Source organism: Delphinapterus leucas, chromosome 20 (genome assembly GCF_059928025.1).
Source record: "Delphinapterus leucas isolate spDelLeu-1000000601 "Yukka" chromosome 20, BTC_Dleu_Yukka2, whole genome shotgun sequence".
In the NCBI taxonomy this organism is placed as follows: domain Eukaryota; kingdom Metazoa; phylum Chordata; class Mammalia; order Artiodactyla; family Monodontidae; genus Delphinapterus; species Delphinapterus leucas.
The window spans coordinates 3845815-3912568 of NC_143148.1; the positions used below are offsets into that span (position 1 = coordinate 3845815).

The window sequence follows — 66754 nt, forward strand, 5'->3', positions numbered from 1 at the left end:
CTCACCTCAGGCTGTATTTTTAGCGGTCAGTGTGGAGTGTAGTTGTAGTGAGGGACGAAGTTGTGCTTAATGGGAACATGCTGTGCCGCTGCTTCACTTTTTTACCCTAAACTGAAATAAATTAAACTCAAATGAGGTTAACAACTCAGGTCCTCAGTGGCACTTGCCACATGTCAGGGATTTACTGGCCACGGGTTTCTGGGGGCTCCCATCTATCCTGGCCTAGACCCTGCCCAAGTCGGCGCCTCCTTGGAGGTGCACCCCTCAGGCTGGTTCTGTCATACTTGGAGGCCTTCCAGGGTGCCTGTCACCCTCACGAAGTAGTCTGGCTCTCTGGGTCTTAGTTTCCTCTTCAGTAAAATGGGATTCCTAGAGCACTCACCTCCTAGGGTGGTTTTGAGGATTAAAAAGAGGTAATGTTCCCATCAATGGATGGATGGATTAAAAAAACGTGGCTTATTCATACAATGGGATACTATTCAACCATTAAAAGGAATGAAATATTGATTCATGCTGTAACCTGGACGAGCCTAGAAAACATGCTGAGTGAAAGAAGCCAACCACAGAAGACCACATAGTGTTTGATTCCATTTATATGAAATGTCCGGAAGAGGCAAATTCATAGATGTGGAAAGCGGATTAGTGGTTGCCAGTTGGGGGGAGGGACTGCTAACAGGTATGGGGCTTCTTTTGGGAGTGATGAAAATATGCTGGAGTTAGATAGTTCTGGTAAGCCAACCTTGTGAATATACTAAAAACCACTGAATTGTATACTTTAAAAAGGTAAATTGTACAGACTGTGGAATTATATCTCAATTAAAAATATATTTTTTTAAAAAATTTATTTATTTATTTAATTTTGGCTGCCTTGGGTCTTCGTTGCTGCACGCGGGCTTTCTCTAGTTGCGGCGAGCGGGGGCTACTCTTCGTTGCGGTGCGCGGGCTTCTCTTGTTGTGGAGCACGGGCTCTAGGCGCGCGGGCTTCAGTAGTTGTGGCACACAGGCTCAGTAGTTGTGTTGCGGGCTCTAGAGCGCAGGCTCAGTAGTTGTGGTGCCGGGGCTTAGTTGCTCCGTGGCATGTGGGATCTTCCTGGACCAGGGCTCGAACCCGTGTCCCCTGCGTTGGCAGACGGATTCTTAACCACTGCACCACCAGGGAAGCCCCTAAATTAAAAGTACTTAAAGGTAATGCTTGCGAAGCGCGGACCCATAGAAATCGACGGTGATGAGGATGGTGATGATGCTGATGACGATATTGGTGATGGTGATGGTGATGAGGGTGATGGTCTCGATGGTGATGAGGGTGGTGTTGATGGTGGTGATGGTAGTGGTGATGATATTGGTGGTGATGATGGTGGGTGATGACAGTAATGATGGTGGTGATGGTGAGATAATGGGGACGATAATGGTGGCAGTGGTGACTGTCACCTCAAGGCCCCGCCTTCCCCCCTCCCCAGGCCTGGTCCGGGAGCAGGAGGCTGGGCTGCTGCAGTTCCTCCGCCTGGACGGCTTCTCTGTGTTGATGCGGGCCATGCAGCAGCAGGTGCAAAAGCTCAAGGTCAAGTCAGCGTTCCTGCTGCAAAACCTGCTGGTGGGCCACCCTGAACACAAAGGTGGGGTGGCCAGGGCAGGGAGCTGGGATGGTGCCTGGCGGGGAGTGCACGGGGGAAGGGACTGCCCCTCTGACCCCGTGGCCCTTCCGCAGGGACCCTGTGCTCCATGGGCATGGTCCAGCAGCTGGTGGCCCTCGTCCGAACAGAACACAGCCCCTTCCATGAGCACGTGCTTGGAGCCCTGTGCAGGTGCGCTGGGGCCCAAAAGGACCGCCCCCCCCCCCCCGTGGGGGCTAAAGGGTTTAGGGTCAGAGGGGAGCAGGAACCACGGCGCTGGCCCTCCCTGAGCCTCAGTTTCCTCACCTTGGGGGCTGCCGCAGCAGCCTGGGGAGGAGGGGGAGAGTCTTTCTTACACTCATACTCCCCCATCCCCCGCACGAAGCACAAGCAGGTTAGAGTCTTAAAACACGATGGAGCAGCTGGACAAGCAGGCAGCAGCTCTCACATGTGGAGTCGGCTCCAGGCCGGGCACTGTGCTGAGTGCCCTGTTTTGTACAAGTCTCATCGAAGTCCCTGGGCTGGGGCGGGGACAGGAGTCAAGTCCACGTTGCAGGTGGGGAAACTGAGGCCCAGTGTGGGGGAGCAGCTTGCCGAGGCTCCCGTGGTTCAGGGTGCTGTGCAGAGCGAGGTCCCAAGGGCTGCTCTCCTGTCCCCGCAGCTTGGTGACTGACTTCCCCCAGGGTGTGCGGGAGTGCCGGGAGCCCGAGCTGGGCCTGGAGGAGCTTCTGCGGCACCGGTGCCAGCTGCTGCAGCAGCACGAGGAGTACCAGGTACTGCTGATGGGAGGGGCGGGGGCGCTGGCCCAGGGGACCCAGCCGTTTTGTGGGAGGGGCCAGCCTGGTGCCTGCCTTCTGGGTCTCTGTGGTCTCTTCGCCCACGCTTTTGTTTACATCCTCTTTGCAATTCATGTGTTTCTCTAGTCATCATTCAGCAAACATTTATTGCCCCCCCCCATGTGACTCGTGCTGTGTTAACACCAGGGGGATTGCAAGGAGAACCAGAAGCTGGGGTTTCGAGAGTTAAAGAGTTAACGAATTCATTTAATTTTTTTTTTTTTTGGCCATGACTCACAGCTTGCGGGATCTTAGTTCCCCAAGTGGGGATAGAACCTGTAACCCCTGCAGTGGAAGCATTGAGTCCTAACCACTGGACCGCCAGGGAATTCCCCCAAACTCATCTAATTATTATCCAAATTATTTAATATTGTTGTTTACATCATATCATTCAAATATTTAAGTATTTTTAGATTGATAAATAAGTAAATGATAAATAGCAACAAATTAAATATTTGATTAAATAGGTAAGTAACTAATATGTGATAAATAACAACTCATTAGCTATTTAATTAGATAAAGGGTAACAAGTGATAAATAACAAGCAATAAATAACTCACTAAATAGTTAAATAGATACGTAACAAATAAGTGATAACAACTCATTAGATATTAATTATATAGATATTGAGTAACAAGTGATAAGTAACAACTCAGGTATTTAAATAGATAAGTAACAAATAAGTGATAAAGAACAACTAATTACATATTCAGTAGTTATTTAATTATTTAAAGGATTAAGTGATTTAGTTAACTTTACTTAAGTAATTTATCCAACCGTTATAGTACCGCCCAGACGCTGGTGCTTCAGCAAAGCTGGACACAGCAAACGTGCCAGCTTCTTGGGACTTCCATTGTGCTGAGATCATTCCTCTGTGGACACCATCAGGTGTTTGCAGAAGGGTGCTGGGCACTGGGTGTGAGGAGCGGGGGTGACTGGGAGAGGCACAGTGCCCGCCCCCAGGGGCTCGCCCCCTGACCTCATCACGAGAACCTGTGGAGATTTGTGCCCATGGGGGGCAGGGGAAGCCCCGGCCCTCGTCCGGCCTGTGGTTTTAGCCATCCTTGCTTGATGCATCCATGTGTTTGTTCCCTGAGCCTCTGGTGTGCCAGATCCTGGTACCAGACCATGAGACCAACCTGGTGAGGGAAGCCTCGTGTGAACCGGCCAACATGCCTTTTTTTTTGTTTTCAAAACAAATTTTAACAGCTTTATTGAGGTATAATTTACCTATATTGAAAGTGTGCAATGTGAGAAGTTTTACATATGTATACAGCTGTGGAAACCTTCATTTTTCCATCAGGGGCAGGTCACCCATGTGCCAGGTCCCAACCTGAGCACTGGAGATTTGGAGCAAAGGGATACAGCCTTGGTTCTCATGGGGCTCATGGGGTAACAGATAAAAATGTAGACAAACGCACACACAAATACGTATTTACAGATACATATCTATCTATACACACACGTGTAATACGTATCTATATAATTTAACATATACTGTTGTGTATAATATGACATGAGGAAGTTAGAACTACAGCGAGGAAAAATTAAACCAGTGAGGGGTTAGAGAATGGTGGGCTGTGATATTTTAGGTAAGGTGGTGCATTTGTTTCCTAGAGCTGCTGTAACAGAGTACCACACACTGGGTGGCTTAACACAGAAATGTATTGTTTCACAGTTCTGGGGAAAAGAAGTCTGAAGTCAAGGTGTCAGCAAGACCGTGCTCCCTCTGAAGGTTCTAGGGAAGAATCTTTCCTTGCCTCTTCCAGCTTCTAGTAGTTGCTGGCAGTCCTTGACGTTCCTTGGCTTATGGATACATCCGTCACTCCGATTTCTGCCTCTGTTTTCACATGGCCTTCTTTCTCCCCTATGTGTCTGTCTTAGAACTCTTTCCAGATATGTAAATAGAGGTGTGCTTTAATTTCAGTGTAATTCAATATTATAATTGCATAGTATTCTCTGAAGTAATTACATCATGATTTAGCCAGTCCTCTTTTGTAGGTATTTTTGTGGGCCCTGTGTAGAGTTAAATTAAATTACATTGGTGCTTTTTGAATAGGCCCCATAGTCATGTGGTTCAAAATTCAAGATGCATGAGAGGATAAACAGTGAAAAGTCTCCCTCCTACCCCTATTCCTATCCACCCAGTTCTTCCTGTGGCCTTCCTAAGATAGTCTGTGCACATACAAGGAAATGTACATATCAATTATTTTCCTCTTCCTCTCTTCATTTTGTGTAAATTCAGCCTATTCTGACCACTATTCTGCTCTTGCCATATTCCCTTTCATAACATATCCACGAGTGTGTTTCGTGTCGGTGCCTATGGCTTTATCCTCTTGGAGTTTGTTTCCACTCTTTCACTACTATCAACTCTGCTAAAAGAATAACCTTTTACACATGTAACTTTAGGAGTATGTCTATAGAACAATTTCTAGAAAGGGAAAGGCTGGGTTAAGGTAGGTTAAAGATGAAGTTACAGGGTTTAAGCGCCATGTCCTTAGCTGTTGCCAAGTTGTTCTCCATAGAAGTTGAACCAGTCGACACTGCAGCCATGAGGGTACTCAACTTTCCCACATCCTGGCCAGGATAGGGTGCCTCAAGACATTTGATCTTTCTTCAAGCTTTTCCTCAAGCCATTTGACCTTTCTTCAAGCTTATTGGTGAAAAGCAGTATTCCAGTCCAGTTTATGTTTGCATTTCTCCCGTGAGTGAAGTTGGGCATCTTTTTCCTTTTTTTGTGAACTACTCATTCATATCCTTTGCCCATTTATCTAATGGGTGGTGGTTTTGCAACTGATTCATTAAAGCTTAATTTTTTAAAAAAATTTTGATTGATTGATTGATTGATTGCTGCATTGGGTCTTCGTTGCTGCCTGCAGGCTTTCTCTAGTTGTGGCGAGTGGGGGCTACTCTTCGTTGCAGTGCGCGGGCTCCTCATTGCGGTGGCTTCTCTTGTTGCAGAGCACCGGCTCTAGGCGTGCAGGCTTCAGTAGCTGTGGCACGCGGGCTTCAGTAGTTGTGGCTCACGGGCTCTAGAGCGCAGTCTCAGTAGTTGTGGCACACGGGCTTAGTTGCTCCGTGGTATGCGGGATCTTCCCGGACCAGGGCTCGAACCCGTGTCCCCTGCGTTGGCAGGCAGATTCTTAACCACTGCGTCACCAGGGAAGCCCCCATTAAAGCTCTTGAAGTATTAAGTATGTTAGACGTTTGTGATGAGTTGCAAATATTTTTCACCTCAAATTGTTGTTTTTCTTTCACTTTTGTTTCTGACATCTTTCTGCTATGCAGATACCTTTTATGTTTATGTGGTCCAGTCTATCAGTGCTTCTTTCTTGGTCTCTGGAGTTTGTATCCATGGAAGGGATTTTAAGTAGGGATTAATCGAGGTTGGTCATTTCTGGGAGTTAGGACAAGCTGGAGGGGGCTGATGTGAGGACAGACCAGTGGGGTGAGACAGGAAGCTTCTGGGGTGGTGGGTGGGAGGGAAGAGGAGCCGTTTCTGCGGGCAAAGCTGGTGAAGGCAGGGGGTGGCCTCTGCACTCAGGGCTCCCAATCTCACACCCCAATCCAGGAGGAGCTGGAGTTCTGCGAAAAGTTGCTACAGACCTGTTTCTCCACCCCGACGGACGACAGCATGGATCGGTGAAACCCGGTGGCTTCTCTCCCTCTCTTTGTGGGAACCCCAGGCCTCCTGACTCCCCCTCACCCACGAGGCCCTCTCCCAAAGGAGAGGAGGGCCTTGATGGTGCCGGGGCGTGTCAGCCCGTCTCTTCTCAGCCCTCAGGAGGGGCGCTGAAAAAGGCACTGGCTCCTTGGACCCCACCTCTCGTGCACTCTCACTCCATTCCCCCTTCTCGTGTCCACACTGGTCTTCCAGTAAAGGTGTTTCTCCTCCACCACCTCCTTCACTGCCACCTTTGTCACCTCCCCTGGAGAGTGCCTTGGTTGGGGAGGAGGGGCACGATCTTAGGGGACGTGGGGAGCCATGGAGGGAACAGCAGCGGGCGGAACCTGGGAATAATAAAAGTGTTGCTATCTAAAGTCCAGAGCCATTGTCTTCTTTCATCCTCCTGGCCTCTCTGGAGAAGGAATGTGTGGGATAGTCCTCCTCTTTGGCCCCCACCGTCTCTGCAACTACTCCTCTGTTTGAGGACTCTCAACGTTATACACCCGTGCTGCTGAGCCTAAGGCGGAAGCCAAGTTCTTTCCCGGCAGGACGTGCGGCGGGGGGAGGGGGGGCGGAAATCACGTGGCTTCAGCTCTGCCAATCAGGGCTCGCCGTGTACCCGCTCGCGAGCCGCGGCCGGAGAACGGGGAGCACGTTGCGGAGGTCCAGCTGTACTGCCCGCGCCAGGGCTAGTGGTCACTCTGGGTTCCTGGGGCAGGCCGTGGTTGGGCGTGGGCTTTGACCCGACAGGAAGGCGCTAAGCCTTTTCTCCAGCCTTCTCCGAGATTGGGGGGCGAGCTGGGACAGAGGGAAACTGCCTCGCCTCCTTTAATAAATTGCTTTTCAGTTTAGTCAAAGGAGCTTTCCTTTACAACCAAGAGTCCTGACCGGTGGTATATTTCAGACAAGGAAGCTGAGCCCAGGGTGGTTGTTCCGTGGCCAAGTTCATAGCCAAAATTTAGTCCTGGGCCAATTCCAAAGCTGTGCCCCTCCTCCCTGTATCCTGGTTTCCTAGACCCATTTAATGCCAGACTAATTCCTCTCCTGTGGAATTTACTTGTACGGGAGGGAATGGTTATTTTTTCACTCCCCTTCCCAAATTCAGGATAAATTGAAAGGTAGCTACAGGATCCGAGAATTGGAGATAACATATAACCTGTATCACTTTTAGAGCAGATACGAGAAAGCGGCATTGGTCTTGCTGCCACTTCACCCAGCATTGGATGTGGTTGTCTGTCTGGTCATAGGCAGTGCAGTCCTTCCCCTTGGGTGCAGGCAGCAGGTCAGAACACTGGGCAAGCTGGCTCCAAGAGGAGGGAAGCTGGAGGGCTGAGCCGTGATGCCTATCCAATCCAGTGAATCATTCCTCAGCCTTTGGAAGGGGTGAAGAGGCAAGGAAAGAGACAGCAATAGAAGTTTCTCCATGTGGAAATGTGAGCAATGGGGAATGAGTGTTCCCACCAAACACTTTTTTTTTAATAAATTTATTTATTTTATTTATTTATTTTTGACTGTGTTGGGTCTTCATTGCTGTGCGCGGGCTTTCTCTGGTTGAGGCGAGTGTGGGCTACTCTTCGTTGCAGTGCACGGGCTTCTCATTGCGGTGGCTCCTCTTGTTGCGGAGCATGGGCTCTAGGCGCGTGGGCTTCAGTAGTTGTGGCACGTGGGCTCAGTAGTTGTGGCGCACGGGCTTAGTTGCTCTGTGGCATGTGGGATCTTCCCGGACCAGGGCTCAAACCCGTGTCCCCTGCATTGGCAGGCAGATTCTTAGCCACTGCACCGCCAGGGAAGCCCCCCCCAAACACTTTAAGAAGCTCCTTCCAATTCTAATGCAAAGAACAGCATTGTCGAGCTGTGAGTTCTGACAAGGTGGAGACCCAACTTCAGTCCTAAGCCCCTGCAGCTTCCCAGGTTCTTGGAGATGGACTTTGTCAGCTTCTCAGGTTCCATTTGGTGGTTTAATATGGCCAACCCCCTGCCCCTCAGTTCCTGAGCTTATGCGTTAAAACAGTGTGGCAACTATGCAATCGTATTGGGGAAAAAGCAAGCAAAATGCTGGGCAAACGACAAAAGAAGCTGATGTAGAAGATGATTCAAGGAACAGAAGGAAATGCCTCACAAATGCTTCAAGCTGTATAACAATGGTAACCTGTGTCCATTTTTAAACAAGACCTCAAAGATGAGAAGGTAAGCTTGGCAAACCTAAGGAAACAAATCGAGGACTGTGGTAATTAATAAATGAGATGGTTCAACAGATATCTGCTCCCTCTCATTGCACCTCCATGAGAGAAGTACATTTCCTCACCCATGGTGGGTGGGGCGTAGGTGCCCGCCCCATGACTTTGGGCTTGACCACGTGACTTGCTTTGACCAATGGATGGTGGCACATGTGAGGCAACCTGAGACTTGAAATGTGCTAACACAGTTTGGCCTGATCTGAGGCGCCTCTGTCTTTTCTTATGAGATGGTGCCCTGGGATGTCCATTGGTGCCCAGAGTACGAGAGACATGAGGAACAGAACCAGCCTCACCAACCTTCACACCTGCAGCTCTAAGCTGTGAGCATGATAGGTTGTGGTTGCCTGTCACTCAGCAGTAGCTAAGAACATCACATGCAACAAATACACTGGAAATAGCAAGGAGCAGAAGAGACACGGCTGTAAAATGAAATTACTGACATGTGGTAATCAGCAGATGCAGGTAGAAATGACAAAGATTAAAGCAATTACAGAGAAGCTAACAGATGTTAAGCACAAATGCATAACTGACATCCTTGAAATAGAGAACAAACAACTAGAATAGGATTCAGTGAAAATGTCCCTGAAATGGAAAAGGTAAATCTGCGAGTTAAAAAAAATTTTAAATGCCGATTCCTTACACGCACTTACAGCGCTGATTCTTACAGAAGGCCTGTAACATGGCAAGAGAGGGGTATGAAAATTGAGGAAACTGAGGATCAGAGCAAGATGGGACCTTAAAGAACATGGACACAAAGTCTAGGAGAACCCTTCCAGTCGATGTTGTTAGAGGATACTTGGTGCAGCGGCTGGCAACAGTAAAGACACGGCCTGGGCAAAGGCCTAGAAGTGGGACTGAAGTCAGCCCAAGGCACAGAGGAGGAAGGCGTCGAGAAAGATCGCGGCGGGACAAAAAGCTCTTGGCCGGGGTTGGAGAGAAAACCCGAGATGGATTGCTCAGGAGCCGACCCTGGAGCCGAAGCAGGAATGTGATTGGAGGAGACAGAAGAGCAAGTGAATATCCAAAGGGAGCGAGGGGATAGAGAAATTCAGGAGCAGGATTTCCTGTGGACTTTGGAACGGAGTCGCAGAGAAACGATGCCCTAGTGTGCAGTGGGGCCTGCGCACTGGGTTGCCTGGGTTTACTTAGGAAGAGACCGTTGGCACATATCGGCGCAAGCACTTCTGCGGCGGAGTTATTCTAGCTGGGCGTGCTCCGCAGCGGCTGGCCCAGCGCGCATGCGCACTGTAGGGCTCGGGCGCGTGGCCTCCGCACACCTGCGCACCGAGTCGGCGGCGGGAGGGCGGGGCCTCCTGCGTGCCTCCGTTCTCAAGGGATTGTGGGATAGTGGCGGACGGAGCCGGGCGTCTGAGGCCCTGAAGCCGACTGCAAAGCCCGGGAGCCTCGCCGGTGTGGGGAAGGGGGCGGTGGAGGAAGTGGGCCTCGGCTTCCGTCAGCCGTTGCTCAGCACTGCGGCCTGTTCGGGCTGTGGAGTAGGACGCCTTCTGTGACCGGCCCTTGCTTTTCCGCAGGGCGCGCCGGGCCGGGGAAACCGGGGCGACTTCCCAGCTGAGGGCCTACGTGGGCCTCGTGACTCCGCCAACCTCCCTCAGACACCTCGCCTGCGGGCCCCGGACCCCCGCTCCACCCGGCCGGCACTGACCCCCGAAACTCTGGAACTCGGCGCGCGAGGGCCCCCCTAGGCCCGAGACGCTTGCGCGAGCCCCGGCGCCAGGGCGAGACCCCGCCGCCACCCGCCGCCCCTACATACCGGCTCCCTGAGGAGGGGCCGGAGCCGCCGGCGGCGGGGCGGGGGGGGCGCCCCGATGAGCCCCGAGTGCGAGGAGCCGCCGCCCCCCCGCGCAGGTGAGCGGGCCGTACCGGGAGTCTCCCCGCAGTCCAAGCACCCGAGTCACCCTCCCCTCCCCCGAGTGCCCCGCCCAGGTATCCCTCGAGTCTCTTCACCCCTTCTCCTTCGGACCCTGTCCCTCGTTCGTGGGGGCTCTCCACCCCCGGTCTGTCCCTCTCAGCGCCCCAGGTCGCCTAGTCTCTCCCTCTCAGCCCCCCAGTCTCCTGTCTCTCTCCCCCTGAGGCCCCCTAGTCTCCTGTCTCTCTCCCCCTCAGACCCCCTAGTCTCCTACTGTCTCTCCCCCTCAGCCCCCCTAGTCTCCTGTCTCTCTCCCCCTCAGCCCCCCAGTCTCCCTCCCCCTCAGCCCCCATAGTCTCCTAGTCTCTCTCCCCCAGCCCCCCAAGTCTCCTAGTCTCTCCCTCTCAGCCCCCCAAGTCTCCTAGTCTCTCTCCCCCAGCCCCCCAAGTCTCCTGTCTCTCCCCCTCAGCCCCCCTAGTCTCCTGTCTCTCCCCCTCAGCCCCCCAAGTCTCCTGTCTCTCTCCCCTTCAGCCCCCCAAGTCTCCTAGTCTCTCCCCTTCCACCCCCCCTAGTCTCCTATATCCCTCTCAGCCCCCCAAGTCTCCTGTCTCTCCCCTTCCGCCCCCCCAGTCTCCTATCTCCCTCTTAGCCCCCCAAGTCTCCTGTCTCTCTCCCCCTCAGCCCCCCAAGTCTCCTAGTCTCTCCCCTTCCGCCCCCCAGTCTCCCATCTCCCTCTTAGCCCCCCAAGTCTCCTGTCTCTCTCCCCCTCAGCCCCCCACGTCTCCTGTCTCACCCCCTCAGCCCCGCTAGTCTCCTAGTCTCTCCTCCTCCAGACCACCCTTCCTTCTCCTCTCAGGCCCATTCCCCTGCTTCAGTGTCTCTTTTTTCCACATTCCCCTCCCTCACCTCGTGTCCTGCCTCCCCCCTCCTCACCTCCTGTGATTCCACGGGTGCCCCCTGTAGTTTTTTAGTGTCTTCCCCCTCTGACCCCCCTAAGCCCCTGGGCTTCCAGCCCCACTCCCTTCCCCTCTGGCCCACTCCCCCGCGGACCCTTCCCCAGGACACCCCTTGCCCTCCCTCTCTCTGCCTCACCCCCTCCTTCCATGCCTGCTTCGTAGACTCGTGGGCTCTGACTCTCACCCTGGGCTCAGGACACTAGAGTAGTCAGGCTTTCACCCTGGCCGTGGCTCCGCGCCCTGCTGTGTCGGGCTGTGAGGAGGGCAGGGAGCCAGGCTTCTGTGGAGCAGCCACCACTCCGTCCCCTTTCTGTGAGGTGAGGCCGGCTGAGGGCACAGAGGGAGGGAGGGACCAGCCCAGGCCCTGCCCGGGGGAAACAAAGGCAGAGCCGGACAGTCACCGTTGCTGGTGTAGTGACAGAGGTAACTCAGGGTGTTGTGGAGGCCACAGAGCAGAGGGACTGGTGAGACTGGCTCAGCGGGTGGCTTTTTCTATCTAGGAATGGTGAGTAGGAGTTGACAGATGGAAAGTGGGAAGAAGGGCCTTCTGGGTGGAAGGAACAGCACGTGCAGATGTGTGAAGGTGGGAACCCAGGAGTAGTCTGCGCACCTGCGGTGCAGATGTGCTGGGAGCGCGGGCAGAATACCTTGGTCAGGCTGCTTGTCCAGGCCCTTGAACGTGACCCAGTTAGGGTCTTTCTTGCTGGATGTTTTACATACCTGTACGTCAGTGCCGAGGACACAGTTGTTACCGGTAACACCAGCCTGAAAGGCAGGATGTTTCTGGAAAGGAAGATGTGTTGTCAGTTGTGGGACGGGCTTCAGAATTGTAAAGAAGAAACTTCATTGGGGTGTAGAGTGGCACTGACGTCAGTGCTGTCCTCATAGGGTGGTTCTGGGGATTCAGCGTGCTGTTTGTAGAAGCCTGTAGCAGAAAACAAGGCACAGGAAGTGCACCAGGATGAGAAGCTTTTAGGGTTGTTATTTAGTTTGGGATTATCCATTGCAGTGGTTCTCAACTCGGGGGCGGGGAGCGATGGTATCCCCCAGGGGACGTTTACTAACGGTGGGAAACACTTTTAGTTGTTACAGCTCAGGGGATGCTACTGGCATCTAGTGGGTGGAGGCCAGGGATGCTGCTCGACCCCCTCCAGTGCAGAAGACAGCCCCCCACAACACGGTGTTTTCTAGCCCAGCTGTCAGTAGTGCTGCAGTGGAGAAACTGCTTTCTTGCTTGGGTGTTGTATCCTTGTGGCTTATTTGCTTTCTTGCTACTGTGAGCGGCTGTATGTTCTGAGTTGTGTACTTTCATTTACTTTTGTGTTTTTAGCAGTTAGTTTTGTTGGGATACCTACTGTTCTTTCCAGTAAAGGAGAATCTGCTGGTCTCTCCCCAACCCACCCACCCACCCAATGTTTTTTCAGGATCCATGGCCAGGTGACCATAGCAGGTCACCTTTCCCCTCTGGACTCCAGCTTTCATCAGTTCAAGAAGTATCTCGAAAACAACAAGGCCCTATTGTATAACACAGGGAGCTATATTCAGTATCCTGGGATAAACCATAATGGGAAAGAATATGAAGTAGAATGTGTATGTATGTATAACTGAGTCACTTTGCCGTACGGCAGAAATTAATACAACATTGTAAATCAACTAGGCTTCAATAAAATAAATTAAAGAAGAGAAGTATCTCTAGCTGTGGGCTTGGCCTTATGCTAGGTCCCGGGAAACTGGCTTCTTGCTGCGGGAAGCAGGCGACCGAATAGGCAAGTCCTGTCGCAGAGCGCTTGGATGCCACGTAGTGTGACCACAGGAGCTGTGCAAGTGTGGAGAAGGCCTCTAACGCAGTCAGGGGAGGCTTCCTGGAGGAAGTGGTGTCTGTGCTGAAGCCTGAAGGACCCACGAGGAGCTAGCTAGTCAGGCCCAGAGAGCTGGAGGGAAGGCAGAGGGAGCAGCCGAGCAGTCAGGTGTGGCGGGAGTGTTGAGCGCCATGCGGGTTGCAGCAAGAGATGAGGTGAGAGAGGCCTGGACGCCCTGGTGGAAACCAGAAGCCTTCCCCGCATTGCCGGGCTCCGAAAGGGAGCTTGGGCAGGCTCAGTACCTGGGGGGTGGGGACACACCTTCCTTTCCAGGCTGAACCGTGGTTTCCCCCTGAACACTGGTTTTGTGGATCTTCCCATGGGAAGTGCCATCTTACAGTAACCGCGAGGTGTCTCTCAGGGAAGAGACTGAGGCTTAGTGGAGTGAGGTCCCTGGTCTAAGGCCCCAGAGATTGGAATTTGGAGAGGCAGATTGGAACTCAGGCCTTTTTGACTTTGGATCACCCTATAACACTCACTCCTGCCCTCTGATTTCCAAGAGCTATTTCAAAATCTATTCGTTGCTCTTTTCCCCTTTGAACCCATCCAGGAGATGGCACTGAATGGGAGCTTTCGGGCCCCTCCTCAGTCCTTGGCCGGGTATCCCATTCTCTTCTGTTTCCTAATTGTTCCATCCTCTGGGATTGGACCAGAGCTGCCACCTCCCCTGGGCAGGTGTGGTCTAGGGCCAGAGTGGTGGGAGGTATTGCCCCTAACTGCTGCCTCCCCACTCCCCCAGCCCCCCCATGGGAAGGATGAGCCACAGGAAAGCTCCAGCCCATTGTCCCGTGTGGCCTTGGCCAGGTCCCTCTCCTCTGGCTTCTGCGGCCCCTACTTCCAAATGGATGTCCCGCCGCTTACCTTGCTGGGTCTGTGTTGGGTCCTGCTGTTATCCATTGTCCCCTTCCTGGAATTGGAAGTCCCCCACCCCCATTACATTTCAGATTTGGCTGAGAGCTGACGGACGGGGGGGCAGTTAGAGGGTGGTGGTCTTGCTGTCCTCTGACCTGCTGGGCCCTGCAAGGGGCTGGGGGCTGGCCAACCAGCAGCAGGTTCTCCCCTCCTGCGGCTTGCCTGGCCGCTGTCTCTTTAGGGGCCTGTTGGCCTGTGGTGGCTGAGGGCAGCAGCGGCAGCAGGCCTGAGCTGGCCTCTCCCAATGTTGGAGTCTCTGGGCATCTCAGGTGGCCGCCCCAAGGCCCTCCCAGAGGCCTCTTCACACTTGACCTCCACTTCCGGGTGCTTCAGGGCCAGGGCAGGCGAGAAAGGGGTGGCAGATAAAGGATCAGCTCACGGGCTCCCTTGCAGGCGGGGCTGTGTTTGGACGGACAGTGGCAGCAGCGGCAGTGGGGACGCTCTGTGGGAGCCGCAGTCGGGCCCTGTCTGAGCCCAGGCAGGGCCAGGGGCTGGCAGGCTCCTGAGAGGGGCAGCTGGTGTCGGAGGCCTGAGAACAACGCAGCAAAGCAGGAAACCTGGGGCGATGGTGCAGAGCTGGCAGAGAGAGAGGTAGTTTTCGTTTTTAATGGCTTCCTTTCTCATTTACAGTTTCCCCTTCTTCCGTTTGCAGCCAGAGTCATGGTTTTCAAACGGTCGCTAAAAACCAGTAGGTAGTCACTTCCGTTTTCTTGAAGTTCACTAAAAGTTGCAACGAGTGGGGGTGGCGGGGTGTATGGCGCCCACCAGAGCACTTGAGTGACCTCGGTCACTCAGGCAAATGGGGCATTTCCTCAGGTCTTCTGTTTTTAGCGCCGTCACCCTGGGTAGTGGCTGTTCCTTCCCTCCTGCTCAGAAGTGTCCAGGCTCTAGCCTGGCCTCAGGGACAGATAGGAAAGGCCAACGCCTCCTGAGCACCTGCTGTATCAGGACAACTGGCCTGGCCCTGCTGTTCTCATAAAATGGCCCTTCCTGATGGCTGTGCCCCCATTTCACAGATGAGGAAACAAGGCATTTGGATGCCAAGTGCCTGCCCATATTCACCCCCTTAGAGAGTAAGAATGAAACCCACCTCTCCTGTCCAGTTCCCAGGGCTTCCAGGAAGTTCCATTAAGTGGAAGGTGGGATTGACTGTCAGGACTTGAGGCTAGAGCGAATTGAGAGTTTGTGGCGGGGGAAAGTGTTTTTCTCTTTTTTCTGTTTTCTTTTTTCCACTTCTCCTGTATCTGCATCTCTGTTCTGCGTAGAGTTTGAGACCTGATGTTTGTAGGATACTGACTACCACTCGACTGCATCTGATCTTTGCAGCCTTCTCTCATTTTCAGAGGAGGGACCTGAGGTTCTGAGAGTTAAGGGGCCACCTGGTTTCTGAGGCCGCTGGAGTCCACACGCCCCAGCCCTCCGCACCGCACCCGCTCTCCATTCTCCGTTCTCTGGCAAGCCAGCTTTGGGAGGGAAGTCCTACCTGCTGTCTGAAGCAGGTGGGAGGGGTGGGGTGGGAGGAGCGTAGCCTGCGCCGTATCTCCAGATGCTTTGGAAGTGTGTGGGCGTGCCTCACCCGTGAGAATTTCCTCCTGTGCTCTGGAGAGGGCGCTGAGTCCTGGTTCTGCTGTGGCTCGACCCCCGCGGGTCCCCATCTCCTCAGCTATCAAATTGGAATAATAACAGTGCTGTACCTAGTCGTCTTGATTAGAGATACAGTGCCATGCAGGTGCACAGGTTCTCTGAAGGGGTTGCAGGGCCCTGTCCCCCAGCTCTGGGGGGCCTGCTTAGCTCAGGGACAGCCTTGGCAGGGAGGGGGGACCTGGGTGTGCTCCCGAGGTGGAGCCTTCACGCCTCAGCCTCGGCTCTGCCCTGGCGGCTTGTCAGTTCGGGGTGTCTTGGATGCAGAGCAAGGCCAAGGCCTGGCCCTGTCACAGCAGCCTCAGGCAGCTTTGGTTTTTTTTGCTTTTGATAACTGGTTTTTGGTTGAGATGTAGTTCATACACCGTATGTGACTTGTTCATGTGAAGTGCACAGTTGAACCGTTTCTGGTCTGTTCAGAGTTACGTAATCATCAGCCACCACAGTGGATTCTTTTCAGATTTTAACGACTGTTACAGACCTTTTATTCCTTTCCATTTTGACAGTATATCCTAATCCAGACGTTTTGTGGCTTAACCATTTGTTTCTTTTCTTTTTTTTTTGGCTGCGTTGGGTCTTCATTGCTGCGCGCGGGCTTTCTCTAGTTGTGGCGAGCGGGGGCTGCTCTTCGTTGCAGTGCGCGGGCTTCTCACTGCGGTGGCTTCTCTTGTTGTGGAGCACGGGCTCTAGGCGCGCGGGCTCAGTAGCTGCGGCACACAGGCCCTAGAGCGCGCGGGCTTCAGTAGTTGTGGCGCACGGGCTTAGTTGCTCTGCGGCATGTGGGATCTTCCTGGACCAGGGCTGAAACCCATGTCCCCTGCATTGGCAGGTGGATTCTTAATCACTGCGCCACCAGGGAAGTCCTACAATGGATTTTTTAAGTTGAGGTATCGTTGACAAATAAAGTTGTATACAATTGGTTTTAGAACTTTTTTTTTTAGAACATCCTTTCCCCAGAAGGAAACCCCATACCCGCTAGCAGTTCTTCCCCCCCACCCCCCATGTCCACCATCTCCTGAAAACCACTAATCCGCTTTCTGTCTCTATGGATTTGCCTTTTCTGGATGTTTCATGTAAATGGAAATATACGACGTAGTCTTTGGTGATTGGCTTTGTTCATGCCACCTGGGTGGCCTTTTGACCTCTCTGGTCTCCTTATCGCCGCACAAGTCTGTGATGTAGAAAGAGGTGGTGTTCTCGCCATGGCGAGCTCCTTGTCCCTTGGGCCCAGCAGTGGCTGCCCCTTGAAGTGATTCTGGTCCCAGGTCCACCTAGCTCAGGAAACCCATTCAGGCCCGGCTGTGTCTTGAAGTGAAGAGGACGGTGGAAGGGTCCCTCAGAGGTCTGGGAGCTGGGCAGAAGTGGGGAATTGCCCTCGTGCAAAGGCAGGTCTCTGAGCACTTGCAGAGCGGGGGGTGCTGCCTTGATTTCCTTTCGGAGTAGTGGTCCTCACTCCGACACAGGGACCCACGTTCGGCACCGGGTTCAGCCCACTCTCCTTCCTCCCATCCCCAGCGTGCCTGCCCTGGTGGTCACCCCTACCCCACCCCACCCGACCTGTGACTGTGGTTTATAGGGAGCCTCTGAGTGTGGCTGGGGGAGACAGGGTGGGAGCGGGTCCCTTTACTGATTCCCTGACAGGTATGTCAGCTTCCTGCCTCAGGAGCAGGGTCCGTGGGAAAACTTGGGGTGCCTTTCAGTCAGTGTTTCTGAGCACATATTGCATGCCAGGTACCGTGGTAGGTGCTGTCCAGGGTGCTCACAGCAGCCCAGCAGGGAAGGTTCTCTCTGCGTGGTCCACCATCCTATCAGGGCACATTCAGCGTAAGGGCTGTACAGTCTGTGAGTGATCTGGCCCAGCCTTCCTTCCTGAACTCAGAGATGTCCACTGAGTAAGTGCTAGACTCGAGGCTGAGTGTTTCGCTAAGCCCCGCAGGGACCAGGAAAGAGCTGGCCTTCAGCTCCTTGAGGGTGTCAGCTGGTGAGAGCCAGGTTAGGGAAGGCCGTAGCCAGGGCAGAGACAGTGCTGGCAACCACCTTGGGCCTGAGCTCACTCACTTATTTTGTGAGTGTTCATTGGCAGTGGCTGGGCACCAGTGAATGGGATGAGGCCCTGCACCCTGAGAAATTACCCCCTGGGGTTTGGGTGCCATCTCCACAGTTCACCAGCCCCCAGACCTCGGTGTACTTCAGTTTCCTCACCTGTAAAATGGGGCCACCGGTTCCTTCCTTGGGGGCGATTGTGAGGGTAGATTGAGATAATGGCTGTGTGGGCCTGGGAACGGTGTCAGGGGTGCAGCTCACGTGGTTTGTCCACTTCATGTGTCTGGCGTGTTGTCTGCAGTATGCCCCCATTCCCGCAGAACCAGAGGCCTAGGGCTGGAGGCAGTGACGTCACACAAGAGGCTTCTCAGGGGGCTGCAGGCTCTGAAGGAGATGCGCCCTGAAAGGGCAGTCGCGGGGCGACATGTGAGCAGCCAGGCCAGAGCTTGCTCAGGGAAGGGTGGTACCAGGGGACGTGGCCTGGGCTCGGCACACACATGGAGGTGGGTCAGCCAAGGGGGTGGCAGGTGTGAAAAGCCTGGTGCACATACTCAGACAGGACTGGGACGGTGAGTGCTGAAGAGCAGGAGGTCCTGGGTGGGGAGCGCCCGGAGATGGTCAGGGGCCCTCGGGGTCTTCGTGCGGAGACGGGGGAGCCACCTCAGGGTCTCCTGGGGGGAACAAGCATGAGGTGCTCACGTTTGTGTTTCAGAAAAGCGTCCTGAGCGGGGTGGGGTGCAGGGCTAAGGGGGCGGTCCCGGCATGCTGTCGGACAGGACCCATGAGGCCTGTGGGACTGGGGGCCCTCAAGTGCCCCCTATGCCCACCCACTGTCTGGGGTCGGTGTCTGCTGCTGTCTCCCGAGGTCATGGCTCGTCCACTCCACCTTCAACCGTAGGTGGCCAGGGCTTAGGAACTGACATGAGTCCTGGCAGGGATTGCAGATTTAGAGCCACTTGTTCCCAGTCACTGAGAAGTCACCCTGAGGGCTGGGAGGAGATAAGTGAGGCTCCTGAGGAGGCTGGAAGGGAGAGCTGGATGCTGGTGGCGTCTTGAAGGAACCGAGGGGCAGAAGGCCAGTCGCCTGCCCGCGGCCACACGTGCCACCCAGCTCTGCCCCGCTTTCAGCCCCAGCTGCTTCCCGAGTCGAGCGTCTTTCTCCCCTGGGCTGGTGCCCTGTCTGGCAGGCATGCTCTCCGTGGTTGGGGTGGTGTGGGCCAGAAATGGCGAGGGAGGGCTTTGTAGGAGAGGGACTGGTGTGCATCTGGGAGGTTCCAGGAGGGGCATCCTGGTCTCTGGGTCTGTCTTCAGTGGCCTCTGCTTCAGGTGGTCTCCACGAGGTGGCTGACATGCGTGAGCTCTGGTCAGCGCCTGCACGGTGCTCGGGGGGCCCAGCTTACCCGGGTGTGGTTGCCCGTACAGTGGGGTGACCGCAGCCCCTCCCGAGGGCCATAGGCACAGCACCCGGTGCATAGGGAACCTGAGTGGGCAGCAAGTGACCTGGGAACTGGCGGCCAGCTCAGGGCGGGTCTCTACCCGGTGGTCGACGCTGGGAGCCTATAGAAATCTTCAGAGGAGCAGCCAAATCCTTGCTGGTCGAGGGCTTGGACCCGCCTGGCACCTGGTCAGTGCTGCACCCGAGATGGCCCTAAGGCCAATGCCGGGTGGGGTGGGCCACAGCCAGGCGTACAGGGTCTCCCGTGCTGGCCAGCGAGCTGCCATCCTCCAGTGCTGGGTGCTGGCTTTCCGTCCTCCCTGCTAAGGTGGTTCCCTGTCCTGGTTCCTTTTGGCCCTGGGCAGCGGCTGTTCTGGGAGCTGCCACCCCCTCCCCTCAAACTTTTCCTCTTCCTGTCATGGCACTGGGTACGGGGGCTTGGGGTGTGTGTGTGTGTGTAGTGTCCAGGCAGCGGCCACAGCCTGGAGACGTCGCAGACCTTCCTCCCTCTGCCCCTACCCCACACCCTGCACACAGCACAGAGATTGCTGGGCTGGATAGCAACCGTGCTGGCTGTCATGGGGCATTTTAATTTGTTCGGCAATGCAGATTGAAGCAAGTCTGATGCCAGAGGTTCCAGGATGAGCACAGTTCCAGCCTAGATGTGGGGACAGTGGACACAGGCCCTGTGGGGGACAGGATCATGGCGGCTCCGTGCACAGCATCGGGGCTGTTTTCCACAGGGCCTGTGTGTGGTCGCACCCGGGGGTCTTCCCCAGGCCTGGGGGCTCGGCAGTACACAGGACAGTCGCCCATAGGGTGGTCCTCGTAGGCTGGGAGGTGGAGGGAAGCAGGCGGGGTCGGACCCCACGTGTGACAGCCCCTGCCCGCAGGGCGCCATGTTTTGGAAGTTTGACCTGCACACGAGCTCGCACCTCGACACGCTGCTGGAGCGGGAGGACCTGAGCCTGCCCGAGCTGCTGGACGAGGAGGACGTGCTGCAGGAGTGCAAGGTCATCAACCGAAAGCTGCTGGACTTTCTGCTGCAGCCGCCACACCTGCAGGCCATGGTGGCCTGGGTCACCCAGGAGCCGCCGGCCAGCGGCGAGGAGCGGCTGCGCTACAAGTGAGCCCCGCCCTGTCGGTCCCCCACGGTGGGACACCCCGACTTGCTGTGGACATTGTTGACTCCCGTTTTTGTTACGGGACTTCCCAGACGGAGGGATGGGCAGAACGAACCCGAGGACTAGGGGTGCTGTGTTTGGGCAGTGTGTTTCATTGGCCCACACCCCACCCCCACTTTATTTCCGTGGTTTATTCAGTTGGATTTTTGTTCCCTTTTTGGAGTATGGGCAGCGTGAGGCCTGCCCCCTCACCCCCTATGTCCCCAGTGCCCAGCGTGACGCCAGGTGCTAAGGGTGTGCCTGTGCCCCTTCCCCCATGCTCTTCTGCCCTTCCCTCCCACCATAGATAGGGCCCTCGGGTGTGCCAGAGAGGGTGGGCGAAGAGGACAGGGCCCTGTTGAGGGTCAGTAGGAATCGTCTCCATGACGGGAGGCTTCTGTCTGCCCTGGTCTCTGCTGCCCTTCTTTTTTATTTATTTATGGCTGTGTTGGGTCTTCATTGCTGTGCGCGGGCTTTCTCTAGTTGCGGCGAGCGGGTGCAGATGCTACTCTTCGTTGCGATGCGCGGGCTTTTCGTTGCAGTGGCTTCTCTTGTCGCCACTGTAACTAAGCATGGGCTTAGTTACTCCGCGGCATGTGGGATCTTCCCAGACCAGGGCTCGAACCCGTGTCCCCTGCATTGGCAGGTGGATTCTTAACCACTGCACCACCAGAGAAGTCCCTTTGCTGCCCTTCTTGAGCCCTGCTCAGTCTGTCCTGGACAATCCTCTTGGTTCCCTGGTGTTGCCCTCTCCCTGGCCCCTCACACTATAGACACGCAGGTGGTCCTTACGAGCTCTGCATCTTCTGTCCCTGGAGGTCTTGAGCCACATGGGGGGTGGGTGACTGCTTCTCACTTTGCCCTTTGTGAAGTGGGGGTCTGTGAGGTGCTGCCAGCTGCTTAGTGTGGGGTCTTGTGCACAGTGGGGACCTCTGGGGGGCCAGCAGAGTGTCCCCTGTGTCCCCCAGTGTTCATCTGTCACTTACCTGCCCCCACGTGTGTCTTCTCCCTTCTTTGCATTGTTCACCCGGCCTCTGTACCCCCTTGAGTGTGTCCAGTGGCCCCGTGGACTGGGCTTTTGCTCATAGTAGCAGGGAGCCTCCATTCTGACACCTGTGCCGAGCTGCCCCTGGGGTCCCTGCCGTGCCTCAAGGAACCCGCTTCCCAGAGGCCTTATAGTTTATGGGGCAGAGCTGGAGAAGGTTGTGGTCCCCCAGGGCCCTGGGTGGCACACTGGGTGGGGCAATCCTCTCCCTGTCTGTACAAGGAGCTGAGGGGATGAGGTTGGATTTTAGAAGGGTCATCGGGGCTGGGCCTGGGTCAGACTGGAGGGTTGGGGGCAGAGGGACTAGAGGGACAGGTGTTGATAGGGGGTCAGGTCCAGGCTCAGGAGGCTGGATGCTGCCTTGAGGGGTGGGGAGAGTGAATGGGCTGCGACTGGGAGGCGGGGTGGTTTGGCCTCCGCCCCCACCGTGCCCTCCCCGGCCCTTTCTGGGTGTGTCAGGTACCCCAGCGTGGCCTGTGAGATTCTGACGTCGGACGTGCCCCAGATCAACGACGCACTGGGTGCGGACGAGTCCCTCCTGCACCGGCTTTACGGCTTCCTGCAGAGCAGCGGCAGACTCAACCCGCTGCTGGCCAGCTTCTTCAGCAAGGTCATGGGCGTCCTCATCAACCGCAAGACCGACCAGGTGCCTGGGGCCCCAAGGAGGGTGGGCGGGTGGGCGTGGGGCCGGGTCCTGCGCTGACGTGCCAGTCCCTGTGTCCCCAGCTCGTGTCCTTCCTGCGGAAGAAGGACGATTTTGTGGACCTGCTGCTGCAGCACATCGGCACCTCGGCCATCATGGACCTCCTGCTGCGCCTCCTCACCTGCGTGGAGCGGCCGCAGCTGAGGCAGGACGTGGTCAATGTGAGTGCTGAGGGGCCGCAGCGGGGCAGCTGGGCAGGGGCGGGCGGCAGGAGCGGGGTCAGTGAGCGGAGCTCCACCTTCTCGCCCCCAGTGGCTCAATGAGGAGAAGATTGTCCAGCGGCTCATCGAGCAGATCCACCCATCGAAGGACGACAATGTGAGTGCAGCCCACCCACCTGATGTTTCCAGCCTCCGCCCCACACCAACTTGTCCCTCCACTCCCTTCTTAAACGAGTTGATGAGAAAAGGAAGCATTTGGAACTGTGTGTATTTGAGCGGGGGGCTCCTGCTGAGAACAGAAAAGGGGTGTACACACATGGAACGTTTCTCAGGAACTTGGCCCATCATCCCTTGAGGGGTCAGGGCTCTGAAGGGGGTCCTTTGGCCCTGGCCTCTCGCTGCTGCCCTTCTCAGGGGCCCCTCTCCTCCTCCCCTCTGTTGCTGGCTCTGTGGCCTGGTGGCTCTTCCTGTCTCTTGTGCCTGGATCAGCTCTGCCTGTCCTTCAAAGAAGCCACCCAGGAGCCCTGAGTCTGTCCGCCTGGCCCACTGGCTTGTAGGCAGAGGTCCACAGGCGCAGGTAGTCAGCACCAGGCACTCAGCCAGTGCCTGGCCTGGGAGAGTGATGACTGTCCAGGCCTTTGTGGCAGAGGGACTAGGGGTATCTGCCATGAGCCAGGTGGCAGGGCATCTGTGAGGGGCTCTGAAGTGCGGCCCTGGCCTGGTTGGTCTGCATGGGCCGGGGGTCTGTGTGGGTGGGCCCTGGAAGCACCTGTTGGGTTAGACTCAGAGCTCTGCTTATGGTTTTCTTTGTTTATCTTGCAACAACTTTATTACGTACCACATAACTCACCCATTTAAAGTATAGGATTCAGTGGCTTTTAGTATATTCACTGGGTTGTGCAGCCCTTGCCATGTTGACCTTAGAGTATTTTTCATTACTCCACAAAGGAAATCCCGTACCCATTAGCTGCCGCTCCCCATTTCCCTCGTGGTTGCTTGGCCCCCACCAACCACCAGTTTGCTTTCTGTCTCTGGGTTTGCCTGTTCTGGATGTTTCGTATAAGTGGATTGCATGATGCAGGGTCTTCTGTGACTGGCCTCTTTGCCTTAGTGCCAAGTTGTCTGTGTTCATCCATGTTGTAGTGTGTGTCAGCGCTTCATCCTTTTCTAAGGCCAAAGAACGTTTCAGTTTGTGGATAGACCACAGTTGCTTATCTGTTCACCAGGTAGTGGACGCCCGAGTTGTTCTCCTCTGTAGCTACTGTGCATAGTGTGGTGTCTGTGTGGGGTGTCTCCTTTTCCAGGAAGTCGTCTTTGGTTTCCCTTTCTCTCTGTCGTCTCTGCCTTCCCAGTGTTTGGTGCTTTTGTTCTCTCCCTCGGCACTTGTGTCCCGGGGTCTGTGTGACCCTCTGTCCCCAGGGGCGGGTGCCCAGTCTTCAGCCTGTGGGGCTTCCTGACACCAGGGCGGGGCCGGGGTGTCAGCTCTGTCCCCCCCTCCCCCAGCAACATTCCAACGCATCCCAGTCCCTGTGCGACATCATCCGCCTGAGCCGGGAGCAGATGATCCAAGTGCAGGACAGCCCGGAGCCTGACCAGCTGTTGGCCACCCTGGAGAAGTGGGTTTGCAGGTGGTGCCCAGTCCAGAGGGAAGGGGGAGCCATCTGGGGGCCCTCCTCCCTGACGCTTGCCACCCCCGCCCCAGGCAGGAGACGATCGAGCAGCTTCTGAGCAACATGTTGGAGGGGGAGCAGAGCCAGTCCGTCATCGTGAGTGGAATCCAGGTGCTCCTGACGCTGCTGGAGCCCAGGAGGCCCAGGTGAGAGGCTGGCCTCCCTCCCCAGGTGACCCCTCGGAGCCCCACCCTTCAGTTCCGGGGTGGGGGTCACTAGGGTTCCGGAGGGGAGTCCTCTTGTTCCCTTCTGGCAGACGAGGAAACAGGGTGAGTAGACCGCCTGTAGCTTCGAGCTGGTCTTTAGGATACGGGCTGCTGGGGCGGGTCACTGCCCCCAGGATCCCGGGCTCCCAAGGGCAGCAGCTTCTCACTCCCTCCCAGGTGTGGCCCACACGTGCAGATGTGTGCAGACGTGTGCACACACATGCATGTGCACAGGCTGTCTGGGCGGTTCACTCTGCCCTCTACCGTCCCTCTGCAGGTCTGAGTCTGTGACTGTGAACAACTTCTTCAGCAGCGTGGATGGGCAGCTGGAGCTTCTGGCCCAGGCAACCCTGGACAACGCCGTGTCTAGCGTGGGGACCCTGCATGCCCTGCGCCCACGGCTCAGCCGCTTCCACCAGCTCCTGCTAGAGCCGCCTGAGGTGGGTAGGGTGTGTGGGGGAGGGGGTGGCAACAAGGGCGCCCTGCCGTCAGGGCAGTGCTGGGGCAGGAACTGAGCTTCTCCTGTGCCTGCAGCTGGAGCCGCTGCGCACGACATGGGGCAGCCTGGCCCCACCGCTGGGCAACACACGGTTGCACGTGGTCAAGCTGCTGGCCAGCGCCCTGAGCGCCAGCGATGCGGCCCTGACCCAGGAGCTCCTGGCGCTGGACGTGCCCAACACCCTTCTGGTACAGGGGACAAAGGGCAGGAGGCAGAGGGGGCACTGTGCGGAGGGATGGTTGGGTGGGGAGGACGGGGACTGGGTGGGGGCCGCTCGAGCCAGCCTGTGCCCCTTACCCCCAGGACCTCTTCTTCCACTATGTGTTCAACAATTTCTTGCACGCCCAAGTGGAGGTGTGTGTGAGCACGATGCTGAGCTCTGGGCCTCCTTCCAACAGCAGCTCTGACACACCAGCCCAGAACCCTGTCGTGAAACACGTGAGTGGGGCTCCCAGGTTCCCCCTTTGATCTCTGGGGGTGGACTCTGCCCCACACCTGCCGCTCGCCTGTTGGGTGCTGCCAGGCCATTCATGTGCCGGGGACTGGGGGCTCAGCCTCTTCCTTAGGTCGAGAGTCTTGGAAAGTAGAGGGTGACGTGTGGGGGTGGGGATGAGTGGAGTGGCGACCTTGGGGGACAGTGGGTGTTGTGGGGGACCAGGAAGGGTCCTCCCAGGGTGATGGCCACCACGCTAGTGGAGATGCCTTTCTGGTTGTAGCCCGGGGCCTAGGGAGGAGCTGACCAGTGGGGCGCTGGGGGTGTGGACAAGCAGGAGTTGGAGGCAGGTGGAGTGGCTCTGGGGTTTGCTGGGTGGGCTGAGCGGGCGTCACACAGGCAGGGGGCATTTCTGGGTGAGCAGAGGAGGAGCGTGCGTGTGCACACTCGCTGCACGCTCCTTGTAGGCAGACCAGGGGCTTGGAAGTGGCCTGGGGTAGCAGGGCCCAGCTGTGGTCCCGCCCCACGCCAGCCCCTCGCTGCTCCCCCCAGCTGCTGCAGCAGTGCCGCCTGGTGGAGCGCATCCTGACCTCCTGGGAGGAGAACGACCGTGTGCAGTGAGCGAGCGAGCGTCGGGGCCTTCCCTGGGGAGGGCAGGGCTGGGCGGGCGGGGCGGGTCTGTGTCCAGCCGCGGCCCCTCTCGCCCAGGTCCGCAGGGGGCCCTCGGAAAGGCTACATGGGCCACTTGACAAGGGTGGCCAACGCCCTGGCGCAGAACTTGGAGAAGGGGCCCAACGCCGAGCAGCTGGGGCAGCTGCTGAAGGGTGAGGGCTGGGGCTGGCCCGGGGGCGGGAGGAGGCTGGGCGCCCGGGACCTTGTGTCCTCACACCCCCCTTCCCCCAGCAGAGCTGCCAGAGGACCAGCGGGAGCGGTGGGAGGTGTTTGTGTCGGGACCCCTGGCGGAGACCAACAAGAAGAACACCGTGGACCTGGTGAGGCCCCTGCACCCAGGCGCGCCCACGTCAGCCCTCGCCGGTGCTTCTCCTTCTGGTCCAGCCTGGACGCCCCTCCCCACAGCCCCAGCTCACGCGCGTCCTCTCTGGGGGCTCCGCAGGCCCTGACCCCTGCCCCACCCCACCCCCGCTGCCCAGGTGAACACCCACCACCTGCACTCCTCCAGCGACGACGAGGACGACAGGCTCAAGGAGTTCAACTTCCCAGAGGAGGCAGTGCTGCAGCAGGTGGGGGCGGTGGGGGGGCGGGGCGGGGAGGCTGTTCTGGACGCCCGGCCCTGACTGCCCCCTGCACCCTGGCAGGCCTTCATGGACTTCCAGATGCAGCGCATGACCTCAGCCTTCATCGACCACTTTGGCTTCAATGACGAGGAGTTTGGGGAGCAGGAGGAGAGCGTAAAGTGAGTGTGGCCCATGCGAGGCTGGGGCAGGCGGGGCCCGCCGGCCGCGCAACACGAGGGACGTGAGGTGGCGAGTCAGCACGCTGCCGCAGCGTGCTCCTCCTGCCGTCCTCCCCGCATCCTCCTCGTGTCCCCGCTGCCCGCCTAGCCCCATGTGGGGCTCAGCCTGGAGAGCAGCCGGCCTCGGGCCCTCTCCCCGCCTCTTGAGGACCAGGCAGGATGCGTGGGCGTCCTGGGACACGGGGGCTGGCTCTGCAGAGCTGGGCTGCGGAGCTTGTGGGACAGACACTCGCAGACTCAGAGCTGGCCTACCTCCCCCCGTGGAGGCCTCAGAGCCTCGTGAGAGCTGGTTTTTAATGACCAGGTCTGATTATTTGTGTTTGTCCTGTAACACTGACAGCAGTCCCTTCTGGCCTTGCGCTCGTGAACGACGTTCTTTATTGTCCAAGTTTTTTGCTGACAGAGAAAAAATTAAAAGTTTTCGTGTTTTGTCAATTTCACGAGTAGCCTTACGACAGCAATGGGTAGATAGTGAAGGGAAGGTCAGGCAGCGAGAGTCTGAAGGGGAGACTGTGTCGGGGTGGGAGCGGAGCCACCGCCTGTGGACTCACACTGGACCCTGGGGGCCATGCAGGCTCCTGGGGGACGTGCTCAGTGACCGGCGCAGCCAGTACTGTCAGAGTAGAAGATGAGTCCATGACACCCAAGAAAAAGTGGAACAGTCACTGAAGGGCATGCCGTGGGGGTGTTCCTGAGTTGGGTAGTGACAGAAAGACCCAGCTGGCCCCTTAGGGACTGCATGTGGGGGCCGGGGCCCTGGCCTGGTCTGTTTCATCACAGGCAGCATGCCGGGCCCTCTCAGGTGTTGCCTAGTTATGTGCCATGACGACCCTCTGCTCAGGGCTCAGGATCCCATCTGCAGCCGGGAGACGCAGTGCTGTCACTCACCCCAGGGCACTCACCAGTTACTGTGGGAGGGTCAGCTCTGGTCTCTCGGGCCCACAGCGAGACAGAGACCCTGTAGGACTCAGAAGTGAGGTTCGTGTCTGCTGCTGCTCTGTCCCGCACAGCGCCCAGTGCTGGGAGGCCCCCTGGAGAGGAAGAACACTGGCCAAGGAAGACACCACCCCTCCTGGCGGGGGTGGTGACACTCGGTGAATGGCCTCAGCTTAGCCGGCTGCCCTTTTGGGATGAAATTGTGTTGCTTCTTCCGTCAAGATAAATCCCAGTGAGGTTAAAAGCTTTAAACGTAAGAGAAAAGTAAAGCCGTGAAGCATTCTGGAACAGAAAATGGATGAGTATCTTTCATCTCAGGGCTGAATGAGCTGTTCGCAGGGCTCTGGTTGCTGGGCCTACCAGCTGTGCGTGCGGGCTGCTCCCTCTCTGTGAAGGAGATGAGAGTACCCGCCCTGGTGGTGGTTGTGAGTCCATCTGTCACGTGCTTGGACCATGGCTGGTGCCAAGTCAGCCCTCAGAGATTGTTGTTAATGTACTTCCTGAATCAGAGAGACAGATAACCTGGGGAGGATCCCTACCACATGGCGTGGAGCCCGGACCTCGGCATAGATACTAAGTGCTCTTTCCACAGAACAGGAGAAGGATGGATTGGTGCCCCAGGAAAAAAAGGGGGTGCAGGATGCAAACAAAACAAGTAGGAGGCTGTTGAAAAATTGCACAGTCTGCGGGTAGGAGTATAAATTGACAAATCTCTTTCCACAATTTGTGTCAGTATTTAAAATGCATGGATTTAATTCCTTAACCCAGGAATTGCACTTCTGTGAGGCCTTCTGAAAGAGAAAGAATTGAGCAGAGATGGGTGTGGGTGGATGTGGACACTGAAAGGCTGGAAGTTGGAGATGATGAGCACCGCACTCTCCGTGATCCCTAGGATCACTCGCCCCCATCTGGGTCCTGCCTCGGGCTGGCAGTGGGGCCCACACAGAAGCGTTTTTGTTTCAGCTCCAAGGCTGATTCTTTTGGCCCAGACTGACCCTCTTTGGGCTGGGGCGATGCTTTGTGTGGGGTGGCCCGTGTGAGGCTGCATCCAGTAAAGTCACTGTGAACAGTGAGCTGTCTCCTGTGGGAAGTGTGTACATGGAAAATGAATAATCTCACCCAGCATATGATCTCAAACCCTAAAAACAACCTCTCCAGCTAGGTTCTGTGTCCTTTATTTTACGGTAGAGGAAACAAGGTTCAGGAGTCTTAGGTGGGGCCTGACCCCGTCTCCTTGTGGGACCTCACTCGGCTGGGGGTGTGCAGCTTGGGCGACTCACTTAACTCCGCTCTGCAGACATCTGCGCTGATGGAGGGTGCTGCCAGAGTTGACATGGGGTTACAGATCAGCTTTAGCGAGGAGGTGCGTTTGCTGGTACAGGGCCCGAGGAGAGCGAGGGTCGTCCAGCAAGGGGATGAGAGGGGGAAGTGGCCCGAGCCTCCCCTCAGTGCCCCTGTGCTTCTCCCGCAGTGCGCCTTTCGACAAGACGGCCAACATCACCTTCTCCCTCAATGCCGACGACGACAACGTGAGTGCTGCCCCGACCCCTGCTGGTGGGGGCGGGCTGCAGACAGTCAGCTCACCTCACCACCACCGCCCCCCCCCCCCGCCCCCGCAGCCCAACGCCAACCTGCTTGAGATATGCTACAAGGACCGGATCCAGCAGTTCGATGATGAGGAGGAGGACGAGGAAGAGGGCCAGGGTTCGGGGGGGTCTGATGGAGAGGATGGTGCCTGGCAGGGCGGCCAGCTGGCCAGGGGGGCCCGCCTGGGCCAGCCCCCGGGTGTGCGGTGAGTACCCTCCTACAGGCTCCCCAGCACAGCAGGGCCACAGGGCCCATGTAAAATGGTTTTCATCAGCTGGAGTGAGTGAGAAAAATAAGGAGAAGGTAGTGTGTCTATTATTTGGGGCGCTTTCAACTGTGAGTGATAAAAACCCAATTCAGATAAGTTCAGTTACAAAAGGAGTAGGATAACCGCTTGTGCAAGGCTGGAAAGGTAGGTGGGTCCTTCAGGTACAGCTTGGTCCAGGTGCGAATGGAATCATTACCTGCCCCCACCCCCACTCTCCTCTCCCCTGCGGTAGCTGTCGGGCAGGTGTTCTTCCCAGAAGGGCAGTAAGTGTACTGTCAGCTCCTTTCCCAAATTCCAGTGAAAGGAGACACGATGATTGTCCCTCACAGTCCCAGCATGCGGGTCAGTAAGCTGTGACCTGCTGTTTGTACAAGAAGTACATTATTGTTTCTCTTACTGGCTGGCCCCAGAATCACTGACTAAATGCATTTGGGTGGCATAGACTTGCCAATGTGAATACCAGCTCAGGGCCTGCACCTTGACCCCTGTGGCTTCTGATTTGAGGGTTAGAGTGTTTTAACTTTTTAAATTGACGGGTGACTAGCATACAGACAAGTAGACGAATCTTAAGTGTCCGGACACGTGGACATCCCTTTGCCAGCACCCAGAGGAGGGGGCAGAACCATCCTTGTACCCCCGTGCCTTCTGCTGGCCGCCCTCCGAGGGTGACGCTCTCCTGACTTCTTGCCCTATAGATTTTGCCTCTTCCTACATGTGAGGCCTATCCCTCGGGTGGGTGTGGTTGTGTGTCACTTGCCATCCGCTGGTGTGTCATTGTGTGACTGCCAAGTTGATTTGCACTTACGGGTGTCATTGCCAAATCCAAGGTTGTGATGCATCCCTGTGTTTTCAACGTCAGCTTTTAACGTTTAGGTTTTTGATCCAGCTTGAGCTAGTTTTTTAGATGTGGTGTGAGGTGGGAGGGTCCAGCCTCATTCTTCTGTGTGTGGGAATGCCAGTGTCCCAGCATCACGTGTTGAAGAGACTCCCCTCTCACTGGATGGTCTTGACACCTTTGTCAAAAATCTTTCTACTGTACGTGCAAGGGTTTATTTCTGGCCTCTGTCTTCTGGTTCATTACTGTTTCATCGTAGTGAGTTCTGAAATTGGAAATGTGAGCATCCAGTTTGTTCTTCTGTTTTAAGTTGTGTTGATCATTCCAGGTTCCTTGAGATTCCAGGTGAATTTTAGGATCAGTTTGTCAGTTTCAACAAAGAAGCCAGCTGGGACTCTGAGAGGAATTGCCCTGAATCTATAGGGCAGTTCAGGGAGTGTTGCTGTTTTAACAATATTTTGTCTCCCAGTCCATGAACATGGGATGTCTTTACATTTATTTAGGTGTTCATTACTTTTCACAGTGTTTTGTAGTTTTCAGAGTATAAGTTTTATGCTGCTTTTGTTAAATTTATTTGTAAGCGTTTTATTCTTTTTGAGACAATCCTGAGTGGGATTGTTTTCTCAAAGTCATTTTGAAGTTGTCATAAGTGTGTAAAAATAAAAGTCTCTCGCACATTGATCTTGTACCCTGCATTCTTGCAGAACTTGCTTGTTCTAGCAGTTGTAGAGGATAAAAGTCTCTCGCACATTGGTCTTGTACCCTGCATTCTCGCAGAACTTGCTTGTTCTAGCAGTTGTAGAGGATAAAAGTCTCTCGCACATTGGTCTTGTACCCTGCATTCTTGCAGAACTTGCTTGTTCTAGCAGTTGTAGAGGACTCCTTAGGTTTCTGGATACAAAATCACCCTTTCTGCAGTTAGAGATAGTTTTGCTCCTTCCTTTCCAAGTGGGAAGAGCAGGCCCCCACATCACTTCCCTGATCTGGGGGGACATCGGGTCTCCCTGTTGAGTGTGACATGGGTTGTGGGTTCTGGAGATGCCCTCCGAGGTTTCCAGGTTCAGGAAGCTCCCTCTACCCTGTCTGTCTACCCAAGCGTCTGGCTCGTTTTCACTGTGCGGACAAGCCCCTTCTGGTTCACGGCAGTCAGTGACCGTGGAGCAGCATCCACGTTTGCTTAGCGGTTCCCCATTGGACACGGTGTCTGCGTGTTAGTCAACACTCAGCCGTTATGTTTGGAGCAGCTGCGCTGCTGGACTTTGCCCTCCTCCGAGGCTATAATGGATGGAGGAAGAGTGCGGAGTCAGCCTTCCCTGCGAGGGCTGTGCAGGGGGTGGGAGGTGTCCCCGTTCCTGCTGAGGGCTGGGCGGGGCTTTTCCGCCCCTGTGCTGCTGGCCGCGCTTTTTCCAGAGGGCACTCAAGTTCCCACCTGCCTTCCCACCACCATGGGACATGGGCTCTTTCTCTGGGCCTCTTCCCCGCTGCCCCCTCCTCTCCATCCCTTTGATTCCTTCCCATCGTTTGCCTGGGGCTGGCCTTGGTGGGGTCAGAAGGGTGCCCAGCACAGTGGCTGACTGACAGGTGTCCCTGGGGCAGGAGCGGAGGCAGCACAGACAGTGAGGACGACGAGGACGACGAGGACGATGAGGACGACGAGGATGGTGACCGGCGGGTGGCCAGTGGCAGGGCTGGGCCCACCTGTCATCCCAGCCCCGGCCCCCAGCCTCCGGGTGGGTGCATGCGCGGGGCTGCCGTGGTCAGGTGCATCCGGCTGTCTGCCTCTGTGCTCACCCCTGCGCTGCTCTCCCTGTCCAGGCCCCAGCTGGACAGCTACCTTTGACCCAGTGCCTGTGGATGCCCCTACCGGCCCCCAAGCCTGCAGGGAGAAGGAACCGCACTCTGGGCCCCCTGCCCCACAGGAGCCCCGCAGCGGGCCCCTGGACCTCCCTACCCCGAGCCCAGCTGGCCCTGCAGCCCCCAGCACCCTGCAGCTCAGGTGAGGCCTAGTGGTGGGTGCCCAGGGCCCGGTTGCCTTAAGCTCCAGCGCCGACCCCAGCTGCAGGGGGGCGGGGGCTGCACCTTAGGCTCCTTCTCTTGCCTCCTAGGTCTCAGGATCCCATCCCTTCCTCAGCACCTCAGGAAGCCACAGACGGCAGCAAAGTAGCGGAGCCCTCGGGTGAGCCGCTCTCTACCCACTCCCCATCCTGCCCACCTCACCCTCAGCCCTCCCATACACAGCTGTCCCCTGGCCTTGTCCACACCTGGTCCTGAGGAGCGAGGCTGGTGTTAAGCTCGCCGAGTCTCACATCTCTCGGCCACTCTACTCCGCACAGCCCCCTGCCAGGCCTTGGTCAGTGTTGGGGACCTCCCGGCCACCCTCAGAGGGACACACTCCGCCCCCAGCTCCTTGGACAGGTAACTGGCTAGGGAGCAGCCACTAGGGGGCCAAGAAGGGGAGAATCTGGGGAGGCGGGTAGAGCCTGGTCCCTGGGCTGTCCCTACCCTGGAGCTGATCCACGTGGCCCTTGCAGGACCCTCCTCCCCGCAGGTGTGTGCCACTGCCTCAGAGCTTCGGGAAGCTGAAGGTCTAGGGCTGTGCCTGTGCCCACACATGGCCACAAGAGAGGATTCTGGATCCCAGGGTCCCACACTCAGCCCTGGGGTGGGAAGGCCCAGTAGGATCAGAAGGGGGCTGGAGTGTGCAGAGCTCGTGTCCCGCTAACCTTGAGCTGCTGCTGCCGGTGGGCAGCTCCCAGGGGTCTTCGGATGTGAGGGATGCCCCTGAGCCGTGCACTCCTTCCCTGCTTACACAAGCAGGGGACTGAGGGATGAGAGTGCCCAGGAGGGTGTCAGTGACAGTAACCCCACAGGTCCCCCCACAGTGCAACCAGAGACCCTGCTACCTCTGTCCCGGCCCCCAGGGCCCACCAGCACCCCCAGACCACAGAGGGGGTGAAGAGCCCAGAGTCCTTGGGGCTCCCCCGAAGCCAGAGGTAAGCATGGTGCAGCCTCACAGGGCAGCTGGTGTTACATAGGGGGCACTGACCTCCCCACGTTGTCCCTCTCCCCCAACAGTGCCCTGGCCCTCGAGCCACTTCCGATGCCCAATGGCTCTGCCCCAGGAGGGCCGGCGTCCCCGGGCTCCCAGTGAGTGGTAGGGCTGGGGGCAGAGGGCAGGGCAGGCAGGAACTTCACGGGGTGGCCACAGGGTGGCAGGCTCCTCACGTGGGTCTTCCTCTCGGTTCCCAGGTAACTGCCTGGTCCCAGTGGTGGCAGCCAAATCCTCCGTACTCCACGTGGACCCTGTCCGGGTGGGGGCAGGGCAGGTTCCGCAGTGGCCCTGTTGCCCCATCACCCCATCCCTACCCTACCCACCCCAGGTCCTGTCTGGACTCCCAGGAGGCTGGTGCCAGGGAGACAGGCCCCTCACCCCACCCCCATTTGCACTGAGAGAAGAAATTATGGAGTTTTGTCTCCTAGAATAGAGTCAAATAGAGAGAAAGAGAGAGAGAGAGACCTATATTATATATTATGTGTATATATATATATATATATATATGTGTGTGTGTGTATATATATATATATATATATATATATATATATATATATATATATTTCGAGGGGGGAGAGAGTGGGTAGGCGGGGAGCCAGAAGGAAGCAGGACTGGGTGACAGTGGCTTGGACCTTCACCCTGTCCCGCTGGGGCTGCTGTGGTAAGGGTCCTGAGGCTGCCACCCACCCTCCCCTCCCACCATGCCCACCCACCCTCCGGTGCAGACGCCCACACCCGCACTTGGCCTTTCAGCTCAGGTCCACCTTGGGGGAGGGCCCGAGTGGGGGTCGTGCCTTTGCCCAAATCCCCTTGCCTCGGACCCTGCACTTTGACCCAGGCTGGGAGCTAAAAGACCCTCCACCTGGCCCAGCCAGCTCTGTGGGAGGGAGCTGGGGGTCCTGGTCCCAGGGGGCCTCCCCAGTGACATTCCCTTGGGGCCCTCACGTACTCACTGAGACCCCCCCATCTCCCATGGACTCTGGGGTAGGGGTCTGGCTGGGGTCCCCGTCCTACTCCCAAGGGTCTGGGGTCCAGCCCAGCTGCCAAGTGACCTTGTCCCAGCTCCCTCTCCCCAGGCTGGTGTGAGTGTGCGTGTGTTTGTGCCGAGCTTCTGTTTCATATTGCAAATATAAACAAATAAAGGAAGACAGTTTAAGACTCTTGCTGCTCAGACCTTGAGTTCTGGGACATGGGGTCGGGGAGCCTGAGCTGTTCCCGCATCGTGGCCTCTGGGGTGGGACCCTTGGAGCATGGAATTAGGGTCCTCAACCTCCAGGCTCTGCTGTGGGGTAACTTCTGCTCAGACTGCTAAGCGTTTCCTGGAGGAGCTGAGCACTACCCAGCCTCACGTGGGTCTTGGTCCCAGCGAGCCGTCCCCTGTCCACATGCGCAGTCTCTGGGAGGTGTGGTGAGTGGGCTTCTAACCAGCCCCCTTCCCAGCACCCCCTCACCTGCCCAGCGTGTTGCAGAAGCCATGTCCCCTGAACCCTTTCCCCTTGGTGGAGCAGTGGTAGTTGGGGGCAGCCAACCAAGCCAGACAGGTGGGCGCTCAGCGGGTCCATGTCTTCCAACGGAAAGGTAAAGAACATACCAGGTGCGCTGGCGGACATGTGCGGGAAGCCTTCCCTGGAACTGAGGGCTGGCACGGCCTCCTGGTTCAGTTCCTTCCTGTTGGTTCAGCAGGCGTTTGTGGTGGGCACTCCTGAGGGAAGGCCAAGGCCGAGGACGGCGAGGGGAGGAGGGAGTCTCCCGACCTGTCCCGGGGCTCTGGTCCCCTGCCCTTCCCCCCAGCTCATGGCGGGGAGGGCGTTGAAATTCCACACCCCATTCCCTTCTGACCTGCCAGGCACAGCACAGGGGGAGGGGCGTTGGCAGCCATGGCTCCCTAGGCAAGAGACGAAGCCAGGGGCAGGGGGCTGTGGAGGAGGAGAGACCCCTGGGTCCCAGTGGGCACCTTATCAGCGGGTGCCAGGCAGGGCCATCCCCAGGGTGGGGGCAGCACCTCCCTGGGCCCTGTTATCAGTCCCAGAGTCCACAGGACGCTCCTCGGGTTAACGTGTAACCACACGCCATCCCCTCCACCCCCAAAGCCACCGGTGCCCACATGCAGGCCACTTTGGGTGGGTCACACGTTGACATGGACACCCGGGAAGAGGGGCTGCCTGGAAAACCTCGCTTTTCAGCTCAAGTGAGAGCCACGGAGTGTGGGGTGGGAGCTGGGCCTGGGCTCCTGGGAACCCACATGACCTGGAAGAATTGGGGGGCTGGGTTCTGTGGGGTTGGATGTCCTGGTCCCTGTGCAGCTGCCCCCCTACCCTGGACAGCATGGCTGGCGTCCCTGGGTGGGGGTGGGATGGAAGCCCTGACTCCCAACTCCTGGCCATGTGGGGCCTGACCCCCAAAGGCTGGGAACTGGCTGAGACCAAGGCCAGGAGGGTTCTGGAGCCTGGTCCCAGGGCCTGGGGGCTGGGCTGAGTTCCAGTGGCTCAGCGGCTCCTTTGTCCCCCGAAGCAGCCGCATGTGGGCAGGTGGCTGAGCCCGTTCTTCCTCACCTGTGCTGTCTACTTTCTCCTCTGGAGCCCTGAGAACCAGCCGTCCTGGGTCGGTGCCCTGATCAAGTGCTTGCCCATCCTCTACCTGGTGGTGTTCCTGTGGACCGTGTACCCCGGCGGGAGCTACAGCTTGCTCCTGCAGGGGGCCCTTGTGTGCTCAGCTGTGGGGGACTCCTGCCTCGTCTGGCCTGAGGCCTTCCTCCATGGTGAGAGGGGCTGTGTTGTGTTGTCCCTTCTGGACCCCGGCGGGGGGGGTGTCCGGGGTGCAGGGGGCGACTCCCCAACAGAGCCCCTGCCAAGTGCTTGAGCCAGTTGCCGTGTAAAGGCACTGGGAAATGGACGGCAGTGAGGGAGACATACCCAAACCTTGGCCCCCGAGGAGCTCTCCTTCCATGAGGGCGTGGGCAGCATTACCTGAGGCTGTGTGAGTGTCCAGAGGTCACAGTCCTGAGTACGCTGGTCGAGGACAGCCTCGCCGAGAAGGTAAAGCCTTGAAGCGGGTGCAGGGTACCAGCCCGGTGCCCTTCCAGGGAAGGCCCTTGCAGGCAGAGGGGCAGCAAGTGCAGAAGCCCTGGGGTGGGTGTGCCTGCCGGGTGAAGCCGACTGGGGGCTGAGCAAGATGGGGTGTCAGTCAGTGGACAGTTCTGAGCAGAGTGAGGATGGAACGCAGTGTGCGTTTTTAGGTCATTCTGGCGCCAAGAGCAGGAGGAAAGAGGACCACCAAGGAGGCCAGCGTTGTAATCCTGGCAGATGGGGTGGTGTGGCCAGGGTGGGAGCTGGTGTTTGGGGAAGGCCCTTTTTCTCAGGCTCTGAGGGCAACGAGGTGATGCCAGGAAGCAGGGGTCTCAGCAGGCGCACCCACCCCTGTCTCCTCCAGGCATGGCTGCCTTCACCGTGGCCCACCTGCTCTACCTCTGGGCCTTCGGCCTCACTCCCCTGAAGCCTGGCCTCCTGCTGCCTGTTCTCCTGGCTTCCATCCCATATTATGGCCTCCTGCTTTGGCACCTCCCGCCTGACATGGTCCTGCCCCTGACGGCTTACTCCCTGCTCCTGGCCGTTATGCTGTGGCGCGGCTTGGCCAGGGGCGGGAGTACCTGCTGGGGCGCCCTGCTCTTCACGCTTTCAGATGCCGTGCTGGCCTGGAACCTCTTCGTCCATCCCCTGCCCCATGCCCACCTGGTGGTCATGGCCACCTATTATGCTGCCCAGATCCTCATCGCCCTGTCGGCCTTCCAGAGCCCCAGGCTCAAGTCCAACTGACCAGGGGCTGAGGCAGGCAGATGTCCACCCCCCTCCTCCCTCAAGGACCTGGGCCCCCAAGATCAGTGAGGCCAGAGAAACACCCTTGGGGGTGAGAGCCAGTCCCCCAGACTCCCATCTGCCGGTGCCAGTCTATCTGGAGACACAGAACTGTTTCTGGCCCTGATCTGTTTTTCTGTTGCCTAAGTAAAGTGGGTGTTGAAATGGTGACATCTCCATTATTTGGGGAGGGGTGATCACAATAACGGCAAGTGGTTCGTTTTCCTTTTTTTTTCCTCCCACAAAATTTACCATTTTAACCACTTGTAAGTGTATGACTTAGTGACGTTAAGTACATTCACAGTGTTGTGCCTTGAACACTTGCTGTGAGATCTACCCTTGGAACACGTTTTCACATGTACAACGCAATGTTGTTAACTATACCCACAGCAGACTCCCTGTGGACCAGTCCTGGTGCCCAGGACTTAGGGGATATGGAATAACCAACCGCCCCCCACCCCAGGCCCTTTGATGGTGGTGGGGATTCATTATGTTCATTGTACAGATGAGGATTTTACAGATTTGAGGCCAGGAGGAGACAGCTTGGTCAATGTATTAGTTTCCTGTGGCTGCTGTCACAAGTTACCATAAACTGGGTGACTTAAAACAACAGATTTAATCTCTCACAGTTCTGGAGGCCAAAAGTCCAAAATCATGGTGTTGGTAGGGGTGCCCTCCCTCCAAAGCTCTAGGGGAGGGTCCTTCCTGCCTCTTCCAGCTCCTGGTGGCCCCAGCCACATTCACATGGTGTTCTCCCTCTGTGAGTCTGTCCTCTCCTGAGGACACCAGTTGTTGGATTTAGGGCCCACCCTAAATCCAGGATGATCTCATCTCAAGATCCCTAATTACATTTCCGAAGACGCTATTCCTAACTAACATCACATCCATAGGTGCTGGGGCTTAGGACTTGGGCATATCTCTTTGGGGGCCACAGTTCAACTGACGACAGTCACATACAGTACCAGGAGAGGAGAGGGTTGAGGAGAAGAGGAAACTCAAGAAGAGACTTGGAGGAAGGGGTAGGTAGCAACACGGTGGGAATAGAGTACTAAGTAAGAAAGAACCTGGGTATGGCCCTCGTCCTGGCTGTGACCTTGATAGCCCACTGCGCCTCTCTGGGCCTCAGGTTCTACATGTGAGGACAGAAAGCAGTCAGAGCTGCTCTCCAAACCCTGCTCAATTTCTACAGACATGATGTGCTTTTAGGGACTCTTACAGCAGAGAGGAGACTTCTACATTCATGATGTGATTTTTTTAGGGGCTTTCATAGCAGAGAGGAGACTTCTACATCCATGATGTGATTTTTAGGGATTCTTAGAGCAGAGAGGAGACTTCTGCATCCATGATGTACTTTTGGGGACTCTTATAGCAGAGAGGAAACATCTACATTCATGATGTGATTTTTAGGGACTCTTACAGCAGAGACAGGACTTATACAAACATGATATGCTTTTAGGGACTCTTATAGCAGAGAGGGAACTTATACACCCATGATGTGGTTTTTTAGGGACTCAGAAAGGAGACTTATCCGTGATGTGTTTTTAGGGACCTCCAGAGCCCACCCTTGGTTTCTAGTCCCTGCCTCACCTTCAGGCCAGGATCCCCACTCACCATAGAGGAAGGCCTCAGGCCAGAGGAGGCATGTGTTCTGGGTGGGGGTGCCCTGCTCTTCACAATCTCAGATGCCACGTTGGCCTGGGATGCCTTCCTTCAGCCCCACACCCACTTGGTGGTCTTGACCACCTCTTACACTGCCAAGGTCCTCATCACTCTGTCAGCCGTTAAGGGTGGGAGACTCATGACAGACTAACTGGTGGGTAAATGAAGTGAGCACCCTCTCCCCTCCTAAAGGGCCCCCCAGAACAACCTTCCACCCCAGGGAAACGTGCTAAAGGAGCAATATTTCCAGCCTCCATCTGTCTAAAGCCCATATTCTGTTTTTTTAAATTGAGATATAGTTGATATAAAACATTGTGTACCTTTAAGGTGTACTGGTGTTGATTTGATGCATTGATACGTCGCAGTTTGATTATTACCCTGGTAATGTTAGCTGACATCTCTAAGGCATCACATAACACCTATTTTTTTGTGTGTGGTGGGACCAATTAAGATCTAGTCTTTCAGCAACTTTGAAATTTATGATACAGCATTGTTGTCTGTAATCACTATACTGTGACCATGTTCTGTTTGAAGGCATTTATATCCAATTCCTGAAAACGATGTTATGATCGCAGCTTTATTGAGATACTCTTCATATACCACCAGCTGCCCACTCAAAGTGTGCATGTGGTTTTTAGTATTTTCACAGTTTTGCAGCTATCACCACAATCAGTCTTAGAGCATTTTCATCACCCCCAGAAGAGACCCCGTGCCTTTTACAAATCACCCATCCCCTCCAGCCCAAGGAAACCACTAGCATAATTCACTTTTTTTTTTTTTTTTTTTGCTGCGCCGCGTGGCTTGCAGGATCCCCGACCAGGGATTGAAGCCGTGCCCTCGGCAGTGAAAGTGCAGGGTCCTAACCACTGGACTGCAAGAGAATTCCCCATAATTCATCTCTAAATGTTGGTGTTTCCAATCATTTGGGTTGTTTTCAGTGTTTTTTTTCTTTTAATTTTTTTAAAATTGAAGTATAGTTGATTTACAATGTGTTAATTTCTGCTGTACAGCAAAGTGATTCAGTTATACATATACAAACATTATTTTTTAAATATTCTTTTTCATTATGGTTTATCCTAGGATACTGAATATAGTTCTCCAGGGACTTCCCTGGTGGTCCAGTGGTTAAGACTCCTCACTTACAATGCTGGGGGCGTGAGTTCCATCCCTGGTTGGGGAACCAAGATCCCCCATGCCCTGTGATGTGGCCAAATGACAAAAAAAAAAAAAAACCCATCAAATATAGTTCTCTGTGCTGTACAATAGGACCTTGTTGTTTATCCTTCTGTGTTTCATGATGATAAACAATTACTACTCTGCACTCAATTCCAGTGTGGGGCTTGCTCCCCTCACCAACAAGCCAATCTCCAACACCAGCTGGGTGTCCTGCAAGTCAACTCAGTTCTGACACTATCCCACAGGTTAAGGACTCAGTCCTACAAGACTGCCACCTTTTACCCCCCACCCCCACTTCAGATTCCGGTCACAAGCCCAGGTTGTTAACCTGTGCTTCTGACCAACTGGCTATAAATCAGAGGTTCCCAAGACCCCCCTCCTCGGGTTGGATTAATTTGCTAGAGCAGCTCACAGAACTCAGAAAAACGTTTCGCTTACTAGAACACTGGTTTATTACAGAATGTAACTCAGGAACAGCCAGATGGAAGCACAGGCACAGGGCAAGGTGTGGGGAGAGGGCACGGAGCTTCCATGCCCTATCCAGAAAATGTTCCTCTCCCCAATCTCCACGTGTTCACCAACCCCGCAGGGTAACTATAGATTGAGACTAGGCTGGGACCGGGTGGCCTGACCCCTACTTCAAGGTCACTCCCTCCAGTCCCATTTCCACCTGGCGCTCTGGCCACACAGAAATCCCCCCAGATTACCCCCAGCCCTCTCCTCCCTCTTAGCCCTGACATGGGCTCTCCCCTCTGCCTGTGATGACTTCCCAATGCAGTTCTTCACTTGACCAAACCCTGCTCTTGTACGAAGACTCAGCCCCGGTGTCACCTCCCACTAAGGGACAGATGCTTCCTCGGTGCTCTCACCATTGTAGCCCACTTCATGTCACTCTGCGGTTACCTTCCCAGTCTGCCTCCTCACCACAGTGTAAGCTTGGCCAGGGCTGGAAGAGGCTGTTTGCCCTTGGAGTCCCCGGTGTTGGTTGAGCCTGTGGTCCTGCCTGTAGGAAGCCATAGGTGTTGGGAAAACACCTGCAGGCAGGCAGGGAATTGCTTCAAGATGGTGAATGAACACGGCTTCAGTTCTTGAACCACACAAGGAGAGGAAAGCGTGGAGCAGAGAGACTGATGTCCACTGAGCAGCAAAAACAGTGAGAAACTCCTGGGAAGATTGAAGGGGATTGTGAGCTGGGTGGTGGAGGGGTGGACAGGGTTGGCAGCTGGAGCGGGCTAGAAAGAGGATAGCCACGGAGTCTGTAAAAAGAGAGTTTGGCCCCTCCTGGGGGCAGCCCCACAGAACTGAAAACATACAATGTTTTCGTACATACAACATACAACTGAAAACATACAATTCAAGCAACATTATTTTTAACAGCCAAAAAGGTGGAAACCCAAATGTCCATCAGCTGGTGAATGGAGAAACAAATTGTCATCTATCCATAGAGTGGAATATTATTCAGCCACGAAAAGGAATGGAATATGGACTTTGGATGATTATCATTGTGTTCATCAATGGTAACCTGTACATTTTGGGGATGTTGACAGTGGGGGAGGTTATGCATGATGGGGGCAGAGGGTGTATGGGAAATCCCTGTACCTTCTACTCAGTTTTGCTGTGAACCTAAAAGTTGTGGTGAAAATAACTATGTCATGGGCCAGCAAACGTTTCCTGTAAAGGTGCAGGTAGTAACTTAGATCAGACCTGGGAGCAATGAAGGTGAGTGGACTCCAAATCCCATCAGGCCATGGGGTCATGACTTCATGAGCTGCAGTGACACAGAGTCCAAGTGCTCATGGGAGTTGTAGTTTAAGGGGGCATGTCTATTTGGGGACAACAGATAATGAGGGACGAAGAGGTATTTTGATTTAGGGGAAGGAAGGGATAAGCTATTTCTCAGAGAACTGGCCTGACTGGTGAGGAGTGGGGAGTTGGAAAGCCCCCCTGGATGGAGCCTACTGATTCCTCTTGTCCCCTCCACCCAGCCCTGGACCCCGTCACCATCACCTCCTGTATCAGCACCTCAGGGAGGGGGGGGCACGGAGTCACCCTCACCTAGTCCTGCCCCCTGGGAGGCTATGAGGCCTTTGAGTTGGAGGTGGGCGGGCAGCGGGACTCCAGGACAGCTCCTCTTGTGGGAGAGACGTGTGGGTGTCGGGACTTAGGCCGGCTCAGTCCTACTCAGCCACCATCACGACCGTCTGGGATGGAATGAGGGCCCAGTCTGCCTCCGTGACCTGCCACACCGAGAGCACAGGTGAGCAGAGCCCCACGGGGACAGAGAGCTATTGATACAATGACATTCTCTCCAGACCCCTTCACACCCTGTTGTGAGACAGTCTCACCAACCCATGGAGTCCTTTTTGTTTGTGTTTTATTTCCTGCTTTCTTTTAAACAGCTCTATTGAGTTGTAATTCCTATAACATACAACAGCTCACCCATTGAAAGTGTACAGCTCACTGACTTCTAGTATATTTGCAGTATTTGCAACCATTATTACCAGCAATTTTAGAATATTTTCATTAACCCATAAAGAAAAGTCATCTCCTTAAGCCATCACCCCCTAATTTCCCCAATCCCCCACCAACCAGCCATTGGCAATCTCTAATCTGCTTCTGTCTCCATAGATGTGCCTCTTTTAGAGCTTTCCTAAAAATACAATCACACAATATGTGGTCCTCTTTGACTGGCTTCTCTCACTTAGTATAATGTTTTTAAGGTTCATCCACTGTTCTAGTGTGTATCAGTGCTTCATTACTTTTTATTGCCAAAATAAGATTTCATTGTGTGGATAGACCACATTTTGTGTATCCATCTGTTTGATGGATCTGTTGGGCCATTTCTACTTTTTGGCTATTATGAGTAATGCTCTTGAACATTCGTGTGCAGGTTTCCATGTGGACGTATGTCTTCATTTTTCTTGGGTGTATACCCAGGAGTGGAATTGTTAGATCACATGGTAAGTCCGTGTTTAATCTTTTGAAGAACTGCCAAATTTTTTTCCAACACTGCCGCACCATTTTTCACCCACCAGTGGGGTATTTGAAGAAGTTTGAACCTCACACTCAGGAAATCTTTGATCATGTACCATTGACCGTGGTCATGGGCCTCCCTGGGCCATGTCAACCATTTCCTAGGAATGAAAGCCTCTTAGGAGATGGGGTCTCTGATCTGGAGACACTGGAGTTTGGTGTACTGATAAATGGATGCTCTTCCAAACTGGGCTCAGTGGGTCCCACTGTCCAGGATTCTCTGGTTTAGCAAGAAGGGTCTCTGAGAAGACAGGTCCTCTTGGATCCTGGACTGGATCACTCTTTCTGATGGGGAGGGGAGGCTGCCCTGGGCATTGTAAGATGCTGTAAGCAGCATCCCCGGCCTCCAGCCACTAGATGCCAGTGGCACCACGATCGCAGCTGTAACAACCAGAAGTGTCTCCAGACATTGCCGGATGTCAGCTGGAGGGCAAAATCGCCCTCTCTGAGAACGACTAGTCTAGGCCAAATTGGGGAAGAGTCACTCTCTGACAACCAGGTCACTTGAGAAAGTGATGCCTTTGGATCAGGCTCCTTGGGAAGTGAGGACCTAAGGGGAAGAGGTTGGGTGGGAGGTAGGGCTCTATCCAGAAGCTTTCTCCTTTCCCTTCTCTGCCCTTGAATCTACCCTCTAGACCCTCTGATCACAGTCTGGGTGAGGACAGAGGTAGGGGAGATGAGACAGCAGGAGAGCAGACCTAGGCTCTCACAGCCCACCACACCTCCTTCCCCCAGGGGCCATCGTGGGAGCCATAGTCAGTCCCCTTCTGTTTCTCATCCTGGTGGGCCTGCTGGTTTTCTTCCTGAAGAGGAGGTGAGACTTGGCGCAGGGCTCATCGGGCGCCAGGAGGGAGGGGGCCTGGGGAAAGATGGGGATCCGTGGTTCTGACCTCACTCCGCATGTCCTTTTCCCAGGCATAAGAAGAGTGAGAAGAAACCAGCACCCAGGGATCTGGTGTTCAGGTGAGTGGGTTTGGGGAGCATTCAAAAGACTCACTGTCAGGTCAAATCCAGCTGGTCACTGTATAGGTCAGAGGGCAGGGCCAAGGAACCCACCCACACCAGCCTCAGATCCCCACTGCGGCAGGGATCGCAATGCCTTCACCGCTGCCCACTCCCTAAGCAGCCTGGGCCGGTGGCTGTGGAATCTCTTTCAGTCTCAGTTCTGGGACTTCCATTCATTTATCCAAAAAGACATTCACTGAACCCCTGTTAAGTGTCAGGCACTGTTCTAGGTGCCGAGGAAACTGGCTGAAACAAAGATTCCTGCCCTTGTGGAGCTTGCATTCCAGCACAAGCAGCCATTAATAAACAAGATGATTAGGAATTCCCTGGCGGTCCACTTGTTAGGACTCCACGCTTCCACTGCAGGGGGCATGGGTTCAATCCCTGGTCGGGGAACTAAGATCCTGCAAGCCGTGCAGCGCGGCCAAAACAAACAAACACACAAAAAACAAAACCAAGATGATAAGGAACGTGATGCTTACTTGGAGACAAATAAAGCAAGAGGTGGAAGCAGGAAGGGTGGAGGAATATTTTAAACAGAGTGTCCAGGAGAGGCCTTACTAAGAAGATGACTGAGACGAAGTCATTTGAGGACAGACCTGAAGCAAGTGAGGGCAAGAGTCCTGTGCCCATCTGGGGAAAAGGCATTCCAGGCAGGGAGATCAGCAAGTGCGCTGGCCCCGAGGCAGGCACAGGCTTGGCGTGTTTGGAGAACGTGGTGTGTCTCTGAGACTGAGCAGAGTGGATGAGGCGGGGTGGGGGTGGGGGTGGGGTAGGAAATGAGGTCGGAGAGCTACCAGGTGGGATCAGATCAGGTTGGGCCTTGTAGATGGTAGTGGGGACTTTGGTTTTATCCTGAGATGGGAGTTTTTGGAGGTTTTCAATAGAACTGTGACACAGTCTCACATTTTTATGAAGCAAAGGCAAAAGCAGGGAAGCAAAGGAAGACGTCTGTATATAATCCAGATGTCTGTTATGTCTTGGAGCAGGAAACAGTTAGAGGGAATCAGATTCAAGATGCCGTTTGAGTGTTTGAAGAGCAGACCTGGTTAAAGAATGGATGTATGGTGTGGGATTCAGAGAGGGCTCAAGAGTGAACCCAAGGAATTCAGCCTGAGCCCCAGGGAGGCTGGAATGGCCATTACTTGAGACAGAATGACTATGCGGGGTGCAGGTTTGGGGGAAAGTATCAGGAGCTCAGTGGTGGACACACTGATTTTGGGATGCTTGTCAGACACTTGAGTGAAAACGCTGAATGGGCTGTTGGATACAGAGTTCCGTGGTTCAGAAAAACGTTTGTGCAGATGTCTTCATCACTCTGAGTCCCCTTTAGGTTGGGTCAGTCGTCATCAAATCTCTACGTCAGAATGATCCCCAGGGATCAATAGAGGAGGGATAGACCAGGGAGGAAGGGATGTTGCGAAAGCAGGTGAGACGGCCTGGCTGTAAAAGAAAGAGGCATAAACTGAGGGCGTGGCCATCAGAGGCAGGGGCTTGAGGGAGAGTAAATACGATGATGTCCAGTTTCTCCTTCGCCACAGAATCTGTCCTGGCCAGCGTCCCACCCCACTCACCCTGTGACCTCTCCCCTCCTTACCCTGTGTCCATTATATGGCATCTGCAACAAATCACTGCACCCATTGGATTCCAAGTCTGGCCCCACCTGTATGCTGAGCATCTTGCCCTCCTCAGCCTCAATGTGCGTGTTTGGATGTCCCAGCGATGACCCTCGAGGACACACAGGTGGAGATTCCAGGAGGCAGGTGGGAAAACAGCTCTGAAGCTCGGGAGGGGGAGAAGTAGGGACTGGCAATGGAGATTCAAAAATCACAGATGAATGGATGGAAAGCGAAGCTAAGGAAATGGACAAACCCCATAAGAAGTGTGTGTCCAGTGAGAAAGGGGGGATTGAGGATGGGCTTCTGGGGATGCCCACCTTTTAGGATGGGCAGAGGACAGGGGCCCACCAAGGAGATGGAGAAGCAGCAGTCAGAGAGACGGTGATGGTGCAAACCAGGAGAGGGTGTTCAGGAAGAGGGTGGATCCGGAAGAAAGGAAGACGCGGTCAAAGGTGCGAAATGCTGCTGAGCACTGAGAGGTGGCCTTTGGAATTGGTGATAAGGAGGCAAATAAGATAGGGGACTTTGAAAAAAGTCCTTGTTCCCCTGTAGTCGTGGTGGAGACACCAGGCCATGGTGAAGGGTGGGAAGGAAGCAGAGAAAACTGGTCAGTGTGAGAAGTTGGAATGTGAAGGTGTGTTTTCATAGGTCGTCTTATTGTTTAGGTGTGATAAGGCCAATGGATCCAGAGACAGACACCATTGAAAGATAGTTCATTACAATCACAGATCCCAGGAGAGGGATTACACGTTACCCCAAGCAAGGCCATGCAGAGAAGCACCAGGGTCAGCTGGGAGGTCGGGGAACACCTGAGGAAGAGGCTTTACTGTGGTTTCTGCAGCAAGAAGTGGGCAATCCAAGGCAGACGGGTTTAGTTTGAATCATTTCAGTGGACTCTGATGTACAGGGCCTGTCCCCTGTTCCGGCGGGGATTCCAGCAGACGGATCCCCAAAGGGGAGGTGGTGAGGGTGTGGATTTAATCAGCTTCTCAAGAAGGAGAACTGGGGAAATGCCTGGCGGTCCAGTGGTCAAGATTCCAGGCTTTCACTGCTAGGCCCGGGTTCAATCGCTGGTCGGGTATCTCCCACAAGCCACGCAGCGTGGCCAAATAAATAAACAAAACTGTAAAAAAAAAAAACAACAACAAAATACCAGTCACGCAAAAAAGAAGAAGGTAAACTGACGAACCTCCAACCAGGGTCTCAAAACTGAGTCAAGACTGTATATATAACATCGTATATATAACACTATACTACAAGGGGAAGAGAGACAAAGAGCTGGAGCTGGAGCCACAGGAGGTCAAAGGATTCTTTTTTTAATACAGAAGTAAGATTAGCATGTTTACACACAAAAGGGAAAGAGGAGAAGGGAGAGATACAGCAGAGAGGGAAGAACCATGGCTAGAGAGGGCCACAGGGAATTGGGGCCCAGAGAAGGGCAGTGGTCCTAAGTGGGAGAAGAAATACCCTTTCCTTTTTTTTGAGTCAAAACAAATTTTGATTGTGGTTAAAAAAAAACAACAAATAACCTCCAGATAACAAATTTACCACCTCAGCCATTTTTACGTGTGCAGTTCAGTGGCATTAAGTCCATTCACGTTGTTGTGCAACCATCACCACCGTCCATCCATAGAACTCTTTTTTTAAAAAACTTTATTTATTTATTTATTTTGGTCACGCCACATGGCTTGTGGGATCTTAGTTCCCCGACCAGAGATTGAACCCACACCCTCAGCAGTGAAATCGCGGAGTCCTAACCACTGGACCGCCAGGGGATTCCCCGTAGGACTCTTTTCATCCTGCAAAACTGAAACTCTGTACACATCAAACACTCACTCCCCATTTCCCCCATCTCCCAGCCCCTGGAAACCACCCTTCTACTTTCTGGTTGTATGAATTTGATGACTGCCTCATATAGGTGGAATCGTATTTGTCCTTTTTGTTTGTTTGTTTGTTTGTTTTTGCGGTATGCGGGCCTCTTACTCTTGTGGCCTCTCCCATTGCGGAGCACAGGCTCCAGACGCGCAGGCTCAGCGGCCATGGCTCACGGGCCCAGCCGCTCCGCGGCATGTGGGATCTTCCCAGACCGGGGCACGAACCCGTGTCCCCTGCATCGGCAGGCGGACTCTCAACCACTGCGCCACCAGGGAAGCCCGTATTTGTCCTTTTATGTGTCCTTTTGTGACTGGCTCATTTCACTCAGCATAATGCCCTCCAGGTTCATCCATGTTGTTGTATGTGTCAGAATTTCTTTCCTTCCTTAGGAAGAATAATATTCCATTGTATGGTTAGACCACATCTTCTTTATCCATTCATCTATCAATGGACACTTGGTTTGCTTCCTCTTTTTAGCTACTGTGAATAATGCTGCTATGAACATGGGTGTACAAATATCTGAGACCTTGCTTTCAATTCTTTGGGATATGTACCTACAAATGGAATTGATGAATCAGAAACAACATCACTAACTTGAAAAGATATCTGCACTCCCATGTTCATAGTAGCATTACCCACAATAGCCAAGATATGGAAACAACCTAAGTGTCTGTCAATGGATGACTGAATAAAGAAGGTGTAATATAGGGCTTCCCTGGTGGCGCAGTGGTTAAGAATCCACCTGCCAATGCAGGGGACACGGGTTCGAGCCCTGGTCCAGGAAGATCCCACATACCATGGAGCAACTAAGCCCGTGCGCCACAACTACTGAAGCCCGTGTGCCTAGAGCCTGTGCTCCGCAACAAGAGAAGCCATTGCAATGAGGAGCCCTCGCACCGCAATGAAGAGTAGCCTCCGCTCACTGCAGCTAGAGAAAGCCCATTCACAGCGACAAAAGACCCAACGCAGCCGAAATAAATAAAGTTTTTTTAAAGGTGTAATATACATATAGAATGGAATATTATTCAGCCGTAAAAAAGAATGAAGTAATGCCATTTGTGGCAACATGGATGGACCTTGAGGGCATTATGCTAAGTGAGATAAGTCAGACAGAGAAAGACAAATACTGTATGAGATAACACTTATACAGTAAGTCCCTTACACACAAATGAGTTCCGTTCCAAGACTGTGTTCATAAGTCCAACAAAGTTAGCCTAGGTACCCAACTAACACAATCAGCTATAGCGTACTGTACTGTAATAGGTTTATAATACTTTTCACGCAAATAATACATAAAAGCAAAGAAAACATGTTTAATCTTACAGAACAGTCCCTTGAAAAGTACAGTAGCACAGTATAATAGCGGGCATCCAGGGGCTGGCACTGAGTGAACAGGAAAGAAGAGTTACTGACTGGAGGAGGGAGAGGAGGTGGGAGATGGCAGAGCTGAAGGATCCTCAGCCATAGGAGACAGAGGGCAAGCTGCAATGTCACTCACGCCTTATGTGATTGGACGTGCGAACGCACATTCGCGTCTTTGAAAGTTCACAACTTGAAGTTTCGTATGCAGGGGACTTCCTGTGTGTGGACTCTAAAAAAAAAACTCGAGAGAATTCCCTGGGGGTCAAGTGGTTAGGATTCGGTGCTTTCACTTCCAGGGTCCCAGATTCGATCCCTGGTCGGGGAACTAAGACCCCACAAACGGTGCGGCGTGGCCAAAATTTAAAAATTATAAAAACCTCGAACTCTTAGATACACAGAACAGACTGGTGGTTACCAGAGGCAGAGGGTGAAATGGGTGAAGGTGATCAAAGGTACAAACTTCCAGTTATAAGATAAATAAGTCCTGGGGAGGTAAAAAAAAGAAAACAAAACACAAAATCCTTTTCTTTTATCCCAAGCGCACAAGGTTAAAGGAGGTTGTGTGCCCCTCTTCCCCCACAGCTTCCCAGGGGACGTCCTGGCTGAAGACTTGGCTAACCACGTCAGGAAACACGAGGACAGCGGCTGTGGCTTTGCTGAGGAGTACCAGGTCGGGTGAGAACAGAGGGAGCCGAGCTGAGCCCCACGTGCCCACGGAGACCTTTCCACCCCTTTGGGATTGAACAGAAGCAGGGATACATACTTGGTTGGCTCATACAGAAATTCTCAGCCATGATTATCCACCTTCTTGACTCACTGAACTCTTACTGTAGTGTTGGTTGGATGGGTTAATCCTAAAGCAACACCTTGGTTTTCCCCTGACCCCTCCTCTCTCACCTGCCTCTCCAGTCCCCATCCTCCTGCCCTTCCTCCAAAATGCCCCCCCCCGGGGATGGTGCACACACTCGTCCTATTTCTTTCTTTCTTTTTTTAAAAATAAATTTATTTATTTATTTATTTATTTTTGGCTGCGTTCGGTCTTCGTTGCTGTGCGCAGGCTTTTTCTAGTTATGGCTCATGGGCTTAGTTGCTCCACGGCACATGGGATCTTCCCAAACCAGGGCTCGAATCTGTGTCCGCTGCATTGGCAGGCAGATTCCTAACCACTGCGCCACCAGGGAGGTCCTACTTGTCCTATTTCTGTAGGTGCTGCAGAATTCCAGGGTGTAAGGGGTGAGTGGGGTGGCACTTAGGAAGGCGGAGGGAGCAACGCGGGTATCCCTGGGGGAGGGCAGAGAAAATCCAGCATCTGTGCACCCTCCCCTCCCTTCGCCCCGAGCAGCCGGCCCTGGAGGACCACAGCCAGTCCCAGACGGTGGCCTCAGCTCCGGAGAACAGCGCCAAGAACCGTTACAGAAACGTGCTGCCCTGTGAGCCACGAGCCTCTGCTGACTTTGTTCTCAGCCGTGACTTTGTCAACATCCCAGGCCTGACCCTTGCCCCTTATTACCCGTGAGGGACAAAGCCCTTGCCCCCGTGAGCTGAGAAACCCCAGCCCGGCTCCTCCCGCCCGAGGTCCCTCAGACCCTCTCCCAGCTCCCCTTGTCTGTGTGCAGCGTGACGTGTCGGCGTGACCTCTATCCCCGGGTCTCCCACCCTGCCCCCTGCATCGCTAATGCCGGCCTCTTCCCCTAGATGACTGGTCCCATGTGCCCCTGACGCCCCTCCCTGGGGAGCCGGGCTCTGAGTACATCAACGCCAGCTGCATCCCTGTAAGGCTGCGGTTGGGAGGCAGGAGGATGCTGAATGAGCCTCGGAAGACGAGGGCCAGATGAGGCGGGATGTGACCTACCTGTTTTCCTCAACCAGGGTCTCTGGAGCCTCCGGGAGTTCATTGCAGTCCAGGGCCCCCTTCCCCACACTGTAGGCGACTTCTGGCGCCTGGTGTAGGGGCAGCGGAGCCCCACACTGCTCATACTGACCAACTGCGTGGAGTCTGCCCAGGTGAGAGGACACCTGGGTCCTGGGTGCTGACCCCTGAGCTCCAGCCCGTGACCCTGCCCCAGACACTGATCCCAGGGTAGACCTTGACTTAGACCTCACTGATTCCCTCCACCACAGCCTCAACTTTCCTGTCTCCCCCAGTCCACCCATTTGTCCACTTACAGGGTGAAGCTGATCTCAAGGACCTTGTGAAAGAGGAGTCCTCCCGGCTGGGACGAATCTACACCTGGCTGCCTGTGGGTCCTGCCTTGTCACCAGAGCAGGGGGGATTCCCCGGCAATGAATACAAGAGCCACCCTGCGGAGGGGCACCAGGGAAGGTGCTCTGGGGCCTCCTGTACTCTGACCCGCCCCAGTCTTCCCCCAGGTGAAGTGTGAGCATTACTGGCCTCTAGACGCCCAGCCCTGCACCCATGTGACCCTGGTGGGTGAGGAGGTGATGGAGAACTGGACAGTACGAAACCTGAAGCTCTGGCATGTAAGCCCCCATCCCACCCCTTCAGCCCCACCTTGACCCTCAGTTCCTCCCCTGTGATATTCCAGGCAGTCCCCTCCCCAGAGCTCCCCATGAAGTCTAAGCTTCCGCCACTCCCGCAAGAGACCACAATGTGCCCCAGGGATGTCCCCACCGGTCAGAAACCAGCCCCCGGGTCCTGAGCGCCCCCCAACTCCCCTCCGTCTAGATGCAAGAGCAGAAGACTTTATCTGTGCGTCAGTTCCACTATGTAACCTGGCCAGACCATGGCGTCCCCCACTCCCCAGACCCCTTGCTGGCCTTCTGGAAGATGCTCCGGCAGTGGCTGGACCAGACCGTGGGGGGAGGCCCCCCCATTGTACACTGCCCGTGAGGACCAGCCAGAGCCCTCTGTCTGTGAGGAAACCGCCCCCTTGGGGCTCAGAAACCAGGGTTCTCTGGGTCCTTAGGAACTTCTAGAGGAGGTGGAGGAGATGGGGAGGGCAGAAGGTGAAGGGGCGGTGATGCAGGTCAAGAATGATGATAAAGGTGAAGAGGTGGGAAAGAAAGAAAAAGAGGTAAAGGAGGAGGCATGCATGGGGAGAAGGAGGGAAGAGGGGTGAAGAGCAGGAGGGAGAGGCAGCCAAAGGTTTTAAGAAACATTTAAAACAGCTCCTTGGGGGCTTCCCTGGTGGTCCAGTGGCTAGGACACAGCACTTTCACTGTCGAGGGCCCAGATCCCACAAGCTTCACAGCGCAGCCAAAAAAAAATTTTTTTTAATGAAAAATAAAATAAAACGGTCATTTTCATGTTTAAAAATTTTCTTTTTTTTTTTTTTTTTGCGATATGCAGGCCTCTCACTGCCGTGGCCTTTTCCGCTGCAGAGCACAGGCTTCGGCCGCGCAGACTCAGCGGCCATGGCTCACGGGCCCAGCTGCTCCACGGCATGTGGTATCTTCCTGGACCGGGGCACGAACCCGTGTCCCCTGCATTGGTAGGCGGACTCTCAACCACTGCGTCACCAGGGAAGCCCTAAAATTTTTTTTTAAATGACAAGCTTGGGAGCTCATCTTCCCGTGTATGAACCCTAGCTCTGTCACTTACTAGCTGAGTGGCCTGGGACAATCGACTTCACCTCACTCAGCCTCCATTGCCCCGTATGTAAAATGGGCACGCTCGACTAATGGTTCCTACCTCTTAGGAGTGGGAGGAGTGAAAAAAGCACGTAAGGCACCTGGAACAGGGCCTAGCAGGTAGATAGAACACAGAGCATAGTCATTTGTTATTACTTCCTACTTAATGAAGTAACCCCCACTTAACACTGTAGCCTCCAGAATAGTCTCACTGAATACCCTGACCCCTGGGTGCTCCGAACACAGATCCCTCCAGTCAGCTGAGACTCCCCCTCCCGTGGTCTGACCCTTCTTGTCCCCGCCTAGCGCTGGCGTGGGCCACTCGGGCACCCTCATTGCCCCGGATGTCCTGCTGCGGCAGCTGGAGAGTGAGGGTCTCATGGGGCCCTTCAGCTACATGATGGAGATGTGAGAAAGCCGGCCACATATGGTGCAGACTGAGGTGATGGGGATCCTCGGGCACAGGGTGGGTGTGGTGGGGTGGGGCCCCAGAGGAAAGCAGGCCGAGGCTCAGTAGCGCACCCTCACCTGCCCATGCTCTGTCCCCAGGCCCAGTATGTGTTCCTGTACCAGTGCATCCTTAGGTTTCTGCAACAGTCATCCCCAGTGCCCGCTGAGAAGGGGCCCACCTATGAGAACCTGCTTTTCGAGAATGTAGCTCCTACAGAGGCCTAAGCTGCAGGAGGGCTGAGACCCCAGCCCATCTAGACTCAAATTCTGCATCCCTACTTCACCCCAGATACCTGGACCCCTGGGACAGCAGAGGGCTGGGGTTCCACACTCCTGGGCCCTGCAGGAAGAGGGGGCTGGCAGCCTAAATTCCTGCTTTCCAGAGGGGGAGAGAGGTCAGGTGGGAGCCCAGATCCTGGATTTCCAGTTCCTTGAAGAAGGAGAGGGATGGGATCTAGGATTTCCTTGTTGCTTTTTGAGGGAGGAAGAGGCTGCAGGGTCTCAAGGAAACAAGCTGATTTCTGAGGAAGAAAGGAAGTAACGAGGGTCCAGAATTGTGGCCACCCAAGGCGCAAGGGCAGGCCAGGCAGGATCCTGCCCGTATTTTACTCCAGAAACTGAATCATCAACCTTCGAGGATCTGAGGTTTCCCTGCACCCCACTGCCTGTACATATTTTTTCTTTTATCCCATAATTTATTAAATCACTATGCTCCCCAGAGACACTTGCCCCATTGGATTTCTGGGTCTGGAAATAATATTGGGGTGAGTTCCTGACGTTTAGGTACTGAGGCCAATGTCCTAGGGAGGAAACTAGAGGGACTCACAATTTGCACCTGAAAAATGTAGGTTTGGACAGTTGAGTCTCTCCGAGAAGACTGTAGGTCTAGGGTCTGGGCAGTGTGGACTCGCTTCCCTGGAGCTGGGAGCATGGGGGCTTGCCTTCTGGGCACGGCCTTAGGGGAACTTAGAGGGTGGAGTGAAGTCTGTATCGGATTTGCTGGAGAATTTCACGCTTAGTCTCCTGTCTGGATATCTGAATAGCTGGGTCTCCGGAGAGGGTCTTCTGGGTCCTAGAACCCGATATCCTGGAGCCTGGCTCTATGGACAGTCCCGGGGTCTGGGGTGGGGAGAAGGGGTCTGTATGCCCGGTGGCTGGACTAGAAGGCAGAGAATCCTTGGGACCAGGATAAATATCCGTGGGCGCCCTGGTGGTTCCAGGCTGGGGCGGGACGAGGGCCGGGGCGGGGTTCTCCACCTTCCAAACACGCACGCGCGCACACACATACACACTCTCAGTCTTTCTCTCACACACATATACACGCTCACACACACGCACACGGGCACATACACACCCCGGGCCGGCTCCGTTCGGCTGAGCCCCCGCCCCACAGCGCTCCGCGATCAGCACCCAGGACAGCGCCAGCCACACGCGTGCGGGGGCGGGGTCCGGGCGGGGCCGGCGCCTCGGTATCTCTCGGGAGGGTCCTGTCTAGCCACCGAGCAGGTAGGAGCCACTGGAACCCCCTCCCTAAGCCCCATCCTCATTTCCATCCCTAGAGGGATGGTGTGTGTATGTGCGCGCGCGCGTGTGTGTGTGTGTGTGTGCGCGCGCGCGTGTGTGTGGTGGCGGGGACACTGGGAGAGACCAGCAGATGGAGTGGGAGGGCTGGAGCCTGAAATGGGGAGAATGGGATTTAGAGACAGGTGTGGAGACAAAGAGCCAGAGGGAAGGGAGGAGCAGGCAGTGGAAGAGGGTGCGAGACCCCGGTAGACTGAGATCGGACAACAGGCAGAGGCCAGACAACCCAGACGGAGGAGCGGCGAGAAGCCGACGGGGAGACGGACCTCGATGTGGGGTCGAGAGAGGAATGGAGGCCGAGGCGGTCACGAGGACAGGTGTGAAGACAGAGCTCAGGGTGCGCGGAAGAGACAAACAGGCTGAAAAGGATGTGGGGGCCCAGCCAAGGCAGCAGGGCAGCCGCCCGCCCCTCACATTCCCCGCAAGAGTGGGAGAGGGAGGGCAGCCTGAGTCTTCACTCCCAGGGCCAGATGTGGAGGGAGGAGCCAGCCTTGGGCGCGTGGACAGACGCACGGGCAAGGCCGCGTCCTCCCCATCTTCGCTTGTCAGGGGTATCCGGGTCTGAGGTCCCAGGTGGGACGGGGAACCGAACAGGCTTGCGCCTCTGGGACTCGGCTTCTGTGCGTCAGCCCCGCCCGTTGTCCTGGCAACAGGCCGTTGCCGGGGCAACCAGCGCTACCTTCACCCCGCCCTCGTGGAGCCAGCCGTTGCTCTGGGCAACCCGGTGCGCTGGTTCCCACGCCCGCCCTCGCCCACTTCCGGTTCAGGCCCCGGGGAAGGGCAAGGAAGGGACAGAAGTCAGCGGGATTGGATTCCTGGAGGCCTTGGAGGGAGGGGGCGTCCCTTGGGATGAGACTTGGTCCTGGAATCCACCCCCAGCCCTCGCCCTCCGTCGCAGGAAGGCTGAAACAACAACCCCCAGCATGCCTCGCGGCGGTTGGCAGGTTCCCATACGGGACCATACGGCCCAGGGTGCCGATGGGAGTTGGAGTTCTTTGTTGTTCGGATGGCTCGACGGCTGCACGGGGTGGGTGTGGGGGGACTAGAGCATTTGGGTGCCTCCGCAGAAAGAACAGTAAGACCCCGCCGCCATGTTCCCGGAGCCCCCAACACCGGGGCCTCCAGCGACCGACACGCCTCCTGACTCGAGTCGCATCAGCCACGGCCCTGGTGAGCGAAACCCGGGGTGGAGCGGAGGGAAAGCCATGCTAGGATTCCCAGGGGCGGGGTTCGAACGGGTGTATTCAGGCTGGCGGGCTGGAAAATACGGGTGAGATTATAGTCGGCATCCTGGATTGGAATCTAAATGAAATGAAAAAGGAACAGGTTTGTGAGAAAATCAGGAACCAAATCAAGGGGTGTGGAATGGAATGGAACTGTGGATTGGTGAATTGGAAGGTCCACCTCTCCCTTCTTTTAAAGAGGGAGACTGAGGCCCAGGGAAGGGTTAAGCCTTCTAAAACACAGCGGTTGAGCAAAAAGATTAGAATGGGAGTAGAAGAGGAGGTGGAACTAATCCTAATAGGCAAGAAAATCTAGATGGTGTCAGCCTGCCTTAGGTCTTCAAATAGTTTTATATGTGAGACCAGTTGGAAGGAAAACATGGGAATAAAATGGAATGGAAATGGCTGGAGGGAAAACAAGGCCAGGATTTCAGCCGACACGGGTCATACAGAATGAATCAGCCTGCTTGTCTCTCAGGGCCTCAGTGTTTGCTGTTTCCATGTCCTCTGCAGTGCCCCCCTGGGCTCTGGCCACCATCGTGCTGGTCTCAGGCCTCCTCGTCTTCAGCTGCTGTTTCTGTCTCTACCGGAAGCGTTGTCGGAGGCGGATGGGCAAGAAGAGTCAGGCTCAAGCCCAGGTCCACCTTCAGGAAGTGAAGGAGCTGGGCCGGAGTTACATAGACAAGGTGTGGCCTGGCCCAGCCCCTCAGCCCTGCTCCTTCCTTCACCCTTACTCCTCTCAATGGCCCAGCAGCCTCAGTCCCTGCTCCATCCCTCTTACACCCGCTGTATTTGCTCATCTCCCTTGTGTGTCTAGCCCTAACCTGGACCTGGGGACCTGGAAATAGACCAGACATTCACAAGAACCTCCAGCCTGATGGGGAAGTCAGATGCTCATATAGACATTCAAAATACAGGGTGGTATGTGCCACATTAGAGGCAGTACAGGGCACATGGGAGCACAGAGAAACCACCTGACAGCCTAGGCGGTCTGAGAAGGCTTCCTGGAGGAGGCGACTTCTGTGTTGAGACCCAGAGGAACTCAGAATTAACTGAGAGCAGAGAGAAGGACATTCTACCTCAAAGGAGGAGCATGTGTTGAGGCCTGGAATCCTGATTCTGAGGGATATTTGGAGAACAAAGAGTCATTCTTCACAATAGCTGGGGTATAGCATACAGATATCCTGTGCTCTAGGGTGAGGTTTCTGGAGAGCTCAGCAGTACCCATGTAATGAAGGTGATTGGGAGCCACAGAAGTTTTGAGTGGGAGAGGCACAAGGTCACATGGGCTTTAGGATGAATCCCCTGGAACCCTTGTGGAGGACAGGTCTGGGGCAAGGAGACAAGGGAGGAGGCTGTATGGCAGCCTTGAGAGGTTGAAGCAAACGCGAGTTGGAAGACGTCGTTGGCGTGGAAAGCTACAGTGCAAGTATCTGAGCACTGGGCCTCTGAATGCAGAGTGGAATGAGGCTCTCCTGGGAGCCAGAGTCCTAGGTTTCCAAACCAGAGCAACCGGCTCTGTGACCTTGGGAAATTCACTGTTTGTCTCTGAGCCTCAAGTTTGTGGACCATAACTAGTATTTCCTTACCTCCCTTTTCAACAAATAGCTGTTAAAATTATTACCCTTAAGGGATGTCCTTTAGGACCCTGGTATCCAGTCTTCATCCCTCTCCCCTAAGCCAGTGACTCCAAAGACCATCAGCATCAGAATCAGTTCAGGTACTTGTTGAAATGCAAATTCTGGATCTTGTGCCAGACCTACTGAATCAGAATCTCTGAAGTGAAGGCATTTTGCCACACTACTCAGGGGAATTCTGATTCACATCGCATTTTGAAAATCGGTGGCTTAGGTTAAGAAGTTTTCTGACTTTGTTGTTCTAGTTTAGAATGGCAAATACACACTAAATATGCCATTTTTCCTCCATATTTTCTGTCCAAGATCACTGATCAATGTGGCAATTTGGACAATCATCCCAATACATCCATTAATGTGTGAACTAAAATCTGCATCCATCCTGTAGGCAATGAGACACTGTCAGTGCTTGTTTTTCTAGTCTAGTCATGACAAGCACACTGCATGTGTGTCATCACGTCTACGCCCCACCGGTAGCAGGCATCACTAATAAAACACTGACGAACGTACCACACTGTGTTGCCATGGCTAGTCCCACCTGTGGCAGACATCACTAATCAAACACCGACTCTGCTTAGCTTGCAAGTGTTCAGGTATAGCTGGAGGGATCTGTGAGTCTCCTTTGGCTTCTGCGCCTGGGTGGATATCACTATCAGGGGAAGAGTTCACCTGCCCTTGCCCCTGGCTCTCTAAGGTGCAGCCAGAAGTGGAGGAGCTGGAGCCGACGCCATCTGGGCCAGGGCAGCAGGTGGCAGAGAAGCATGAACTAGGACGACTACAGTACTCACTGGATTATGATTTCCAGAGTGGCCAGGTGGGTGTGGAGGAGGGGAGATGCTTTGGAGGGGAGGGTCCCAGGGGTTCTAGCCCCTTCTTGGAGGAAGCTCTGGAAGGGAAGCTAAGACTAGGGTCCCCTTATCACTGTACAGCTGCTGGTGGGCATCGTGCAAGCTGAGGGATTGGCAGCCTTGGACCTAGGTGGCTCCTCTGACCCCTACGTGCGGGTTTACCTGCTGCCAGACAAACGGAGGCGGCACGAGACCAGGGTGCATCGGCAGACGCTGAACCCACACTTTGGGGAGAACTTTGCCTTCAAGGTGAGCTCGTGGCCTCAGTGCTTTATGCCCGGCAGCCTGTCCCCAGTCTCTGAAACACTTGGGACCGATATCTTCAGCTTTTACTGGTGGCAGCTACCAGCTCTGGGGACTATTCCACTGGACCCTGCGTTGTCCCTTTGGGGGGCACTACTGGCCCCTGGACTGCTTCGTTGGTCCTTGGGCTGTCCCATTTGGGGTCCATAGGCACCCCCCTAACTGTTCCTTGGGACCCTTGCTGCCCCCACTCATCGCCTTCCACCTGGATGTGCTGTGTCCCACTTCCTACTCTCACCGTGTGCTTTCTTTGCGTCCCCCTTCCCCCAGGTCCCCTACGTGGAGCTGGGGGGCAGGGTACTGGTCATGGCAGTATACGACTTCGACCGCTTCTCCCGCAACGACTCCATTGGGGAGGTGCGGGTCCCCATGAGCTCCGTGGACTTGGGGCGGCCAGTGCTGGCCTGGCGGGAGCTGCAGGCGGCTCCTCGGGAGGAGGTGAGCACGCGTGGCCACGCCTTCACATCTGGGCCCGCCCACCTCAACCCCGGGCCAATCAGATCACAGGCCTCCGCGATCCTCTGGGCTCCAGCACTTCCACCTGCTGCAGAAGAGTAGCTCCCAGGGCTATCCTGGTGGATCAACGCCTCCCCTCGGCAGTCCCCCCTCGGATTGTACCACCCGGGTCTTAACTCTGGACCATACCATTTCAACACGAGGGGGAGGGAAGAAAAATCGCAGAGGGGTTGGATGCGGAGCCCCGGTTCCGGTGATGAGTCCCTCTCCATCTTTTAGCAGGAGAAACTAGGTGACATCTGCTTCTCCCTCCGCTATGTCCCCACGGCCGGGAAGCTCACCGTCATCGTCCTGGAGGCTAAAAACCTGAAGAAGATGGATGTAGCAGGGCTGTCAGGTGTGTGGGAAGCAAGCAAATGGTGGTGATGGGCGGGGGAGGTTCTCTGGCTAAGGTTCTGGCAGTGTCTGGGCCCCGAGGGTCTCACAGGGGAGAGGGGGACCCCGGCTGTCATGGAGGATTTAGATTCTATTTGGGCACAGAGAAAGGGAGACCTGAGGGGTCCATGGGCTGTCTCTGTGTTGTTCCAAAGAAGAGTCTCATGCGTTCCCCTCAATCTGATCCCTTTGGACTCACCAGAGTGGTGGGGTTATAAGATTCCTCCTCCCTCTCCCCAGATCCGTATGTCAAGGTCCACCTGCTGCAGGGTGGCAAAAAGGTGCGGAAGAAGAAAACAACCATCAAGAAGAATACTCTGAACCCCTATTACAACGAGGCCTTCAGCTTCGAGGTGCCCTGTGACCAGGTCCAGGTGAGCTCAGACCCGCCCATAGCCCCTGCCAGAGCAGCCCTTACCCCGGAGCCCAGGCCCTGAGAGACCCCCGTTGCTAAGGGAAGGGAGACTCCTTTTCAACCCTGAGAAGCCAGGTCTTGGGGGTCTGATTGGGTTCTCAATCTCGGTTTCTCCCATGAGGACCAGGAAGCCCCACCCCCAAGCAAGACCAGGGTGCCCGTTGCCCTCAGGAGCTCTGGCTACTGAGAGAAAGAGACTTCCCCACAGCCCTAAGGCCCGGCCCCTCCACCCATTTCAAAGTCTTGAAGATTTGCCCCCCTTAGGAGGCTGACCCTAAGGGGCCTCCTAACAACCCCTGAGCAACGGGGTCCTGAGAGTTTATCTCCGCCCCCTCCCCCGGTCCAAGCTCCAGATGAAGCCTTAGCCCAGGGGCCTAGGAAGACCCCTCAGAATGAGGGTTGTGAGGGAGAGGGTCTCCTTAGCAATGAAATCTGAGTCCCTCACATTACCTCCTTACCCCACTCTCTGTCTCTTCTTCCTCCCCTGCCCACCTCAGAAGGTTCAGGTGGAGCTGACTGTGCTGGACTATGACAAGCTGGGCAAGAACGAGGCCATCGGGAGGGTGGCCGTAGGGGCAGCGGCCGGGGGCGCTGGGCTGCGGCACTGGGCAGACATGCTGGCCAATCCCCGGCGGCCCATCGCCCAGTGGCACTCGCTGCGGCCCCCTGACCGAGTGAGGCCACCGCCAGCACCCTGATCCCCACCCTCAAGCCCCTGACCCCAGACTCCTATCCAAAGCCACGTCCATGCCCACCTTTAAGCCTTCTCTGAACGCTAACACCCCCCCCCACTCTACCCATTCCTGCCTTCTCCCCATCCCCATTATGCCAATCATGATAACCTGCCAACTCCCCCAATATGGCACATGCCCCAAAGCCCCAGGGACCCCTGGGGGAGGAGGGGAGCAGTCTGGTCTCCCGCCATCCCAGGGTCTCGCCCTCTGCTTTGACAATCAGTGATCCCAGCCTACTATCCCCTTGGCTCCCAGTATCCCTTTTCCTGCACAGTATCACCCACTCCTGTCCCCGGTCTGATTCCTGCACCGCTCCTGGGACCAAATAAATACTCAGCAACTTTGCTGGCCTGGACCGGTGCTCCTTGATGGAGGTGGGTAGGGGTGAAGACTGGGAACCCAGGAGGGACCCTCCAGGGGTGGGACCACACAAGGGCAGGGATAGGGCTGCCTATCCTGGAAACACACACGGAAACTCACCCACCCACTCACCCATCCATCCTTTCACCCACTCACTCTCCCATTCACTCCATCACTTATTCATTCACTCACCCCTCCAAGCTTCAGCTTCCTCATCTGAAAAAAGTCATGATAATACTAACACCTACTGTACATTTGCTGTGAGGAGTCAATGAGAATTCACTTAGTTATTCATGAATTTATCTGCTCCCTCACCCATGATTTACATAGATTTTCATACCCATATTTCCCTCCCTCCCTTTCTTTCTTCCTTGCATCATCCATCCTTTCTGTATTCCCTGAGGCCCTCTGTGTGCCAGCTTCTGTTGGATGCTGGGGACCCCCAAATAGATGCAAATCCAGACTTTACTTCCAAGCAACTTATTGTCATCAAGGAAACAAAGTAGATATGCAGCGTCTAGGAATAAAATCCCCAGAGAATGAGAGAAAGGGCAAGATTTCCTCAGGGAGACACAGTAGTTCCAGCTACACCTCATTCTTTTTGCAACAAATTCTTTCTCTCAGTCTGTGTCTAGGAAAGTGGATCATTTTATTGGCTTCTCCCCCATCTCATCCCAGACAGGATTTCAGGTGACGGACAAAGGTCCATGACATTTGGCAAGAGAGCTCTCTGAGCATCAGGTAAAGTAGAAAATGAGCCAACAAGTACTGCCATGTGCTAAGGAAAGGGGCAGAACTTACCCCTGAGCTTCCTGGTAGCCAGTGGGAAAAGGGAAATCTGATCAGTTACCTAGGTTGTGAGGTCCATGAAATTTAAAAAGTTCCTCCAAAGGAATGCAATAATTTCTCATGTGTGAGTGAGTGGGGGGCATCTTTATAAAGACAGTACTATGTATATATTATTACTATTACTGCTACTACTTTTGATAATAATCCTCACAGCAACATCATTAAATAGACACGATTATTATTCCCAGTTGACAAATGAGGAAACTGTGCTTCAGGGAATTAACATGACCTGCTCGGGATCATACATCCAGGAAGTCCTTCTCTAAATCCTGGGGTTGAATCTGTTCTGAGTTAGATGATGACATTGGGATCCCTGGGTCTATGTCTCCACAAGTAAGCAGACAAATGAGAAGTATAAAACCATTACAAGTGGCGACCAAACTGGGAAGGACACCAGTAAGGGCTCAGATCATTTAAAAAGGGTTGTCAGGGACAGCTTCTCTGAAGAAGGCTGTGATATGAATGACAAGAAGGCATGAGGCTTCCAAAGAGGAAGGGGAAATACAATGGAATATGATCCAGTCACAAAAAGGAATGAAGTAACTGATTCATGCTATAGCATAGATGAACCTTGAAAACACGATTTTAACCAGACATAAAAGGCCACATATTGTATGATTCCAACTATATGAAGTATCTAGAATAGGCAAATCCACAGAGGAAAGAAAAGTAGACTAGTGGTTTTCAGGTCTAGGGAGAGGGATAAATGAGGAGTGACTGATTAATGAGTATGGGGTCTCCTTGTGGCATGATGAGCAATTTCTGGAACTAGATAGTGGTGATGGTTGCACAATACTGTGAATGTACTAAACATCATTAATTGTAAGCTTCGTATCGTGTGTATTTTAACACACACACACAAAGATGAGGGGGAAGACAATTCCAAGTTCCTTGCAAAGGCCCTGGGGGCAAGAACAGGCTTGATGTATTCTCAAAAGAGCCAGGAGGCCAGTGTGGCTGGAGAGGAGCATCAGGGTGGATGTATGGGGGTGGAGGTGGGGACATGACGTAAGAGACACAGCCAAGAGCCAGATCACACAGGAACTAGGAGGTGAAGCTAAGGAACTGGGATTGTATCTACCTGCAGTGAGAAACCTCAGTAGGGTTTTAGAGGGAAGTGGCATGGCTTGGTTCACATTTCAGATTACTCTGGCTCCTCCGTGGAGGAAACGTTGTGGAGAGTGGCGGTGATGAAGATAAAAGACATTAAGCCTCACTGGAGAAAGTCAGGATCTGGGGCTCTAGTGGGCTGAAGGCTGACTCAGGAGGGGCCCAGGTTGGCTGGCCCACTCCTGGAGGGTTGCTGAAAACTCAGCCTTCATTTCCTTCCCACTAACCAGAACTGTCCTCAGCAGGCAGGTGGACCTTCTTTCAACCCACCACACTCCTGCTAGTTGCATGTTACCTTTCCCATTTTACAGAACATGAAACTGAGGCAGAGAGGGTGACTGACTTGGCTAAGTTCATGTAGCAGGGTAAGGAGAGGGGACAGAGAACCGAGGCTCCTTGGGTGCTGTGCCCTGGGCTGGGTGCTGGGGATGATCTGGAGATGTGTCTCACTGGAGTCCCTGCCCTTGTGGGACTCACAGACAGGTTAAGTCACCTGGCCGAGTTCTCTCAGCCAGCAAGTGACAGGACAAGGTGTAAACCCAGCCATGTCTGGCACCAAAAGCCACATTCTCAAGCGTCCTCAACCCCAGATATAAAGTACTGGGAGTCACAGGGTAGACTACAGTGGCCATCTGCTGAAAAAGCAGGAGCAGAACTCAGGAAGATCCCTGGCTAAGGTTGGAAGGATTTGGAGTTTTCCAGGGGGAGAAGGGGAGGATGTTAGAAGGAGCAACACAAGCCATAAAGGGACTTCCCTGGTGGTTCAGTAGCTAAGACTCCGCACTCCCAGGTTCGATCCCTGGTCAGGGAACTAGATCTCACATGCCGCAACTAAAAGATACCATGTGCTGTAACTAAAAAAAAAACAAACGATCCTGCGTGCCACAACTAAGACCTGGCTCAGCCAAGTAAATAAATAAATAATAAATAAATAAACAAAAATAAATAAATAAATAAACAAAAACACAAGCCATATAGACCTGGAGACAACAGAGGACTTGGTGTGGTTCCTGAGGTATGCTGTTACCATCTCTCTGAAGCCCTGTTGTGTAGCTTGCCCCCTTCCGTAGGGGGTGTAAATACTGTCACTGTGGCTGATTTCAAGCCACCAATGTGAAGTCTGAATATAGAGTTGAGAAGAGATGCCTACTACCACACCATCCTATAGTATTTCCCAGAGTAGAACAAGGGTCCCAAAATTTAAGGCAAAGCCAAAACAAAGTCACCAAAACCAACACACCCAGTAATCAAGATAGAAAGTATTTTAATGCAATATTTTTTTTTAAATTTAAAGACAGGATCTGACCCTTCACTTGGACCACTCTGCCTTATCCTAATCCTGGCCCTTGTTCTAATAAAACTTTATTTACAGGAATAGACAGCCCATGGTCCTAGTTTGACAACTTCATTTTTTAAACTATTGCACGAAAATAGCATTTCCTTCTTACAGGTACAATAGCTGTAAATAACCTTAAGACCATCAATAATTGTAAAATATAATAAAGTAGGAAGTGATGAGTTTTGAGTATGATTACTTTTATTTTAATGTATTTTATTGGAATTTAATTTTTAGTAAAAAGTTTAATTTTTAGTAATGATTGTGTGTAAAACCAGGTCACAAAATTCCTGAAAATGTAGCAACCGAAGCCAGTGCTAGCTGGCCTCAGTACTTCGCTGTGTTTTTCTCACCTGGAGAGAAGCCCTGTGTGATAGAGCCAGGGTGTGAGGGGAAATGGGGCCACAGAGGTCTATAGTTTATGGTCTAAGCCACCTCAGTTTAATTTGGGTTGATCAAGATTCTGTTCCGTTCTGTCTAAATCTGAATCGGCCCAGGCCTCCAGCTTCCAGAAATTTGGATCGCCCCCAGCTCCGCCCCAGCCTCTTCCGGCCCCGCCCCTTCCACTTCAGCGCCGTCGTCATGACAACCGCGTCCTCTCGCCCACCGCTCCCACAAACCCTTAGCGCTCCCATTGGCTAAAAGTTTGCAACGGGCAGGTCTCCCTCGCTCTCATTGGTCAGTTGATGGCGGTGGTGCCAGCCCGCACACTCCTATTGGCCGACTGATTGAAAAGGGCAGGGACTATGGGCAGCAGTTGTGTAGGGGCCTTCGGATCCCAGCGCCGCACCGAGACGGGAGGGAGGGGACGTCTCGGGTTATTTAGAAGGATAAAGGTGAGGGGGGTGTGAAAGGGGCGAGAAGTCAGCGGAGGTGAGAGGGGAATGGGTGTGCAATGCAGACACGATATTTGGGGATTCCCGGGTTGTTTGTCCCGCAGGGAGATGACCACACCAGCGGGCTCGGGCACTGGCTTCGGCTCTGTGTCCTGGTGGGGCCTGTCCCCGGCGGTTGACCTGCAGGCTGAGAGTGAGTCGCTCACACAGGACCACAAATCATCCGACACAGCGGCTGCTTTCACAGCCTGGCAGACACTAACGTTCTGGCGCTAACGTTCTCTGAGGCTCCAAGGGCGGGGGGCGCCCTCCAGTGGACAGCCTAGATACCTCTGCGAACTACGAGTCCCAGAATGCTTAGAGGCACAGCTCCTTTTAAAACCAAGGCCAGGGCTTTCCTCGTGGCGCAGTGGTTGAGAGTCCGCCTGCCGATTCAGGGCACACGGGTTCGTGACCCGGTCCGGGAGGATCCCACATGCCGCGGAGCGGCTGGGCCCGTGAGCCATGGCCGCTGAGCCTGCGCGTCCGGAGCCTGTGCTCCGCAACGGGAGAGGCCACAACAGTGAGAGGCCCGCGTACCGCAAAAAAAACAGAAAAACAAGGCCAGGGGTGCAAGTCCTGCTGGGAGTTGTAGTTCATCGTGCTGGGGGTGGCTGCAGGGGGCGTTCTCCAGGCCACAAACCCCAGTCCGCTGTCGTCTTGTCAGGTCCTCCTGTGGACCCAGACTCACAGGCCGATACAGAGCACGGGACCCCCGAGCTAAATGTGCTGCTGTTGGGCTCCGTGGATGGGCGACACCTGCTACGGACCCTGACCCGGGCGGCTCTCTGGCCTCGAAGGAGGTTCCGTGTAAGCTGGGATTATGGGGTCCTGGAAGGAGGAGGATGAAGATAAGAGCGCAGATTCCTGAGTCCTTGAGGGAGGAGGGAGCTGGGGACCCAGACTCCTAGGTCCTGAGGAGGGAAGGGGGCTGGTGTTGGGGACTCCTGGGCTGAAGTGAGAGGAAGAGCCTAAGGATCAAGTCTCCTGAGTAGTGATGGGGAGGAGGGTTCTGAGTGCCCACACTCCTGTGTTTAAAGGAGTGGGGCTGGTGTACAGGTCTCCTGGGTCCTGTGGAAGAAGGGGGCTGAGGTTTCCCACTCCAGGGTCTCCTAGGGGCCAGGAACACAGGTCTCACAATCATTTTTCCCTGTCCATCCTTCCAGTTTTATGTGCTGGAGAATAATATGGAAGCTGTAGCCCGACACATGCTGATTTTCAGCCTAGCCCTGGAGGATCCTGAGAAGATGGGGTTGCAAGGTCAGCAAATACCCGGCAATCTGGCCCCCAGCTCCTTCCCCCTCCCTGCAGGAATTCTGGCATTTCAAGGGTGCGGTTAAACATTTTGGACATTGTTCCCTATTTCATCACTTGCTCACTTGTTTGGTAGCCTTAGAGCCTCAGCTTTTCCCACCTTTGAAATGGGGATAAAAGATAATACTTCCTAGGATCATTTAGGGAATTCCAGGAGAAAAGCCACATAAAACTCTCAGAACTGTGCATGACACAGTGTAAGCATTCAAAACCTCTTAGCGAGGGAGAAGCCCAAAAGAGATCAAAGGGCTTCCTGAGAGGTAGTGAGTCCCCCAGATGTGGGGAGGGTTTGGCAGAGCTGAGCCTGAGTCCTGAGTCTCCCTTAGTTAGAGGTGTGCACCCCAGGGAATCTGCGTGGAGGAAGCGGCCTTGGAAGTGAGATTATAAGGAGGAGGGGGAGAAGGAGGATTTGGGTGGGAAATGATTATTTCCCAGTAACAAAAACTTCAGTTTAGTGCCTAGAGCAGAGTGTAGACTCAGGCAGGCTGTATTCAAATTCTGACCCTGTTTGCTGTGTGACCTTAGTTGTGGCAGGCTAACTCTTAGTTGCAGCATGCATGTAGGA

At 54.7% G+C, this 66754-nt stretch overlaps 6 protein-coding genes across 23 annotated transcripts in view; all 6 read left to right on the forward strand.

Annotated features, from left to right (window-relative positions):
• The window catches only part of HSPBP1 (HSPA (Hsp70) binding protein 1), a 13719-nt gene extending 7120 nt beyond the window's left edge, over positions 1-6599 (forward strand). For 3 of the 5 annotated variants that reach the window (XM_022585994.2, XM_089902102.1, XM_022585996.3), the window contains exons 5-8: positions 1458-1613; positions 1706-1802; positions 2272-2383; positions 6018-6599. In XM_022585994.2, coding sequence (XP_022441702.1) covers positions 1458-1613; positions 1706-1802; positions 2272-2383; positions 6018-6092 — 440 coding nt within the window. In that variant the 3' untranslated portion in view covers positions 6093-6599. Of the gene's footprint in view, positions 1-1457; positions 1614-1705; positions 1803-2271; positions 2384-4124; positions 5988-6017 lie in introns of those variants that run through there. The other 2 variants (XM_022585998.3, XM_089902104.1) reach the window with 2 other exon arrangements.
• A 3084-nt stretch (positions 6600-9683) lies between these two features.
• Positions 9684-34256, forward strand: PPP6R1 (protein phosphatase 6 regulatory subunit 1). 6 transcript variants are annotated; one of them, XM_022585908.3, is made up of 24 exons: positions 9684-10216; positions 19957-20189; positions 21731-21917; positions 21998-22135; positions 22227-22292; positions 23639-23751; positions 23838-23951; positions 24289-24451; positions 24546-24698; positions 24814-24948; positions 25496-25560; positions 25652-25767; positions 25850-25935; positions 26095-26184; positions 26260-26357; positions 28825-28882; positions 28973-29145; positions 31640-31773; positions 31859-32039; positions 32149-32219; positions 32377-32458; positions 32914-33036; positions 33119-33190; positions 33293-34256. In XM_022585908.3, the coding sequence occupies exons 2-24, from the start codon at positions 19963-19965 to the stop codon at positions 33294-33296; spliced, it is 2649 nt and encodes an 882-aa protein (XP_022441616.3). In that variant the 5' UTR covers positions 9684-10216; positions 19957-19962; the 3' UTR covers positions 33297-34256. The 6 variants fall into 6 exon arrangements, with proteins under 6 accessions (XP_022441616.3, XP_089758182.1, XP_022441615.3 ...); XM_022585907.3 differs by lacking the exon at positions 9684-10216 and adding an exon at positions 13205-14535; XM_089902056.1 differs by lacking the exons at positions 9684-10216; positions 33293-34256 and adding an exon at positions 11682-11756 and having other exon boundaries at positions 32926-33036; positions 33119-33194.
• A 931-nt stretch (positions 34257-35187) lies between these two features.
• Positions 35188-37115, forward strand: TMEM86B (transmembrane protein 86B). Of its 2 annotated transcripts, none has more exons than XM_022586033.3 (3): positions 35188-35283; positions 35610-35853; positions 36525-37115. In XM_022586033.3, exons 1-3 carry the CDS (start codon positions 35200-35202, stop codon positions 36905-36907), a joined length of 711 nt encoding a protein of 236 aa, XP_022441741.1. In that variant the 5' UTR covers positions 35188-35199; the 3' UTR covers positions 36908-37115. The 2 variants fall into 2 exon arrangements, with proteins under 2 accessions (XP_022441741.1, XP_022441740.1); XM_022586032.3 differs by having other exon boundaries at positions 35190-35283; positions 35607-35853.
• A 3836-nt stretch (positions 37116-40951) lies between these two features.
• On the forward strand, positions 40952-53903 carry PTPRH (protein tyrosine phosphatase receptor type H). Its single transcript, XM_022586078.3, is given in 12 exon segments — positions 40952-41889; positions 41892-42038; positions 43550-43628; positions 43730-43777; positions 49258-49345; positions 50018-50105; positions 50371-50447; positions 50545-50679; positions 51046-51156; positions 51362-51522; positions 52573-52708; positions 52816-53903. Coding segments are annotated over 12 exon segments (1356 nt in total). The 5' UTR covers positions 40952-41729; the 3' UTR covers positions 52942-53903.
• Positions 53904-54132: 229 nt separating this feature from the next.
• On the forward strand, positions 54133-60689 carry SYT5 (synaptotagmin 5). 8 transcript variants are annotated; one of them, XM_022585990.2, is made up of 9 exons: positions 54133-54222; positions 55365-55467; positions 56034-56206; positions 57849-57968; positions 58084-58251; positions 58576-58743; positions 59041-59158; positions 59437-59570; positions 60109-60689. In XM_022585990.2, exons 2-9 carry the CDS (start codon positions 55389-55391, stop codon positions 60307-60309), a joined length of 1161 nt encoding a protein of 386 aa, XP_022441698.1. In that variant the 5' UTR covers positions 54133-54222; positions 55365-55388; the 3' UTR covers positions 60310-60689. The 8 variants fall into 8 exon arrangements, with proteins under 8 accessions (XP_022441698.1, XP_089758223.1, XP_022441700.1 ...); XM_022585992.3 differs by lacking the exon at positions 54133-54222 and adding an exon at positions 54580-54614; XM_089902097.1 differs by lacking the exons at positions 54133-54222; positions 56034-56206 and adding an exon at positions 54424-54614.
• A 4118-nt stretch (positions 60690-64807) lies between these two features.
• DNAAF3 (dynein axonemal assembly factor 3) overlaps positions 64808-66754 on the forward strand; it is a 5434-nt gene continuing 3487 nt past the window's right edge. Inside the window, 3 exon segments of the mRNA XM_089902126.1 lie at positions 64808-65029; positions 65543-65685; positions 66042-66135. Coding sequence (XP_089758252.1) covers positions 64885-65029; positions 65543-65685; positions 66042-66135 — 382 coding nt within the window. The 5' untranslated portion in view covers positions 64808-64884.

Excerpts from the sequence above, each read along its gene's own strand:
- PPP6R1 (XM_089902056.1), top strand. The coding sequence starts at position 11,697 with ATGGAAAGTGGGAAGAAGGGCCTTCTGGGTGGAAGGAACAGCACGTGC. Across the intron at positions 32,040-32,148 it reads CCCAGCACCCTGCAGCTCAG|GTCTCAGGATCCCATCCCTT; the intron begins GTGAGGCCTAGT and ends CTTGCCTCCTAG. Across the intron at positions 32,220-32,376 it reads CAAAGTAGCGGAGCCCTCGG|CCCCCTGCCAGGCCTTGGTC; the intron begins GTGAGCCGCTCT and ends TACTCCGCACAG.
- TMEM86B (XM_022586032.3), top strand. The coding sequence starts at position 35,200 with ATGCAGGCCACTTTGGGTGGGTCACACGTTGACATGGACACCCGGGAA. Across the intron at positions 35,284-35,606 it reads AACCTCGCTTTTCAGCTCAA|CAGCCGCATGTGGGCAGGTG; the intron begins GTGAGAGCCACG and ends TGTCCCCCGAAG. Across the intron at positions 35,854-36,524 it reads GCCTGAGGCCTTCCTCCATG|GCATGGCTGCCTTCACCGTG; the intron begins GTGAGAGGGGCT and ends TGTCTCCTCCAG.
- SYT5 (XM_030761325.2), top strand. The coding sequence starts at position 55,147 with ATGAGACTTGGTCCTGGAATCCACCCCCAGCCCTCGCCCTCCGTCGCA. Across the intron at positions 58,744-59,040 it reads AGGCGGCTCCTCGGGAGGAG|CAGGAGAAACTAGGTGACAT; the intron begins GTGAGCACGCGT and ends TCCATCTTTTAG. Across the intron at positions 59,159-59,436 it reads GGATGTAGCAGGGCTGTCAG|ATCCGTATGTCAAGGTCCAC; the intron begins GTGTGTGGGAAG and ends CCCTCTCCCCAG.